This window comes from Macrotis lagotis, chromosome 1 (genome assembly GCF_037893015.1).
Source record: "Macrotis lagotis isolate mMagLag1 chromosome 1, bilby.v1.9.chrom.fasta, whole genome shotgun sequence".
NCBI classification, from domain to species: domain Eukaryota; kingdom Metazoa; phylum Chordata; class Mammalia; order Peramelemorphia; family Peramelidae; genus Macrotis; species Macrotis lagotis.
The window spans coordinates 926984806-927043689 of NC_133658.1; the positions used below are offsets into that span (position 1 = coordinate 926984806).

General features: G+C 40.4%; 3 protein-coding genes across 3 annotated transcripts; 1 reads left to right on the plus strand and 2 right to left on the minus strand.

Moving 5' to 3' along the window:
- The first annotated feature begins 617 nt into the window (after positions 1-617).
- LOC141510043 (uncharacterized) lies at positions 618-12274 on the plus strand. The gene is given in 7 exon segments (XM_074220013.1): positions 618-686; positions 1604-1759; positions 6243-6369; positions 8322-10426; positions 10428-10989; positions 12044-12055; positions 12058-12274. Coding segments are annotated over 7 exon segments (3168 nt in total). The 3' UTR covers positions 12195-12274.
- A 9178-nt stretch (positions 12275-21452) lies between these two features.
- LOC141511170 (uncharacterized) lies at positions 21453-50534 on the minus strand. Its single transcript, XM_074220429.1, has 6 exons — positions 50428-50534; positions 41730-41859; positions 41018-41184; positions 40283-40409; positions 38736-38828; positions 21453-30069 (listed from the first exon to the last, which is right to left on the minus strand). Exons 3-6 carry the CDS (start codon positions 41048-41050, stop codon positions 28520-28522), a joined length of 1803 nt encoding a protein of 600 aa, XP_074076530.1. The 5' UTR covers positions 41051-41184; positions 41730-41859; positions 50428-50534; the 3' UTR covers positions 21453-28519.
- A 4297-nt stretch (positions 50535-54831) lies between these two features.
- Positions 54832-55182, minus strand: LOC141510049 (small ribosomal subunit protein eS12-like). Its single transcript, XM_074220026.1, has one exon. It carries the CDS (start codon positions 55180-55182, stop codon positions 54832-54834), a length of 351 nt encoding a protein of 116 aa, XP_074076127.1.
- Between the last annotated feature and the right edge of the window lie 3702 nt (positions 55183-58884).

Below are 58884 nucleotides of genomic sequence, written 5' to 3' on the forward strand. Positions count from 1 at the left end.
CAGCAGGGCTGGGGCGCTGGTCAGGGGTCAGCTGATGGTCACCCTGCCCCAGGAAGGGGGTGAGTGGGACAAAGTCGGAGCCTCCTTCAGTAGAACATTCCAGACTGGCAGTGCCTACGCTGTGTGTCCCCTCCCCGCCCCTCCCGGACCCGCCGTGGAGGGTAAACGTGAGCCTGGGTGGGCACAAGTCCAGCCGGTCCTCCCTTCCCTGTCCGGCAGGGGGGAGACCCTGGCTCCGAATGGCAGGCTGCTTCTGTCATGCCCACGGCGGTGCCCACCTCCCCGCGAGGGCGGCTGCCTGTGGGCACCGATGGCGCGCCCTGTCCAAGGGGCCGCAACTCCACGCAGCTCCGCCCTCCGTGCCCTGACAAATCTCCGATTTCTGTCTGAGCAGGTGAACTCATCCCGCACGGGGGGCTCCTGGCACCCCCAGTCTTCGGGCATGTGGGGGGCTGGGTGGGTTCTGCCTCCCGCGGGCCGCCCCGCCCCCGCCGGAAGCGGAAGGGAGCCTGCGGTGGGGCGTGACGTCACCCCCACCCGAGAGGGGCCTTCCCGGGGGCCTCCCTTGGGAGGCTCGCGACGTGACGTCACGCCCGGCCGGGCCGCGGGCCCAGGGCATGCCGGGAAGGCGCTCCGTGAGCGGGGGAGGGGCCGAGGCGGCCAGTGCGCATCACGTGCGTCTTTCCGTAGGTCCATAGACACACGTGCGCGCCCATGTGCCTGGGGGGCGCGGGAGCCCACGGGAGACGCCCCCAGCTTGGGGAGGCCTGGCCAGGGAGGGCAGCGCGGGGGCGCTTGGAAGCCTAGAAGGGGGCACGCCGGTGGCAGTGGCATTCCGTTGGCAGTGGGCACAGGGACAAAGGGCCTGAAGGCCTAACCCCGAGGCCATCGGAGGAAAAGCAGAACGGGGCTCTTGGGAGCACCCCAAACCAGAGCCATTGCTTTGTTTGAAGGGGCACTTCCCACCCCCCAGCCGCTGCCCTTGCTCATGCTTTTTGGTTCTGCCTCTTTACAAGGGACTGACCAGGTCAGTCTTTGTTTCTCTGCTTTCCCTTGGATTCAAGATCTCTCTGCCTTTTGGAAGCCAGCTGTATACATGCATGTCCTGGGGAGGCCTAAGGGAGGACCCCTGCCTGCCTGGCTGCCTTTTCCACTGGGCTTCATCTTTCCTGTCTGACTTCTTGCTGAGGGTCCTCCGGTTTTGACAGGAGGAGGCCTTTCTCCAAGGACCGCTCCTTACCCCTTCTACTTGAATAAGCTCCCCATAGTCCTAGAGAACCATCCCCACAATGGCCTAACCGACATATCTCACTTAGAGCATCAGATGGAGGGAAGGCTCTGAGTCTGGTGTCATTGAGGCTCTGACTGGTCTCATCTGGGGTCCCAAGACCCTTCTGACTTTGGGGTGTGTGTAGGAAGATGGGGAAAGGCAGTGAGGTCAAGGAGAAGGAATTGGACAGGGTGGCCAGTAGTCTTTGTTCTGAGAACTTCCTCTCCTAGCCTGACCCTACCTGTGGCCCTCTGTGTGTTAAGTCTCTTCCCTAAGGTCAGGGCAGGACCTTTGTAACTCCTTTGAAAACTAACCCTCTGTAAATCCTTGTAGGCCAACTTCCTGCCTAGGAAGAGAAGGGAAAGACGTCTCCCCCTCTGCCATCCTTGTTCCTTCCCAGCCCAGCCTGCAGAGGACCAAGACCAGGCCCCAGCAAAGAGCCTGGAGGCAGAAGCCATGGCCCCTGGGATCCAGAGACCCCCACCCCAAGTGAGTTCAGTCCTTGCCCAGGCTTGATCAGCATCAGTCAATGTGACCATTTCCATCAACCCAGAGGCTTGTCTTTGAGGCTGGCCATCTCTTAACTATGGATCATTGTTTTGTTTGTTTATAAAAATTGATATGAAATAGAATGCAGTAGGGACCATCCAGTCCTGCTCTTCTCTGGAAGTGTGCCTCCCACCCCAATTGCCACCCTCTCTCCGTGGGTTTTTTAGGTCCTCCCTCCTTACAAGTGATCAACAAGGTCGACCACCTACCCTCACACGCAGATTTTCCCCACTCCTCTGGTTCCAGTGGTCAAGCTCTCCCTATAGCAACTGAAGGTCTAGGTGAAGTCCCTCTACCCTGGAGTCTTGTCTGGACAGCCTGGGAGCAGAGCCCTGAAAGCTTCCCCAGCTCTTGTCCTTGTCTGTGTTGTCCTCAGAGCAGAGATTGTGCTCCTGGGGGTGCGCATGTCTTTCGGTCTCAGCCTTTATTAGCACCCTCTGCCTGGCTCCCTCACACCTTATGTTTCTGTGTTCTAGGGGATACCAACAGACCCCCTTCCTCCCTTGTGTGGGCCTCAGGAAAGCTGCTAATCCCTTGTGGTCTGGTCAAGAGGACATGAGAGACAATGCATGGAAGGATTTGAGAGCGGGATACTGATAGTCTCCTAGAGGAAACAAGATGGGAATGGGGCAAATGCGGGAGGGGGCTGGTAACAGAATGGCCACATACAGATCTAGGCCCAAGCCCAAGTCAACTTTTGAGAAGAATTAAAAATGGAAAATGCGGAAAAGGTCTAGAAAAATGACTCAGTGTTACTGATGGAGCTATTTTGTGCCAGGCATTATGTTGGTTGTGAAGGAAAAAGCAATAAATAATGGAATAATCCCTACTTTCATGAGCTTCCATTCTAATAGAGGAGACGAATACCCACAAAAATTGAGTATTTTCAGGGGAGTGAAGAGGGAGGTCAAGGTAAGAGGTTAAGAAATGAGTGCAAGAGATGAGTAGAGAGTTCAGACAAATCTTTTTTCAAGGAGTTTGGCTAAAAAAAGGAGATGTGGTAGAATGATAGCTAAGTGGGCAGGGAGATTAGTGAAGGTTTCCTTAAGAATGGGGGAGACAGGGGAGGCTAGGTGGCGCAGTGGGGGCAGCTAGGTGGTGCAGTGGATAAAGCACCACCTCTGGAGTCAGGAGTACTTGGGTTCAAATCCAGTGTCAGACACTTAATAATTACCTAGCTGTGTGGCCTTGGGCAAGCCACTTAACCCCATCTGCCTTGTAAAAACCTTAAAAAAAAAAGTGGGGGAGACAAAATATGTTTGAAGTCAATAGGAAAGGACCAGTTGAGAAAGGTCAACAATTTGACTTAAGATATGGTTCGGGGGAAGGTAGGCATGACTGACAATGCTGACTGTTGGACAAGACAGCAGTGGGATAGCCTGACTTTTAAAGGAAAATGAAAAGCAGTGTACTTAGATGAAAGTGTTTGGCAAGTCAGGGGTCAGCAAGGATTTATTATGTGTCTGATGTGTGCCCAGCACTGTGCCAGGGTCTAGGGATTCAAATACAAATAAAGAAAGCTGGTTCCTGCCCTGCAGGAGCTTATACTTTCAAGAGAGATAACACCTAAAAGGAAAGGGGGCAGAAGATCCCAGATGAAGTTGGTCATGCAACCAAGTGAGAAATGGTGAGATCCTTGAACTGGGCCCTCTTCTTCAGTGGAGATTTGTAATCAGAGACAGAGGATGGTGATGAGATTTAGTACCAAGGTTGGTGAGATAATCACAAGATGGGGAGGCTATCCTAGGAATGAACTTTCTGGGCCAGGGTGGAGAAGACTTATGAAGATGTCCCAAGGTAGTGGAGCTAGGTGAGAAATCTCTGTACTTAAATGAAGATTCAGAGTTCATGATCTCACCTCAAAGGTGATAAAGAATGAATGTGGAAGAATGGAGAAGACAAGAGTGGTTTGTTGGGAACAAGTTAAATACAATTATAGAGTAATTATTCAATAAAAGAATGGTCTTCCTACAGTGATTGCTCACTCTGAATAAATACAATGAAATAAAAATTGTGACCTCAGTGAAAAGGAATTTTTTGTAAATTCTAGGGAATCTCCGGAGGTGTGAAGAGGCTCATTAGTCAGTGTTCAGAAGTTCAATATAGAAATAAAGGAAGCTAAAAATGAAATATATATTACAAAGAGAACATAAAGGAGATGTTTTAAATAAGAAATCAAAATGGTGAAAAAACAAAGGATGTTTATCCAAAGAAAATAGCTCCAAAATAATAGAACCTGTTAGAAGTAAGAGAAAAGAATAGAAAACCTGTGGCTTGTTCCCTTAATTCTTGATTCCCAAAGTCGTGAAGTTCTAGGGGTATATTTAGATAATTTATTCTTGATAAATGTCCCGTCAGTGGCTTATGAATTAGTTCACTCTCTAACTATTTAATGAGATACATTTTTAATAAATGAACAAACTCTCCTTTATTATAGTTATTACTATATATAATATTAAAATGAATGAATATTCACTTAATAAGTGAAATAAATCATAAAGCAAAGATACATGTTTTGGCTGTGATACATCATAACCAGAACCATCCTAAACCGTCAATATAGTTATAAATAACTCCTCTTCACTTTGGCTGGAGACATAATCTCATACCACACAATTCAGTACAGTTATGAAAGCTGGAGCAGCTAGGTGGCACAGTAGATAGAGCACTGGCCCTGGAATCAGGAGGACTTGAGTTCAAATCAGACCTCAGACACTGAATAATTACCTAGCTGAATGATCTTGGGTAAATCACTTAACCCCATTGCCTTACAAAAACTTAAAAAAAAAACTATGAATGCTATCTCTCCAGAATCATTGTCATGTTTTCATATGGCTAAAGCTTTATTTTAGCTTTTTAAGAAATTAAACATAATTTTTTCTTTATCTTTTCTTTGATGATCACTGGTAATGTCCTTTCCCAGAACATACAGTACTTGTCAGCTTCTCACAAACATTTTTTGTAAAAGATTTTACTTATTTTGAATTTTATAATTTTTTCCCCCTAATCTCACTTCCCTACCCCTCACCCCCCACAGAAGGCATTCTGTTAGTCTTCACATTGTTTCCATGGATGAATGTGATGAGAGAGAGATTATGTCCTTAAGGAAGAAAAGTAAAGTATAAGAGATAGAAAAATTACATAAGATAATGTGTTTTTCTAAATTAAAGGCAATAGGGGCGGCTAGATGGTGCAGTGGATAGAGCACTGGCCTTGGAGTGAGGAGGACCTGAGTTCAAATCTGACCTCAGACACTTAATAATTACCTAGTTGTGTGGCCTTGGGCAAGCCACTTAACCCCATTGCCTTGCAAAAGCCTAAAAATAAATAAATAAATAAATGAATAAATAGATCACAGATAGTCCAAAATTATTCCTGATTGTTGCACTGATGGAATGAGCCAGTCCATCAAGGTTGATCATCACCCCCGTGTTGCTGTTAGGGTGTACAATGTTTTTTCTGGTTCTTTTCATCTCACTCAGCATCAGTTCATGGAAATCCCTCCAGGCTTCCCTGAATTCCCACCCCTCCTGGTTTCTAATAGAACAATAGTGTTTGTTAAGGCATTTCCCAATTGAAGGACATTTACTTGATTTCCAATTCTTTGGGCTGCTATGAATGTTTTTGTACAAATGATTTTTTTACCCTTTTTCATGATGTCTTCATGGTATAGACCCAGCAGTCTCACAAACTGTTATACAATTTTCTTAATCTATCACTTATGACACTTATGGAGAAAAGGAATTTCCCACCACCTTCTCTCTTTCTCCTTCATAGATTCTCATACCTCTCTGGTAGAGAATAAGTCTTTTCCCTAATTTCATAGGGAGGACATTTCCTATTAAGATAGTTCTCCTGGGGCAGCTAGGTGGCACAGTGGATAGAGCACCAGCCCTGGAGTTAGGAGGACCTGAGTTCAAATTTGACCTCAGATACGTAATAATTACCTAGCTGTGTGGCCTTGGGAAAGTCACTTAACCCCATTCCCTTACCCCCCAAAAAAAGATCATTCCTCAGCTTTTATTAATCTAACTTGATTCTCACTTCAAATGTAAAATGCTGTTTTCAATATGCCATTGGACTTGTATTGACTACAATTACAAGTGTTGAGGATTTTTGGTTTTGTTTTGTTTGCAAGGCAGTGGAGTTAAGTGACTTACCCAAGGTCACACAGCTAAGTAAGTATTAAGTGTCTGAGGCTGGATTTGAACTCAGGTACTCCTGACTCCAAGGCCAGTGCTCTGTCCATTGTGCCACCTAGTGCCCCACTCTAGGGTTGGTTTTGACACTCATCAAGGTGATAGAAGTTTTGGACAAATCCCTTTTGTGCTTCAGTTTTAACTTCTCTAACTTGATGAGGATTGGACTAGATGAATTCTAGAGTCTCTCTCACCTCTATATCATGTGACTTTTTCTGGTTTAGGAGTTGATGACATTCAAGGATGTAGCTGTGGACTTCACTGAGGAGGAGTGGGGTCTCTTAGACCATTCTCAGAAAAAGCTCTACAAGGAGGTCATGCTGGAGAATGTCCAGAACCTACTCTTCCTAGGTAAAAGTCGTTTCCTCTGGTTAACTCTGAATTTTGCATCAAAGGAATGTTCATTCTATCCCTAATATGTAGGATTTGAACCTTTAATTTATTTATTTTTAATTTTTAAAAATTGGAGCCTTTATTAATTACTCAAAAGGCAAAACTGCTAGTCTCCCCACAGGGTCCTTCTGCTGCTTGGTTTTCCTATAAAAGATCTTTGAGTTTTGCGATGGAATACTCATACTTTCTTTTGGTGCTCCTGAAATTGCCTCTTTTCTTTTAAGTAGCTTCAAGTCAAAATTCAAACCAACATTACTGAATCTCAGACATGTAGTTAATCTACAAGGTTAGCTGATTGATCCTCTCTATTGGACATATTTTTGTCTACCAAATCTCAAAAAATAGTTTGCGCAGCTTGCAGATGGGCAGCCTAAGGGGGAACCCTCTACCTGCAAAGGCTGCCCTTTCCTCTTTGGGATGGATCTAGTCTTTAAAACTGTTTGTTTAACAAACATTCATTGGTAGTGACTTACTCCTAATCCTGCAGGACATAGCAAATTTATCCTTATTCTTCCTTCTGTGTTCCCTCAAATTCCAGCCAGATGGTAGGAAAGGAAGGGAAAGGAATAAGTATTTATTTAGATTTCTTTTCAGTGTCCCAAAGTGGGCAAAATACTTGATAACTGTTTTCATTTGATACTCACAACTGCCCTGTGAGATTGGTACTGTTCTTACCCCATTTCATAGTTGATGGACCTGAGACAAGCAGAGGCTGAGGAAAAGGTGAGGAAACCAAAAGAATATGCTGCATTTAGTTAGCAGGGGTCAGAATTTGATGGAATCACTGCATGAACACCAAAGTCACTTTATGCCCAATTGTGATGAGTTGGCATCACTGCACAGAAACCCATTATGTCTCAAACATACACATGCTTATTGTCCTAGGGGAAAGGTCACAAAACTGAGCCATTCTTTATTATATAAGGTGCTAATAAGGAAATTTGGACATCATTTTGTTTCATGAACCACTAAATGGAATGTGGTGCTAACGGAACAATAGTGAATCATACTGTTCACTTCCTGACAGAAGGATAATAGATTCATGATACAGTAGGAGACATTATATATGATAATATATGATATATGATAATTATATGAATATATAGAATTTTGTAGGAAATGGCATAATTTCTTTGATTTGAATGGAAAAGAAGAAAAGTTGAATATAAAACTGAAAGTGATTATATGAGAGTTAAAAAGAGCAAATCTATTTCTCAACTTAGCATATGAAATTTGCCAAGAATGACCAAATGATAGTGTATCTAAACTGGTCAATACAGAATAGCAGGAAGATGACCTGAGACAGACAAAAATACAACTAAAAAGAATAACAAGATCTGAAGAAAATATAGAAAGTTTAATGGAGAAAATACTGTGACTAGAGCATGCTCAGTTGCATAGTATAAGTTTTAGTCTCAGCTGCAGGGAGAGTGATCAGGTAACTTAGTCATTATGAGCTCGTAGCCTGAATTATGAAGGGTAATGAGAATGCTGAGTTTGACCTTTGTCACAGTTTGTTGTGAGGATCCAATATTATTATTTGTGAAGCTCTTTCTAAAATTAACCATCCAAGGGGCAGCTGGGTAGCGAAGTGGATAGAACATTGGCCCTAGAGTCAGGAGGACCTGAGTTCAAATTTGGTCTCAGACACATAATACTTACCTAGCTGTGTGACCTTGGGCAAGTCACTTAATCCTACTGCTTTGCAAACAAAATTTAAAAAATAAAATTAACCATCTGGGAATGGGATCAAATGGCATTTCCAAAGATTAATTCTACCTTTTTAAGTTTGAAAACTCTTCTTTTTGTCTAGGGAAATAGAATGTAGATCAGTTCATTTTCTGTCACCATAAGAAAGAACATTTGTTTATGTGTATCTTTCATTGGATGTGATTGTTTGTTTTCTTCAGATGCAGAGACCAGGTTTGAAGTGAATGAGACAGCTACAAAGCTGAGAATTTGGGGGGAAGAATCTGGTCAGCAAAGATACCTAAGTGATGGTCCATGTTACTTCAATTTGAGAGAAATCTGTGACTCTAATATCAAGATAGATAAAAATTCAAAGAATCACTGTGAAGGTGATGAAATTAGAAAGAGAACGAGACAATTTTCAGTCCTAAATCACTGTATGCAAATGACCTCAGGGAATGACTATTTTCAGGATAGCGAATATAGCAAATGCATTCCTGAACAAGTAGAACTTTTTCAACCTCATGAAAAACCTCATGAAAGGCCAATATATCAAAGTAATCAACAAGAAATGACCATTAGATTGAGTTTGGATGTCATTAGACATCAAAAAAATGCTGGAAAAATGCTTTATGTAAGTAATAAAGACAGAAAGACCTTCAAGCAGAACTTTAAACTTATTACTCATCAAAAAATTTGCAGTATAAAGGAGCCTGCTGAAGATAATGAATGTGAAGCAACCTTATCCCATCACTCATCTCTTCCTTACCATTCTAGATTTCATACTGAAATAAAAAGACATACATGTAATCAGTGTGGAAAGACATTTGGTTTGATCTCAGAACTTATTAAACACCAGGTGATTCATTCTGGAAAGAAGCTGTATAAATGTAATGAATGTGGGCAAGGTTTCTGCTACAAATCACTCCTTATTGGCCATCAGAGAATCCACACTGAAGAGAAACTTTTTGAATGTAATCACTGTGGAAAAACTTTGACAGAAAGGTCCATTTTAGCTAGACATCAGAGAATCCACATCAGAGAGAAAACTTATGAATGTAATCCATGTGGAAAAATTTCAAATACAGCTTCAGATACTACTGTACATCAGAGAGTCTTCCCTGAGAATAAAGCCTATAATTATGACCAATATGAAAAGACTTTCACAAAGAGTTCCAATCTTGCTGTACATCAGAGAATCCACACTGGAGAGAAGCCTTTTGAATGTAATCAGTGTGGAAAGACTTTCCAAAAGAAGTGCCATTTTGCTGCCCATCAGAGAATCCACACCGGAGAGAAACCTAATGAATGTAATCAGTGTGGAAAGGCTTTCAGAAAAAGCTCCAGTCTTGGTAAGCATCAGAGGATCCATACTGGGGAGAAACCTTTCAAATGTAATCAATGTGGAAAGGCTTTTACGCAGAAGACCAATTTTGCTACACATCAAAGAATTCACTCTGGAGAAAAACCTTATGAATGTAATCAATGTGGAAAGGCTTTCACAGTGAGGGGCAATCTTGTTACACATCAAAAGATCCACACCGGAGAGAAACCATTTTATTGTCATCAGTGTGGAAAGGCCTTCACACAAAGCTCTAGTCTTTCATTACATCAGAGAATTCATACTGGAGAGAAACCTTTTGAATGTAATCAATGTGAAAAGACTTTCAGAGACAGCTCCAGTCTTGGTAAGCATCAGAGGGTCCACACTGGAGAGAAACCTTTTGCATGTAATCAATGTGGAAAGGCTTTTACACAGAGGGCCAATTTTGCTACACATCAGAGAATTCACTCTGGAGAAAAACCTTATGAATGTAATCAATGTGGAAAATCTTTCACATTGAGGGGCAATCTTGCTGCACATCAAAAAATTCACACTGGAGAGAAACCTTTTGAATGTAATCAATGTGGAAAGACTTTCAAATACAGTCTTAGTCTTGCTAGACATCAAAGAATTCACACTGGAGAGAAACCTTTTGAATGCAATCAATGTGGAAAGACTTTCAGATACAGCTCCAGTCTTGGTAGGCATCAAAGAATTCACGCTGGAGAGAAATTTTATGAATGTGAGCAGTGTGGAAAAGTTTTCACAAAGAGCTCCAGTCTTGCCAGACACCAAAGAATCCACACTGTAAAGAAACATTTTGAATGTAATCATTGTGGAAAGGCTTTCATTCAGAGAGCCAGTTTAGCCAAACCTGAGAGAAATCACACTGAAGAGGGACCTTATGAATGTAATCAATGTGGAAACTTCAGATACAGTTCAAGTCTTACAGATCATGAGATTATTCACAATGTGGAGAAATTTTATGAATATAATCAATGTAAAAAAAACCTTCACACAAAACTCCCATCTTGCTGAACATAAAAATAGCCACACTGAGGAGAAACCTTACGAATGTAATCAATGTGGAAAGACTTTCCAAAAGAACTCCCAGCTTGCTGCCCATCAGAATATCCACACTGGAGAGAAGCCTTATGAATGCGAACAATGTGGGAAGGCTTTCACAAAAAGTTTCTATCTTGCTGCACATCAACGAATCCACACTGGAGAGAAACCTTTTCAATGTAATCAGTGTGGAAAGGCTTTTACCCAAAGGGTCAGTTTTGCCACACATCAGAGCATCCACACTGGAGAGAAACCTTATGTATGTAATCAGTGTGGAAAGGCTTTTTCAGTAAAGGGCAACCTTGCTGCACATCAGAGAATCCACTCAGCAGAGAAACCTTTTGAATGTAATCAATGTGGAAAGACATTCAAATATAACTCCAGTCTTGCTAGACATCAAAAAATCCACACTGGAGAGAAACCTTTTGAATGTAATAGTGTGGAGACACATAGGACCAACTTTGCTAAAGTGGAGAGAGTCCATGATGACAAGCAACCTTGTGAATCATGACATTTAGGAAGTTTGAGGAACTTTAGAATGCCAATGATCCTCATGGTGGTAGGCTTACAGTTTTATGTGCCCTTGGAAGAGTGGGTATTCCAGAAGGTGACAATCAACTCTGACTTGTCAACAAGTAATAAGAGAGAATGAATATTAGAGTCTGAAAAAAATGCAACTTTGTCATTTTTATTTAGGTTTTTGCAAGGCAAATGGGGTTAAGTGGCTTGCCCAAGGCCACACAGCTAGTCTGAGACCAGATTTGAACCAGGTACTCCTGACTCCAGGGCCGGTGCTTTATCCACTGCGCCACTTAGCTGCCCCTTGATTGTCATTTTCTTCTAAATTGCTCAGTCTTGGACAATCTAATTAAAGAAGTTATCCCCACCCAAACATTTTTAGAGCACCTTGAACTTCCCCATCGTGGAATAAAGGTTGTAAAGTTGGTCAAATACAGCCTCAGACACTTAATAATTACCTAGCTGTGTGACCCATGCCAGAAAATGGTAGTCATCTAAAGTATTTTATCCTACCTAAAAATAAAGATCTTGAGAAACTAACCAGGTGTGTGATATGTAAAAGAAAATGGATATAGTAACCTTGTCTAAAATCCAAAGACCTCAGCCACAGGGCAGTAATTACCACAAAATGCTGAAAACACTGGAAATCGGTCTGGCAGAAAATAGATATTAGATTTCTCAATAAAAATCGACCTGGTTAATTATCATATTGTGCCTAAAGTCACTTAACCCTATTGCCTTAAATAAATAAAAAAAATTTAAAAATGAAGTCTGTAAGGTTGAGGAAGGGTTACATTTTACAAAAGAAGTTCAACCTTCAGAGCCTGATCCTTGAAAAGAGGACTTTGGAAAAGGGGCAACTTTGGATCTCCTCAAATCAATGCTTTTTGGAAATGCAATCAGCATTGAAAGGATTTCACAGTGAAGGACAATCTTGTAGCACTCAGAGAATCCCCATGGCAGAGAAACCTTTTGAATGTAATCAATGGGGAAAGGGTTTCAGATGCATCCCCTGATTTGATAGATATTAACGAACCCACACTGGAGAGAACCTTCTGAATGTAATCAATATGGAAAGGCTTTCCCAAAGAGCTTCAGGCTTCTTGCACATCAGAGAATACATAGTAGAGGGAAACCTAATAAGTGTCTTATATATGACAGAGCTTTTAGTTATTACTCCTCTTAGCCTATTTAACTTGGGAAAATTCACAGTGGAGAAGAATCTTAGGAAAATAATCATTGTCCTTAAGCCATCACCTCATTTCTCATCAGAAAATTCATATAGAAATACTATCATTGTTATGAGTGAGGAAAGGTATTTAAATGGAGTTGGGTTTGTTCAGTATTAGGAAATTCATTTTGATGAGCAGCTAGATGGGCCATGGGGTAGAGTACTGGCCCTGAAGTCAGGAGGACCTGAGTTCAAATTTGACCTCAGACACTAACTGCTGTGTGATCTTGGGTAAGTCACTTTATCCTAATTCTCTTGTATCCAGGGTTATTTCCAGCCATCTTGATTCATTGGCCACTGGACCCAGATGCCTCTGGAGGAGAAAGGGAGGCAAGTTACTTAGCACAACCCCCACACACACACTGAAAATCCAATTCACGTGTTTGTTATGACATAATCTCTCTGATATTATGGTCTTCTTCGAAAATGAAGGACATTCAATTGGGGAATGGCTTAACAAACTGTGGTATGTCATGGAATACTATTGTTCTATTAGAAACCAGGAGGGATGGGAATTCAAGGAAGCATGGAAGGATTTGTATGAACTGATGCTGAGCAAGATGAGCAGAAACAGAAACCTTATAGCCTCACATCCTAACAGCAACATGGGGGTGATAATCAACCTTGATGGACTTGCTCATTCCATCAGTGCAACAATCAGGGATAATTTGGGGCTGTCTGCAATGGAGAATACCATCTGTATCCAGAGAAAGAACTGTGCACTTTGAACAGAGACCAAAGACTATTACTTTCAGTCTTGGGGGGGAAAAAACCATTATCTTATTATGTAATTTTGCTATCTCTTATACTATATTTTTCTTCCTTTAAAGAATGAAAATTAAAATAAAAAAGGACAAAAAGATGTGGAAAACTTTCAAAAGAGATCATCTCTTTATATCAGATTATTCCATGGAAAAGCCTTAGGAATATGCACAAGGGAGATGTGTTTTCTCCTGGAGAAGGCTTATCAGTTAGTCAATAATATTCATCCTGGAATGAAAGTATATAAAAGCAATAATCGTAGGAAGAGTATAACTGCATGATTATTAGTCAGTGAGTCCAATTAGATATTAGATTTCTCAATAAAATCGACCTGGTTAATTACCATATTGTGCCTAAAGCCATAAGGCATGTAATGAAATTTTCTCTGAAATCCTAATGTTTGTCATTACTCCTCAGAATTCATGGCATTTATGTGCTCTGATTTCTTCAGCCATGCCCCACTGAATTGGCACTCAGTTTCTTGCCCTTGTATAAATATTTTGGTTATTGTTGGACATTGTTTCTGTAATGCTTTCTTTAAACAGCTAGGTGACTCAAGTAGGTGAAATGCTGCCTTTGGGAGTCACAAGACCTGAATTTGAATGCAGTCTGGCATTTCCTAGCTGGATGTGCCAGGGCAAGTCATGAAACCTATTCCTGCCTGAGGTTTTCCATCTGTAAAATTGGGTCCAATTAGAGTATCTACATCCCAGGATTGAAAAAAAAAGAATTAATTGAGACTTTGTAAAATACTCTGCAAGAATTAAATCACTAAGGAAATACTAACTTTCTTTTTGGGGACCATAAGGCTTACATAAAAGTCAGTAAACTAAAACATGAACAATTTAGTCATTTTTCTTTAAATTCAAATTGATTTTCAGAAGAGAGTAGAGGAAGGCACCTATTGCAACAAATGGGGCACTAGGTTTAGAATCAAGGGAAACTGGATTTCAAATCCTGTCTTGGCTGCTCCCTAACTGAATAAATCTGGGCAAGGGACAACCTCTCTGTACCTCACTTTACAGGCCCCTAAAATGAGGAGGTTGGACTCAGTGACTTCTATGGTCCCATTCCAACTGTAAAGATATACTCTTGTCAAAAGTGCATTCAGATGTCCCTCCCATAACCTCTTTCAATGTTCCCAGGAAGTAGGTAAAGCAGGACCAAATCTGAACCCATGCCAGAAAATGGTGTCATCTAAAGTATTTTATCCTACCTAAAAATAAAGATCTTGAGAAACTAACCAGGTGTGTGATATGTAAAAGAAAATGGATATAGTAACCTTGTCTAAACTCCAAAGACCTCAGCCATGGAGCAGCATTTACGACAAAATGCTGAAAACACTGGAAATTGGTCTGGCAGAAAATATAGACCATCTTCTCACACTGTCAACCAAGATTAGGTCCTCCTAATGAATGTATGACTAAGATAGAAAAGGTCATTTCAAAAAATTAGAGGAACCCTGAAGAAGATACTATTGTGGAGACTGGAAGGGTTCAACTCCATGGAACAGAGAGGAGCATAGGGAAAAAAATGGTCAGTTTTCATCATATTAAAAAACCAAAAGTTTAAAGGGAGGCAATGAACTGGGAAACATTTGTAGGCAGTTTCTCTCACAAAGGTCCTTTGTGTAAGGTATGTATACCGGTTATAAACAAGAATATAAAGAAGGGATACACTAGACAAGGTCAAAAAGTATATGGAGGTAATTTTGAAAGGAAGAATTACAAGTTATCACTATGCGTGAAAAAATACATCTCAAATAGAGAATTTATTGTGTATTATAAAGTTTCATATTTTTTTCTTTTGGGAGAGAGCAGATTAATGGGAGAATAGAAAAACAAATTTAAGGAAGAATGCTCCAAATCAATAAGATTAATTTGCATTTAATTCAGTTTTCAACTTCAACTCATCCCTATGCATTTGACAAAAACAGCAAAAAACAATTGAAGAGCTGAAAGCTGTGGGGAAAATAGACACATTAATTATTTTACTCTTAGTAATTCTGTGAAGTTCACCAACACCGCCAACACCACCCTAATCACATTTTTGTGTATACTCTGACTCAGTGATACCACTAGAGGACATATTTCCTCAAAGGAAGAGAAACCAAGAATACAAAAATATGGAAAAATGGCTCTTTTTTGTTATCTCGGTGAGCTGGAAAGTAAGATATGATGCCCCATAATAGGGTAAAGGCTGAACAAATTTTGGTATATGAACATTATGGAGCAATAATATGCCATAAATTAGGCAATTTCAGTGAAATTATCCAGTACTAATGCAGTCTACAGGGAGTAACTGAAAACAATAGTCATATTTTGAAAGCCAACAACTTAGCAAGACATCACACCTCTTCTTGTAATAATCAGCCACCATACTAGGAAATTATCAGAACCTGTGCAACTTGCCCTGAAAGGTGATGGATACAAGATGTATAGTAAAAAGCATATTTTAAGAAATGGACATTAAGGTCATTTCTTTTCCTTAACTATGTGATTTCATGACAGATTTTTGTTAATTTTTTTCAGTTTTGTGTAGGTAAAATGGCAGTGGAAGATGGACTAGGAATAGCATTTTCTTCCCATTACCTTTTTTTCTTTTTGCAAGGCAATGGGGTTAAGGGACTTGTCCAAGGTCACATAGCTAGGTAATTAAGTGTCTGAGGCTGGATTTGAACTCAGGTCCTCCTGACTCCAAGGCTGGTGATTTACCCACTGTGCCACCTAGCCTCCCCTCCCATTACCTTTCTAACTTAAAATAATAATGAAAGAAATGCATGAATTGTACTAATACATGCAATAGAATATAAGAAATGAAAATATTTGAAAGTCCCATCTTGAATTTTTTTATTTTATTTTTTATTTTTTATTTTACTTTTTATTACCCTAAGAGAAAGTCAAGCTATGCATTTTCTATGTTCATTTTATTTCGTATATGAATTTTGAAATAAAAAATCAAATATGGATGGTTTTCTTTATCATTAGCTGATAAAGCATGATAAGAAATGTCAAAACTTATTTTCATATGAGTTTGTCTTATCAGTTTTTTGGAACACATTTTCATGTATCTTTTATTGTTGCCAGGACTTTAGAAAATGTCCTCCCCTGTCAGCATACATCTGTTGACAACAGCTCCAGTCACAAAAGGGTGTCAGTTCTCTAGATATCTTGTATATAAATGACTTTTCTTGGTAATTTGATCTTCCTTAATTTTAGCAAAATTTACATTTTATGTAGTTAAAATTATCTATTTTTCATCTATATTTTGGATCAAGGATTCTGGCTACAGTCATGAAAAATACCTTTTTTTTTTAAAAAAACAGGAAAAATTCCATGTTCCTCTTCCAACCAGCACAAACTGGGAGAGAAAAACAAAACCCTCAATACAAAAATGTATAATCAAGGACAATGTTCCTGCATTTTCCTATCCCACAAAATATATTTGTAAAAGTTCTCTAAGGTTTTGAGAAATATTCTTTTGATCAATTCCCATGTCAAAGTCTTTTAGCTCTAGTGTCTTTGGAATATTGTTAGGTCCTTTTCTTTTGACTTATCTTTCTATGAAACTTCTCCAAAATTTAAAGGGGACATTGAAGTATTGCCACTTTGTGTTACTATATAAATGTTTTCTTTATAAATTTAAATAAATTTAGAGCCTAGAATTTTATTAGGGATACTGGTTGGTTATCTGTGTTTCCATTTAGTATGTTGTTTCCTTGCTTAACTCTTTCCATCTTCTTATTTTTTTTGCAAGGCAATGGGGTTAAGTGGCTTGCCCAAGGCCACCCAACTAGGTAATTATTAAGTATCTGAGGCTGGATTTGAGATCAGGTACTCCTGACTCCAGGGCTGGGGCTGTATCTACTGTGCCACTTAACCGCCCCTCTTTCCATCTTTTTAATGATTGTTTTTGCTTAGTCTGATAGCCTGGCTGCATCTACTGTTTTTTAAGATTCACCTAAGAAGTAGTTCACTTTCTCCACTTCCTCCCCCAGACCATCATTTTAATTCTGAGTCTTTAAAAAAAAGTTTCATGTAAGCAACAGACTACACGGTTTTATTTTCTTATTTAATCTGTTGTTTTTCATTTTGTTTTAATTTAAAGATATGACATGAGATTATTGAGTTATGAATACATCTCCCTCTCATCCCCACTTGTTCAATCTTTCCCTAGATTTAGATTTTTATTTACCCCTTTTTATTGTTAACTTTTAACTAGGTATTTAATTCTTCCTCTTTTATTCTCTTCATTTAATTGTGGAGTAGAAAATTCCATTCTTCATAAATTTTTTTTGTTTGTTTTTCATTCATTCCATTTTCTAGACCTTTTCCTAGAAAGGATTTCACCCTATTTCTCTTTTTCCTCTTTTATTTTTATCTACCCTTTTATTTTTGGATTCATGACATTTAAACTAAGCTGGCCTTTCTTTATCTCTGTATTCCTTATAGCATTAATAATTTTGAAGTATTTATTTTAGGTTTTCCCTTTTAAAGAGATTCTGTTGTTCCCTTGGAGATATTTACCTCACCACTCCCTTTTTTCCATAATTTTCCATTCTCAGAAATCTGAATTCTTGCAGGTGATAGAGAGGCTACCATCCTATTGCAGAGATCTTCCTATGGTCTAATTATTCATTTCATTATTGACTGTTCCCCTCTTGTGGTCAGCTTTGTCATCTGCTTAGACATCTCTTCCATAGGTCCATACTCTTCTACTTTCCTGGATGCCAATTATTCCCAGAAGCTGTTGTTTTCCATTCCTTTCAGACAGTATAAGTGACCTCTTTAAACAAGTCCCCAAAAGAATAACCATTTTAAGTTCTCAATCTCCCATTACAAAATACTGCTTACCCTAAAGTTGCATTTATTAGTGGTCCCTCCTCCATTATTGAATCATAATCTCACCCCTTTTCTTTCTCTCATTTTCAATCCCTTTTTTTTTCACCCATTTTCTTTAGGCTCTCATTCCTGGGAATCCATAGGAGTAAATTTCCTTTCATTAGTAGCCTTTAACTTGATTAAGATACATCACATATTCCCTTCTATGAGTTAATTTCCCTCCTAAAGCCTCCTCCTATTCTGTAATTTAGTCCCACAAAAAACAACATTTCATCTGGAGGATGAACTGAAGATTAGTCCAAGATCTTTGAAGTCTGTTTTTCTCACAATGACTTATTTTTGACTTTTGTTTTCATCTTTCTCTGCACATGTACATTAAACACTTCTCTTAATCATTACTATTTTGTTGTTTTTGTTGTCCTTGGTATCCTGTGTGGTATGCTTCTATATTCTCAGTGGTTTGAAAAGCATATAACTTGTCCCAGTCTGTTTTTCCCCCTTGGTATGTTTTGAATATCTCTTTCCTTATTGAATGTCCATCTCTTTTCCTTTATAGTTAGGCTCACATTTGTAAATTTGGAATTCATCTGGAGCTCCTTTCCTCTCTCTTAATATTTAGATAATGGTTTTTTTTGATGTGCCATTTAAACTCCTAATTCCCCTGAGCTCTCTCAAATTCTCCTCCAAGCCACTTTAATAGCTCAAAACAAATTTCGAGTGACAGAATGGACAAAAAGACAGGGTGAAACAATTTTCCAGCCAAAGACAACTTAGGTTAGTAAGAAAGGTCTGTTGAAAAACATCACTTGTACAAAAATATTCATAGTAGCCCCTGTTTGTGGTGGCAAAGAATTGGAAATCAAGTAAATGTCCTTCAATTGGGGAATGGCTTAGCAAACTGTGGTATCTGTATGTGATGGAACACTATTGTTCTATTAGAAACCAGGAGGGATGGGAATTCAGGGAAGCCTGGAGGGATTTGCATGAACTGATGCTGAGCCAGATGAGCAGAACCAGAAAAACACTGTACACCCTAACAGCAACATCGGGGCGATGATCAACCTTGATGGACTCACTTATTCCATCAGTGCAACAATCAATGGAGAATCCCATCTGTATCCAGAGAAACAACTGTGGAGTTTGAACAAAGTTCAAGGACTATTAACTTTAATTTAGGGGAAAAAACTGCCATCTTTTTGTCTGATCTTGCTATCTCTTATACTTTATGTTTCTTCCTTAAGGATATGATTTCTCTCTCATCACACTCAATTTGGATTAGTGTATACCACGGAAACAATGTAAAGACTAGCAAATTGCCTTCTGTAAATTATCATTTTTTTTTTCACTATCAGTGGCAGTTCTATGGGTATGAGTTGTAAGTTTTAATTTTCATCATTCTTCTTTAGGAGATTTGAAACATTTTTTCATATGGGACCTCTTTCAGGAGGTGATTGGTGGATTCCTTCAATTTCTATTTTACCTTCCTCTTCTAGAATATCAGGGAAGTTTTTCTTTGATAAGTTCTTTTTTTTTTATTATTTAAGGCAATGGAATTAAGAGTGACTTGCCCAAGGTCACACAGCTAGGCAATTATTAAATGTCTGAGGTAGATCTGAACCCAGGTCCTCCTGACTCCAGGGCCATTGATCTATTCACTGCACTACCTAGCTGGCTCCTTTCCTTGATAATTTCTTGAAAGATGACATCTAGGTTCTTTTTTGAATCCTGCCTTCTAGGTAGTTCAATAATTTTAAATTATCTTTCCGGGATCTATTTTCCAGGTCAATTGTTTTTCTAGTGAGTTATTTCACATTTTTCTACTAATTTTTCATTCTTTTGGTTTGTTTCATTGCTTCTTGATTTCTCACAAAGTCATCAGCTTCCCTTTGTTACATTTTATATTTTAAGAAATTATTTTCTTCAGGGAGCTTTTGTATCTCCTTTTCCATACGGTCATTTATGCTTTTCAAGGCATTCTTCTCCTCATTGGCTTTTTGAATCTCTTTACCCCTTTGACCCAGTCTGGTTTTTAAGATACTATTTTCTTTAGTATTTTTTGGTATGTCCTTCACCAAGCTCCTAACTTGGTTCTCATGATTTTTCTGCATCACTCTCATTTTTCTTCCCAATTTTCCTTTACCTCTCTTACTTGTCTTTCAAAATAATTTGCTTCTATGATCTAAGACTAATTTATATTTTTTTTTTCTTGTAGGCTTTGAATATACAAGCTTTGCCTTTGTTATATTCTTCTTGATGCAGGGGAAGATGAAGGGAATTTGAATGTAACAGAAAGAATTTGGGTGGACATGTAAATTGACTCTTGAGATATAAATTGACTTGAAATAGAGAATTATGATGGTAACAGAAACAATTGTAATCTTGGGTGGGGATCCTCCCCATTCTTAAAGTACCATTGTTCAATGTAAAATTTGTACTGATCTCCTTCAGTTTTATCCTCTACCTAATTCCTGGCTTAGTAAGAGAAAAGGAGTTCATCGTTTTCCTTCTGCTTGAGAGGCAAGACATAAAACCCTGAGCTGGACTCCAGTTCAGGGTCATAGTCTTCTCTGACAATGGTACAGCTACCACTGCTTGGCTGTTCTTTTCTTTCTCTGTCTCTCTGTCCCTCAATCTCTCTGTCTCTCTCTGTCTCTCTGTCTCTCCCTTCCTATGTCTTGTAACGTTTTTAATAAATTTTTGTTTTATTTCTACCCATACTTTCCAGAGTCTAAATAATGATTCCTCTTAGGCAGAACTGAACCCAGGTAGCCAGTGGCTACATTCTGAGTGTGTATTTTGATTTTCCTCATGACCACAATAACTCTATGATCATATTTTTTCCCCTTCTGCTGTTTGATCATTTCCCCAGCCTATGCCTTGATTTTACCTTAAGGTGGAGCTCTGCTTCTGGATGGAGGGGGCATTTTTCCAAGCTTTGGAGGGATTTTTGCAGCTGTTTTCAGAGATATTTGCAAATTTCCAATTCTTTCAAGGTCTTATGATCTAAGGAAAGGTTTGTACTACTGTCCTGGCCTGTGCTCTGGTCTGTGAATGACCACAAAAACTCTTTTCTACCCTGGAACTGTGAGGAGGATCCCTGCTTTGCTCAGTTAGTAAGCTCTATTGTGCTTCTGCTCCTTTTCCTGGGACTAGGGTCCCAGACTGTGATCCAGATCTAAGTATGGGCAAAGCAAAGGAGTCCTGTAGTAAAGAGACCCTATAATCTCTTTCTGATCTCCTTACCATTTGTGAACTGAGAGCTCCAGAAGTAGCTGTATCCACTGATTCAGTGGCTGCTGAGGCCTGCTCCTGAGGCCTACACTGGCCTGCATTCCCTTCTTACCCTGGTGGGGCAGACCTGGTGATATAAATAACAAAGACATCAATAAAACATTTAGATAAAAAAAAGAAAATTGATGAAAAAATGGAAGGGAAACCATGAGAAATTTACATACATCCAGAATTATCTATATAAGACTTATGTTAAAATGGTAAAGAAAATCACCACACATCTGTTGACTTACTGGCTGAAATAGGGTCCAAGATTCAAAGATCTGAGCTCAGTGATTTATTTGCAAGGTTAGCAGTTGCTAACAAATCAGGTCATCTGATTCTAAGCCATCAAAGACAAAGGATAATTTACAGAACTTATATGTATGAATATAAAAAAGAGAATTATAAGTTAACTCTAAAATCACTGAAAGGGGGGTTGAGTCAAGGTGGCAGAGTAAAGGCAGGGGGTTGCCCAAGCTCTCCCCCAAACTACTCCAAATACCTTTAAGGAACTCCAACCAAAATTCTAGAGTGGCAGTACAGATCGAGTGAAACAATTTTCCAGGCCAAGAAAACCTGGAAGTTGGGAAGGGTCTGCTGCACCAGGGTGAGAGAGGAGCCCAGAGCAGCATGGCAGCATGGCAGCATGGCTGTCCTGAGACAAACCAGTCACACAGCTAAATAATTGTTGTCTGAGGCCGGACTTCAGGGCAGGTGCTTTATCCACTGCACCTCTTAGCTACCCCAGCATTTGACATTAATTTAGAGAACTGAATTCCACAGCTACAGAGGGAAGGGAAAATCCAAGGGTGTGTATCATGTTGTCCTTCATTTTTGAAGAAAACCATGACATCAGGGAGGTGATGCCATGACAAGCACATGAACTGGACTTGAGTGAGGGGGGGCTGTGCTAAGTCCCCAGCCTCACTTTTCCTCCAGAGTCATCTGGATTCAGTGACCAGCTATGAATCAGGATAACTACAGATGGTCCTGGATGTGAGGCAGTCAGGGTGAAGTGATTTGCCCAAGGTCACATAGCTAGTCTGAGACCGAATTCAAACTTCTGTCCTGAATCCAAGGCCAGTGCTCTTATCCACTGCACAACCTAGCAGTATTGGTCACCTTTTCAGAGAGGGGAATGCACAGGTGAGGGAGCTCTGACAAAAAAGGATAGGAAATGGTAATAGACCTTTGGATTGGGGAAACAAAGAATGCATTTCAAGAGGTTCTTCTACAGTTAGCACACCTATCAACACCTTGGTATATGGAAGGTGTAGGCAGGTTCGGTTGCAACTCTGAGCTGGGCTAGATTGGTTCTAAAATCCCAGTACAATTCTGAACATGGTATCAGTGGCAGGAATGGCAGGGAAAAAAAACCTTATTTTGAAAGCTACTGGTAGAGTTAAGATGACTATGTGGCCAAGGCAGGGAGCAAGTATACAAGATATTGAAAGAATTTACATCCATGTGTTACTGGAGCAATCTCCAGTAGATGAGTGATGAAAGGATAGGAGGTTTTCCAAAGTTCTGCCAACAATAAATGTCACAGGAAAACAAGATCCAAGGACTTTCAAAAGAAAATTTATGAAAATAATTTTGGCATTTCTTGTCATGCCTTCACAATTTGGTAAATAATAAAAAGAAAACCGCAAATATTTGATTTTTTTATTTTTTGAAATTCACAAGTTTCAAATAAAATTAACATTTCAAATACACCTTAAAAACAGGAAAAAAAGAGGATTATACATAAAACAAGTTCTAAAATGCATAGCTTGGGTTTTTTTAATTTTTCAGTAATAAAAATTTCAACATGGAACATTCAAATCCATTCTCATTATTTCTGGCTTTCTGTTCTTTTGCATATTACAATTATTATATTGTTATATATTATTACAATCCATCAATTTGGAGTGTGGAGGGTGAGGAAAGGGAAATCCTATTCCTCGCCCACTTCCTACTGTCATCCACTCTTATCCAAAATTGAAAAAAATCAACAAAGCAAAATATTTGTAGTAAAAGCACATAATTAAGATAAAGAAATTGCCACACTGTTCATTTCCCCAGATGTACTTTTTATTCTGCATCTTGTATCCATCATCTCTCAGCTAGGAGGTGAGTTGCGGAGATCCTGCTAAGTTGCTGAATAAGTTGATCATTACAATAAGAAGTGTTGGCCTTCCTAATGTTACTGTTTTCAATTACTTCCTGTAGTCTGCATTAGTCCATCTTGTTTTTCACTGAAATTTGTCTGTTTTATGATTTACTGATGCTCTATCAAATTCATATGCCAAAATCTGTTCAACTGTTGTTCTACTGAAGGACATCACATCTGATGTACCAAAAGGTGCTGGTGTCAATCAATATTTTTGTACATTTGGGTTCTTTTCCTTTCTTTAAGGGAATAGGCCCTCTAGTGGTATCACTGAGTCAAAGACTATACCCAATTTCGTGATTCGGTGGAGACTTTAGTTTTACAAAAGGTAAATTAATTAATGTATCTATTTTCCCATAGCTCTTCCTATTCTTTTTTTACTTTTTCTTTTTCAATTGCTTGGGGTTGAGATGGAACCTGAGAGTTTATTTAATTTGCAATTGATTTGGAGCATTTTTGTTTAAATGCTATTTTTCTCCCCCCCCCCCATCTGTCCTCTCCCTGATGAAAAGGAAAAAGCAGAACTCTTCCATGTGAGGAAAACAAAATACCTTGTGATATTTGTGATGCTCATTTTCCTATCACCTTTAATGATCTTAAAATCTTTGTAATGATTAGTGATTTGGACTAGTGAATATAGATTTAGACTATTTTTTCTCATATAGTGATAGATAATTGGCATTTCATTCCTTTAAAATTGTTTGTTCGTAGCTTTTTGCCATGTCTATAGCAGCCATTCTTTATAAACATCACATTTTTTTGATGAATCCAACCAGATTTAGTCAAATCTCCACATCCACCCCTCACCCCAAGGTGGACAGTCTTCCCAAAAAACTGCTTTCACCAAAGATATTTTTTATGGAAGATTATCTCCAAAGGTTTGATTCCTGTTCTCAATTCCTATTTCTTCTGAGGTGGTAAGGTTTAATTTGAGATTAAGTTTGTCCCAGGGCCAAACTTTTAAAGTTTTCTCTCAGGGATTGTAAAGGAATATGGGTTACAGTAGCACTAAAATACTTCCAGGCTCTCCCCAGAATAGACTTTTTTTTTTAAAGAAGACTAGGGGAGTGGCTAAGTGGCACAGTGGATAGAGCACTGGCCCTGGAGTCAGGAATACCTGAGTTCAAATCCAGCCTCAGACACTTGATAATTCCCCAGCCGTGTGGCCTTGGTAACCCTATTGCCTTGCAAAAACCTTAAAAAAAAAAAAAAGACCAGGGGGGACTCTTGCTAGTTAAAAGAATGACAAAACAGCTCTACATTAAAGTTTTGTCACATCTGACATAAATCTGCAAGAGAATCAGTTCGTAATTTGTTTTGGCTAATTTGGCTCCTATTGCAAATTGAAAAAAAAAGATACTGAGTATGTTTGTCTGAGTATACTGTTTTGCCAAAGTTTTTGTTTTTTTTTTGTAAAATGTTGGGAAATCTGTCTCGTGTGCTGTTTAGCATTATTTGAAAATTCTCATTTTTTTATTTTCCTGCTTTCGTTTTCCTGCTTTTTTTTCTCTGCTTAGTTTTATCTGTTCTGAAGTTTTTTTTGGTGGGGGCAAGGAAATGGGGTTAAGTGATTTGCCCAAAGTCATACAGCTAAATAAGTATTAAGAGTCTGAGACCAAATTTGAACTCAGGTCCTCCTGACTCTAGGGTTGATGCTCTATACCCTGCCCCACTTAGCTGTCCCAAGATGCTCTTACAAGGAAAGATTTCTAAAGTAAAAAATTCAGCCAGCAAGAAATAAAAATTATAAAAAACTTCATCCAAAGAATTTAGTACACTGGGAAAGATTAAGGAAGTTTCACATCTGAAGCAGTTGACCCAGTAACCATGGCTCACTTTAAGCTTTCAATGGATTAAGCTAAAAAAAAAAACTCAACCCTAATAAAAATATCTTAATTTTGGAGGTTTGAACATTAATCATTTTAAGATTGCAAAGGAAAACTCCTGGGACTTTGGGTAATTCCAGGAACTCATCCCTTTCTGAAATATCTTAGTTTTCAGGTACCACCTCTGCAGAAGTTTAGAAAAAATGATTTTCTGTGAAAGTTTCAGGGGTAAAACAACTTATATAATTCACCCCCCCCCCTAAAAATTGATAGCCTTTTTGTTTTAGTGAAGTAAGGGAAGTAGCTAGTTTAAAAGAATCCCAGCATGAAGGGGAAAAAAAGTATGTGGCAACTTTTTATAGTTGCCTCTTGTTAACCCTTCCTTGACCATGAAAAGAGAAAAAAATTGTTTAGATATTCCTTCTGACCTTTATCCCAGGTCAGTAACCTCTTGAGTCCCTTATCTCAGCTCAGATTCCCCTCTGACCTCAGCAAAGACACCCCCGGTGACTCCCCTAGTCCAGAGACTCTTCCCCCCTGATCCTTCTCATCTCAGATCAGGTTCCCAAAAGGAGCTTTAAAAATGCCAGCAAAATGTAGGGAAACTTGAGTTACCTTCTGGTTTCAAAAATGTATCAGGTTTGTGATCTCAAGCAAGTTATCTTAAGTGTTTGTCTCAATTTCCTGATCGATAAAGAAGTAAACAATAGCGCTACCTACCTTCCCGAATTGTTGTGAGGATCAAATATGATTGTGACCCGCTTAAGACAGTGACTGGCAGATGATAAGCACTATATCAATGATTACTATTCTAATTTTTTAAATTGGATGTGATTGTTGCTATATTTTGTTTAAAATACATGATAATATTGAGAATAATAAAGAAGTACTAGGGAAACTGAGATTAAGGAACTGAAGAAGTTAATAGTATTTAAGCCAAGCTCTGCTTAGTGAAATTTTGCTAATTAAGGTAAAAACTCTAGGGACTATAAATTCCTATTGTTTTTGGGTTTTCATTATAGGGATGGTTGTCTGGATTATCATGAAGTCAATAGCAGAATATGGCATGGGCTGCAGTCTGAGAACTTCATGGTGTCCCTGGAAAAAGTTGAGGGGATGACCTTGGCATGGCCTACAGTAGGATCCTCTTGTGTTTCCTCATGGCAAGCTTGTGACTACATGATTGCCAATCAGATAACTCATGCCTAGAATCAAACAGCTAAGGAAGTTTCCTCTGTTATAATAATTATTAGATCAGTGTATGTGTCCTTAGGGGGAATGAGCCCTTTAACTTTCATGGCAGGTGAGTAACAATTTATAAGTAAAATACAAAATCTATTAATATATTGATACAGGGACATCTCTGAGTTACTATAATAGGATGCAAGTTAAGGAAAATGTTCTAATTTTAATCTGAATTTGTGGTCAAATTATAATATAGGAATGATATCCTCCAAAAGGGGAGAATTAAGCAAAGCAATAAGATTAAAAAATAGTAATGTAAATTTTTTTGATTAAATGGAAGTGAATTTTGAGGAAGTAAGAGGATTACATTGTTCTCTCCAAGAATTATACATATAGATATGATTGGCTTCAAAGTGTATCTAGAAAATTTGGGCTTTGAATATGTTTTATAATATGTTCTCACAATTGGATTAAGGATCTTACATATAAAATTGTATTAATAATTGTTAAGAAAGTGAAGCTATTTTCTCATTTTTGAAGTACATTTCTGATCATTTTAAGAAAGAGTTCATTTTTACAGTTAGATTCTCATAAATGTTTTTTAGAATCTTACATCAGGTACAGGATTTAGGTAAAGGTAGAAATAGTAAATATTTTTACGACCTGAAATTCTCTTTAGTTTAAAAATCGGAGAACAAAATTTAATAGACTGTGTTAGGTTATATTGTGTCTTAATACTGGCAGATTTTAGCAGAATCATCCAGGGATGTCTACAGGTGATTTGGAAGAAGAGAAGCAAAGACCACTTCAGGGTTGCCCTGAGAATGTCCAATATAAGAAATTCAGGGATCAAATGAGATATCTGGGATTCAGAATGTGCTGATTAAATGGACATTGGGAGTAGGTTACTAAGATATAAGAAGGCTTGGTGTTAGTTAATATTGATTATTATTATATTGCTTTGGTCTTTTGGTTATCTTGGTGATATCTCTCTTCTCAAAAATGTCAACTGTGAGCCTTCTAAAGTAATTTGATTTTTAACCTAATGTAGGTACTTCTGATTATCGATATATGGTGGTGGGTTATAAATTAGTGATTCATAGAGGGAAGTGGGCTGTCCACTCTAAATTGAAAGGGGGGATTAAGAAAACAGATTAGGACAGCAAGTGATAGTGAGAACTGAAACACAGTGACTCTTGTGACTCAATTCTGGTGCTAGCTTAGTTCCCTTTCTATTCAATTAGTCCAACTTCCTTATTGTATTGTTTGAACCTAGTCCAAATGGCTAGGAAAATGGATTACCCCGACCAATTGCTTAGAGACCCTTAGCTAAAGACCTAGGTTGTGCTGACCAGAAACCTGATCGAAGATTAGTGCAAGGAGTTTTCTCACAATTATACATTTCAAGTAACCCATGTGTCTTATCTGGAAACCTGCCCTATACTGATCAAATATTTATTGTTTCCACATTCCTTTGATTGTTCAGACAATTGGAAGTGGGGAAAGTAGAATGTTTCCTTTTCTGATTTCAGAGAATTGAACCTGCTCATTTTTCCCCCTCCCAACTTGGAAAGTCCTTAATTTTTCATTCAATTTATAAGTCAGACCATCTAATATTGTATTTTTTCTTTTAATTAATTCATTGTATTTGATTTTTTAAATGTATAAAAGTCTATTTCCCACTGTATTTGGGATCCAGGCCTATGATAAAAAAGGTCTGTTCCTGATTTGTTAGGCAAATGGCATGCATTGTATAATAAGTTAAAATGCTTAAAAGCTTGAACCTTTGCTTTCTCACTCAGTAATTTTATCTGTCACCCACCACATCCATACTGTTTACATCCATAAGGCTTCTCTCCGGTGTGTTTTCTCTGATGTGTAGCAAGACTAGATCTGATTCTCAAAGTCTTTCCACATTGATTCCATTTAAAAATGTTTCTTTCCAGTGTGGATTCTCTGGTGTGCGACAAGATTGTCCTTCTACGTAACAGTCTCTCCTCACTGATTACATTCATAATGTTTGTCTCCAGTGTAAATTCTCTGATGGACACTCCCCGTGAAAGCCTCTCCACAGTGATTACATTCATAAGGTTTCTTGCCACTGTGGATATTCTTCCGTTAAATAAGCTAAGAATGGTAAGTTAAAGCTGTGCCACATTCATGACACTCATGAAGTTTCTCTCCAGTGTAGATTCTCTGCTGTGCAGCAAGCCTGGGCTTTTTTGTCAAAGCCTTCCCCCATCAATTACATTCATGAGGCTTTACTCCAGTGTGGGTCCTCTGATGTTTGGTGAGACTAGAACGGATTCTGAAAGTCTTTCCACACTGCAGACATTGAAAAGGTTTTTCTCCAGTGTGAATTTTCTGATGTGCAGCAAGATTGCCCCGTCGTGTAAAAGCTTTTCCACATTGGTTACACTGATAAGGCTTCTCTCCAGTGTGGATTGTCTGATGTACAGCAAGACTGGAGCTTTGTGTAAAAGTCTTTCCACATTGGTTACATTCAAAAAGTTTCTCCTCACTATGGATTCTCTGATGTGTAGCAAGACGAGATTTCCGGGTAAAAGCCTTTCCACACTGATTACATTCGAAAGGTTTCTTTCCAGTGTGCATTCTCTGATGGACATTAAGACTGGAGCTCTTTGTGAAAGCTTTTCCACACTGATGACATTCATAAGGTTTAGCTCCAGTATGGATTCTCTGATGGGCACTAAGGTGAGAGCTCTCCGTGAAAGCCTTTCCGCACTGATTACATTCATAAGGTCTCTCTCCAGTGTGGATTCTCTGATGGGCTCCAAGATGAGAGCTTTCTCTGAAAGCCTTACCACACTGATTACATTCAAAAGGTTTCTCTCCAGTGTGGATTCTCCGATGTACTGTAAGACTGGAGCTTTGTGTAAAAGCCTTTCCACATTGATTACATTCAAAAAGTTTTTCCCCAGTGTGGATTCTCTGATGTAAAGCAAGACGGGATTTCCTTGTGAAAGCCTTTCCGCATTGATTACATTCATAAGGTTTCTCACCAGTATGAATTTTCTCATGCTCAGTAAGACTGGAGCTATATCTGAAAGCTTTCCCACATTGATTACATTCATAAGGTTTCTCTCCAGTGTGCATTCTCTGATGTACACCAAGATTTGAGCTCTTTGTGAAAGCCTTTCCACATTGCTTACATTCATAAGGTTTCTCTCCAGTGTGGATTCTCTGGTGTAAAGCAAGATTGGCTCTCTGAGTGAAAGCCTTTCCACATTGATTACATTCATAGGTTTTCTCCCCAGTGTGTAATTTCCGACGTAAAGCTTTGTCTGAAACCTTTTCACATTGATTACATTCAAAAGGTTTCTTTCCAGTGTGGATTCTCTGATGGGCAGCAAGATGGGAGTTCTTTTGGAAAGTCTTTCCACAAATATCACATTCATAAGATTTCTCTCCATTATGGAATCTCTGGTGTTTAGCAAGACTGGAGCTGTATCTGAAAGTCTTTCTACATTGATTGCATTTATAGATTTTCTCCCTAGAGTGGATTCTCTGATGTAAAGCTCTATCTGAAGCCTTTCCACACAGCTTACATTCATGAGGTTTCTCTCCAGTGTGAATACTCTGATGGCAAACAAGGAGTGATCTGTGGCAGTAAGCTTTCCCACATTCATTACATTTATAAAACTTCTCTTCAATTGCTCTCCAGTTGAAGTCACAAGCACCATCACTCGTTAATCTTTGCTGGTCATATTCTTCCACAAAAATACTCAGCTTTGTAGTCAGTTCCTTTACCTCAAACCTGGTCTCTGCACCTGAAGAAAATAACCATATAAATATAGAAAGACACACACACACACACACACACACACACACACACACACACACACACACAAACTATGCTCTTTCCTCTGATGGCAGAAAGCAAATTGATTTATATTTTATTTCTTCAGTCAAAAGAAAGATTTCAAAATTAAACAGGCAGAGTCAATCTTTGGAAACATCATTTGATCACATCCACAAGATGATTAATTTAGAATGAGCTTTAATACAACATGAGATTCTCTCAACAAACCTGTTTCACATGCAGGCCCAGCATTCTCTTTATACTCCATAACTTATGACATGAGCCATAATCGCTGAGTGACTAACCAACACCTTGCAGATGAGACTAAATCTCAAATCTGGTGACTGAGTGTGCTTAGACAGGGTTAGACAACCTTTCTTTAATTCCAGCTACACCTTCTATCATTTCTTCAAATGCCTAATGTTTATTATACTTATAATTTTGTTAACCTCAGGTCATCTTTTTGTTATTCTGTACTGACCAGTTTCGGTGTAATATCACTAGGTCATTCTTGGTAATTTTCATTGTCATGTAACTTTCCTTCTTTTCTACTCAGAGCAAAATATATTATGCCATTTGTTATACATATAATAAATATATTCATATTACTTCATTATCTATCATAATGATGTCTGAACTTCGGTCTGGAAGAAGACTATGACATCAGGGAGTTTATGTCATGACAAGCACATGAATTGGATTTCAGTGCGGGGGGATGCTGTGTTAAGTCACCAGTCTCACTTTCTCCTCAAGAGTCATCTGGTCCAGTTGCCAGATATAAATCCAGCTATATCTGGATGTGAGACAATAAGGGTTAAGTGACTTGTCCAAGGTCACATAGCCATTAAATGTCAAATATCTGAGGCCAGATTTGAACTCAGGTCCTCCTGACTTCAAGACCAATGCTCTATCCACTCTGCCAACTAGCTATCCTTTTATCTGTCATATCCTGAAGCATAATGTAATGTTCCTGATCATGCCTTTGAATCTGTTTTCTCTGTTACTATGTCTGAAACCATTTATGACTCCCAACCCTGATTTCTTTATTCCATTAAATCACAATAGATTCTGTTGTGGTTCATAACTTTTTTGGGATAGGCATTATCCATTTATTTAAAAAAATATTCTTATACTGTATCTTGAGTCCATCATCCTGCCAGGCAGTGAATAGCAAGATTTCTTCTTGGTCCTCTAGCACCATGTCCTATGTGTTGGTCTGTGAAACCTTTAGAGGTTCACAATGATGTCTAAAGGATTTTAGCTAAAAGTTGTTTAATGGCACATAATGCATTAAAGAATTGTCCAGTGTGGGGATCAATACATTCTTCTCCTAGGACAACAAGCAGGTGCATATTTGAAGCAGATTTGTGCATTATGATCAGGCATAAAATGATTTTGGGGTTCATGCGGTCACTACACCAAACTCAGACCACTGCTAACTCAAGGCAGTATTAGATTTTGATTTTTCAACCTGTTCTCAAATTGTTTCCACACTGCCATAAAAGTCTGACACGTAAATACAAATCTATAGTCACAAGTATGTACAAACCCTCATTTGCTTTCTGAATACTACACCAGAATGGCTGCCTTGGTCCAAAGCTATCTTGTCATCTTATGACATTAGTGCTGTAATCACCAACATTGAGAAATTCCGAGTAGCTAAATGGTGCAGTGGATAGAACACCAGCCCTGGAATCAGGTGAACCTGAGTTCAAATCTGACCTCAGACACTTAATAATTGCCTTTCTTGCCTTAGGCAAATCACTTAATGCCACTGCCTTAAATAAGTAAAAAAAAAAAAAATTAAAAAAAAAAGAAATTCCAAATGTTTATGTTCTGTTAGTGCAGGTGGCAGGCTTTTTGAAAAATGTAATCACTAGACATATGCATTACACACCATCTTAACATTCTGCAAAATAGACCTTATTTTGTCTCTCATTGCAGTGCTAAAGCTACTTTCTGATTTGAACTTATTTTCTGTGTATGTTACTATTCTTCCATCTAGAGAATTTTCAAAGGAAACTGGTTGTCAACCCAAGTCAGTCATTCCACAGAGATTCTGTGAAAATGTAGTCAGTAAAACAAATGGTGGAATTAAGGTATGAAGAATTCTTTCCTTACAAAGTTTATTTTATATATATATATATATATATATATAGATATAGATATAGATATAGATATGTATATATGTATATGTGTGTGTATTTGTTATATATACATATTATATGTTATATTAAAATGGTTTAAAACAAAAAACTAAAAGCAATATATGTAATTGAATTTAAAGTACAATTATCATTTAATACTACTAGTCATTAGCCAATAGAAAAAAAATCTTTTTTATATAGTAACAAGCCATTCGTTTTGTTGACTGAATTGGAAAATGAATTTCCATCTCCCAAGATGAGAGAATGCAAAATTCTCCAAACATTTTCCACTTCATCCATGTATGAAGGAACAGCTTTACTATATTTAGGTTATAAATCAAAATTCAGCCAATTCTTGTATACTGTTAATGAACCTTTCAATATAGCTTCCCCTCACCACATGACTCTATGGCTGCTACACAAGACCCCTAGTATTGCCCCCACGTAGATGAATTTCCTTAATGTGACTTTAGTTAAGGAAGGACTTTCTGTATATTTGGTAACAGTGGGGACAGAGATGGGTCTAGTTATCTAGAAGAGCCAGGTTCAAATCCTGCCTCAGACACTCATTAGCACCATAATCCTGGCAAGAGTTTTAACCTCTGACTGCTTCTGTTTTCTCAAATGTAAAATGGAGATAAAAACAGCATCTGCCTTCTAGAATTGTGAGGATAAAAAGAAGTAATCTCGGTAAAGCACTTAGCAAAGTAACTGGCACATAGAAAATACTATAGAAATGCTGGCTATAATTGCCCTTTTATTGTTATTATTAATATTTTAAAATTTCATTTATTTAAGGCAATGGAGTTAAGTGACTTGCCCAAGGCCACACAACTAGGCAATTATTAAGTGTCTGAGGCTGCATTTGAACTCAGGTACTCCTGACTCCAGAGCTGGTACTCCATCCACTGCGCCACCTAGCTGCCCTTTGTTATCATTAGTATTAAATCAACTTGATGCAGAATCAAAGTGAAGACTGGATTTGTTAGATATTGAACCAAATACTGCAAACTTTTGTTCAGAAAAAATTCCAATTTTGGAATTAATTTCATATTATATATTAAGTCCAACATTTTCCAAGTTGTAAATTACTTCATTAAAAATGCTATTTCTATTTTTTAAAATCTATTAAAAACTGAAATTGAAATCTTGCAGGTAATAGAAGGTATGGGGTTATAGAGCATTTAAAAAAAATCCTTCTTTAAAAAATAAGCTCTGGGGCAGCTAGGTGGCGCAGTGGATAAAGCACCTGCCTTGGAGTCAGGAGCACCTGAGTTCAAATCCGGTCTCAGACACTTAATAATTACCTAGCTGTGTAGTCTTGGTCAAGCCACTTAACCCCATTGCCTTGCCAAAAAAATAAGTTCCCCCCCAGTAAATATCCATAATTTAAGGTCAAATAAAATGTTATATTTTATAATTACAGAGGACTGAAAGCATTAACTTGAATCTTTGTGGAGAAAATTCATCCATGTTATTATAGTAGGCATTTGATGTATAAATTTAAAATATTATGAATAGAATAAATTACTGTGGTAGTCATGGGAGTTCACACCACACTTTGTGCGCCTGAATAAGTTCTAACAACAAAAGGGAACTACTGCTCTGGAGTCAAGGCTGATCTGTGCACTTTAGAATAAACTCTTCTAGCTCTCCTCACTTTCCCTTTATTAGTTCAGAGAATTCTCTCCAGGCTTCTCTGACACTGTGACGCCTTTCATCATTTCTTATGGTACCATAACCTGCTGCTAGAGTCTTAAATCATTGGCTCAGTCATTTCTTACTATAAGGACATCATCTTTGCTTCTAGATCTTTATAACAACAACAAAAACAGCCACTCTCATCTTGTGCTATATAAATAGGTATTTTTCTCTTTTAGTGATTCCTGTTATCACTGGATCATAGAGCAGAGAGGAAAATGAGTGTAAGGGCATAATTTCAAAAGTTATCACAGAATGCCATCCTCTCAGTTTAATGCTTTGTGAATCTTTGTGACAAGGTTCTTTCTTATACACAAAAAGTTGTCTAGTTCTATTTTCTTCTTTTTTTTTAAGGTTTTTGCAAGGCAAATGGGATTAAATGGCTTGCCCAAGGCCACACAGCTAGGTAATTATTAAGTGTCTGAGGCTGGATTTGAATTCAGGTACTCCCGACTCCAGGGCCGGGGCTCTATCCACTGTGCCACTTAGCCACCCCTAGTTCTATCTTCTAATGCATTCTGCCCTTCTCTTTTTGTGGGTGGAGTCATCCCATGCTCATTTTATTATGACAATTGATGAAGTTTTCTCCCTGATGACCTCTAATTATTTTTCTTCTTTGCCTCTGTCTCAATCCTTTAAAAAGAACAAGCAGGTGGTGAAAGGGAAAGGGGTCAGCATTAGTACCTGACCACTGAAACGGCAAGCTCCCCAGTCCTCACTGCACCTGGTCTTCCACCCATCCCAATCCCAGATGATTAGCTGCAATAGTATCTTAAAAGACTCTTAACCTTTTAGCTCTCCTATTTGAGCCATTATCTATGGTGTGGTTATTTCCCACCATGGACAGAGCACTGTGCCTAGAGTCAGGAAGACTTGAGTTCAAAACCTGATTCACACATTTTCTATTTGTGTGACACTGAGTAAGTCGCATGATCTCTTTTTGCCTCACTATTCTTATATATAAAAGAAAGATAATAATAGTATCTATTTCCCAGGGTTATTGGAAGGAACAAATATTATTTGTAAATTATTTGGCTCTTATGTGATAAACATTTTGATACTCCCTACCCAAATTTACCAGTATTCAGTTTATTTTGATTTATTGGGTAATCTTGATATAATCAATGAATTAAGAACAATAGGATTAAATTTAGATTAATTCTATATGTTAATACCATTAGGATAAAAGATATAAACGATTAACCAATCGGGATAATTATGCTACTTATATTTATCAGTTAGGTTCATATTGTTAGTTAAAAATGTAGTGGAATTGCTCTGCTCCTTTCCCATTCTCCACCCCAATTCTGTACCATTCTGCAATAAGGCTCATTTGCTAACTCTAATCCTTACCACCATGAGTCAATTCTGTCCACTCCCTGGTGACCTTTGCTTAAAAACCACAACTTCCTAGGACCCTTGGATACTGCTGGCCAAACACTAGGGACTTGTGGAAGGCTCTGAGATGTTGCTAAAAAGTTCTTATGACTTCTAGAAAGCTCCAGTAGAGATAAGTTAGAGTTGATGACCTGTGGAAGGTCTGATGACCTGTGAAAGGCCTCATGACCTGACCTATGAAAGTGCTGTTGACAAAGTAGTTATGGTTGATGGATGTGCTCCTTAACCAACCATGGTTTTCCCTGCTTCTCATGTTAACCAATCATGAAACTGGACTATCTCGTATTTTTAGTTTACTCTGAATTTGTATAAATACCCTCAAGTAGTAGAGTCCTTGATCATGAGGAAAGCCTTAGACCCAATTAATTGCGGACTCTGGGACTCCCTAACAAATTAATTAATCATGCTTGGAGTTCTAAGTGATTTTTGTGACACATTGAAATTTTCTGGCCCATAATTACCAGATCGTTTATAAATGTTAGTTCTTATTATCATTATTATTGTGACCTTGATTATTTCCTCACCAACATTACTTCTTCTTAAACTGCTATTATTCTCATTCCCATTCACTTATTTTCCTTTTGAACTTAATTAAGAATGAGGTTCACAATCTGTTGATTCCTCTCAAACCATCTTGACTCAGGTAAACAAGACAGTGAGCTTCCAGACAACAGTAATTATTTTTTGCCTTCCATTGTATCCCTAGGATTCTACAATCTAGAAGTTAGTGGGCATATATATATTTTTTCTTTCTTTCTTCTTCCTTTCTTCCTTTCTTCCTTTCTTCCTTCCTTCCTTCCTTCCTTCCTTTCTTTCTTTCTATATCTATCTATATTAACTAAATGGGTCCAGGCCTGTCATGAGGCCCCAGTCTTTACCTCATTCCCTGGATACTGTCTCTTTCCTAAGCCTTCCAAAGCAGATTTTGGATTCAAGTCTATTTGTGTCTCTTTCTTATACATTATTGCCTACAAGGAGTTACCTCTGTCTGCTTCTAAACTTGATAGGACATGACTGGACAAAAAACTGAAGATCACAAAAGTTTCTAATGTCCTAGAAGGTCTGGTTCTATGGAAAGACTGGGAATCTCTACTACAGCCTAACTACCTAACTTTAGGGTTGTCACCAATATATCTTGGCTTTTATTTTCTGAAAATGGAGACAAAGATTGGGTCATAGAGAGCAGGAAAGGAAGATGTCTTCTACAAACCTTAGCCTGAGATGACTACTCCTAGTAAGGCAGTGGTTTCCATTGCTACCCACAAAGTGTTGAATGGAGACAGAGAAAATCATGAAACTGGGCTGCCTGGATCCACAATAAATTTAGGATATGTGATTTCAGTTGGGCCCTTTCTATGCCAAGGCAATCCTTGAATGTCTCCATGCCTGACTCCTTATCCCAATCACCAGAAGCTTTTCCAAATCTTATTTCTCTACATTTCCTTCCCTGCCAAATTCTCAGCTTAGCCTCACATTTTAAAAACAACTGTACACTTGCCAAGAGCTCTCTTATCTACTCTTTATCCCCCCAAAATCAGATGTCTTCCTCCCCCCATTGCCCTGGTCCCCCTTGAATAGGTAGTCACTATAGTTGCCAAAGCAAACCCCATTATGTGCATAAAAAAGCCCAGGCTATCTCATCTCCCAGCCAACATAGTCCCTCTGTACCAATCCAATCTTTTCACAAATATTCAATTTCTCCTTTGCTACTGTCATAAATAAAATGATATGCCCCCAATTCTGAAAAAAGCCTCACATGATGCATTCATCCCCATTAGATATTGGTCTATAGCTTTCCTTCCTTTCTGCTAAGTACTTAGAGAAGGTCATTTACAATCGGTGATTCCAACTCCTTTTGTCTTCCTCTCTTTCAAAAGGTATACATTCTAGCTTCAACTTCATTGTCCAACTGAATTTGCTTTCTGAAAAGTTACCAATATTCTCCTCATTGCTTTTCTCAATCCTCATCCTTCTTGGCCTCTCTGCAGCCTATGACACAGTCAATCTTCTCCTTTCCCTCTCTAGGTTTTGGTGACAATACTTTCTCCTGGTTCTTCTCCTCCAAGGTCCAAAACAAAATTCATTACCTTTCCCCCAACCCTCCTGTCTTCTTATTTTCTTATTGTTACCCAGGGTACCACCCTCCAATCATCCAGGCTCATAATCTAGGTGTCACCCACATTTCATAATCTTTCACACATTCACATCCACCCATATTGAACACTGTGGAAAGTCCTATTGATTCTTCTTTTTTAACATCTCTCCCATATATCCCCTGGCATCCTGTCACTTTCTTGGAAGGCCCCAGTCATTTCACACATGGAGTCTTTCAAGAGCCTTTATTTTTTGTTTTTGTTTTTTTTAGATTTTTGCAAGGCAAATGGGGTTACGTGGCTTGCCCAAGGCCATACAGCTAGGTAATTATTAAGTGTCTGAGACTGGATTTGAACCCAGGTACTCCTGACTCCAAGGCCAGTGCTTTATCCACTACGCCACCTAGCCGCCCCTCAAGAGCCTTTAGATTGACTATCCTGCCTCAAGTCTCTTTCTAGTCCACTCAGTCTTCCACCCAGTTGTCAAATTCATCTTTCCTGAAATGCACTCCTGATTGTGTCCCTGCCTACTCCATAAATTCCCTTGGCTCCCTATCAAATCTAGGATCAGATATGGAATTCTATGCTTGGCTATTAAAGTCTTTCATCATCTACCCCTCTCGTTATCACATATCCAATAATCAGGGGTACAGGCCTTTTCTTTGATTGTTGACTAGGACACTTTACCTCCAGAATTCATATTTTCTCTGGCTGTCCCTCATGTTCACCCTGGCTTCCCTTAAGTCTTACCTCAAAACCCTCATTCTACAGTCTCCTCCAGTTCTCCTTAGCCTTAGTGCCTCCCTCTATTGATTAGCTCCAACTGATCCTGGATACAGTGGGTTTGTACAAAGATACTTGTTGTCTTCCCCACTAGACTGTGTAGTCCTTGAGAACAGGGCTAACTCTGCCTTTCTTTGTATCCCTTGTGCTCAGCACAGGGTCTGGAATGCAGTAGGTGCTTAATAAATCTTTACCAACTTAAGGAAAGTCTGCTGAACAACCTCAGCCCCTCTTAGATGCTTTCAAAACATGACCCAAAGTTTTGAACAATGGCTTCTTAAAGGATCATAGTTTTACCACTGGGAGGGGAATGAAAGGTCAAGGAATCTGACCCATTCAATATTACAGAAGAGGATACTGGGGTTCAGTGGTTCAGTTAATATGCCCAGGATCTCATTGCAGAAATGTGTCTAAAAACTAATCCCAAGTCATGTTTGTCTGTCCCCAGGTTTAGCACACATTGAAGCCATTTGTGATAACAGCCCTCAAACACCTGCTTTCATTTCTCTCACCTGGACAGGTCCTTGGGCCTTTCCGCACTAGCTTCCCTGGTGCTTCCCTTTGCCTCAAAGGAGAGATCAAATCTTCTCTAGGAACTAGAAGATCTGGAAAGACAGAATAAGGAAGGGAAGAAGAGAGAAACGCAACATTTAGTTCTTTTCTAGACAAAGGGGACATTCAAGGAAAGACCAAAGAATGGTTCCCATGGGAGTGCTGAGATCTTTAGGGGGGGACAGAGATCACATGGTCCATTTGGAATCAGAAAATTCCACTTTTATTCACATCTTTCATGGAAGGATGCGCACAATTCATGGCTTTCTGTATCCAGGCATTAGAGGGAGCTCTTACTGCAATGGTAAGAGTTTGAATCTGGCATCAGAGAGAAGAATCCAAACCAGTCTCAGACACATGGTGGTTGAGTACCCCTGGGACATTTGCTTGCTCAGGTCCATCAACTATGAAATGGAACAATAACAGAACCAAGGATGTGGTGCACAGGAGTGTGGTGAGCATCAAATGAAAATAATTATAAAGCACTCTGTCCATTTTGGAACATTTAGAAGAGGTCTATGTAAATGCTTTCTGCTTTCTCCCCTTTCTCCATTCTCCATTCCCCTCCCCTCCCCTCCCCTTCCCTTCCCTTTCCTTTTCCCATCATCTGCACTGGAATTTGAGGGAACAAGGGAGAAGAATAAGGATAATTTTGCTATGTCTGGCAGGATTAAGAGCAAGGAGCCTGTTAACCAGAAGAAGGTTCCTCCCAAAGAGGAAAGGGTAGCCTTGGCAGGTAGAGGGTTCCCTTCACTTCCCACTTCAAGGGAAAGCTGCATAACCTTCCTCATCAGAGTTTAGACTAGATAATCCCAGAGATTAGCTCTAAAACTAAGAACCTCAAACACTGGTTTGAGTTTAGTTCTGAAGCTATCTGCAATAGGAAAGAGACAATTTTGGAAACAACAGTGGAAAGTCCCAGCTGCCATGTAAGATGCCAGGGTCCCATGCCAAGACCCTGCATCTCTTTTTACTATTAGGAGACACCATATTTTTGGAGCTAAAGCCCAGCAAGCAAACTGTGACCTGAGTTTGTCATAACAACAATCCTTTGTGCTCACCCTGTGGATGAACTCTGCTGCAGCTAAATCACAGAACTGATGGTCCCTCAACTTGGGCAAGCCCCAGGAGATCAAACATGAAGTCTGGTTATGAATGGGCTTGGTGTCCCCAGGCACCCTTGCCTCTTCACTGTGGGCACACCACACTGCTTGATTCTTTGTCTAGCCACAACTAAATACCTCTATATATCAAGGTTTAGCCTCGTAGAGGAGACCCTGGTGTACATGTCTGGTTTCCCTCTTCTAGCAGATAAAGGTGTTTTGCCTAGAATCTGTGACTCTGATCATTAATTTTCAAAGTTTGACAAAGACCTTTCCCAGGAAAACCAGGCAGCAGGAAGACCCTGTAGAGAGATCATCACTTTTCTTTCCAATTATTGACAAATGCTCAAACTCTACACACTAGAGAGGAAATGAAGACATTTAGTTACTAGAGAGGTCCTTACCCAGGGAGAGAAGGTTCTGGACATTCTCCAGGATGACCTCCTTGTACAGATCTTTCTGAGAAGGATCCAAGAGGCACCACTCCTCCTCGGTGAAGTCCACAACCACATCCTTGAATGTCACCAATTCCTAAACCATCAAAAATGTTACTTGATTTTGACTTGAAACCTCAGAATTCATCTAGTTTAACCCTTATCAAGTTAGAGGAGGAAACTGAAGCACAGAAGGGATTTGCCTAAAACCCCTATCACTTGTAAAGAACCATAGTCATTTAGGAATAGTCAAAGAAATGAGAAAAGCATTTTATATTTGAAGTTTGAATCATGTTGAAATAATCAAAACTGGAGAAATATTTTAAAATGAAATGCTTCTCCCTATGGAATTGGAGAGAAAGTATATGCTACATCAGTGAGTTCCGAGAATCTTAAATGAGAAGGAGAGAGGTTAATATGAAATTCTCCATCATCATTAGAATCATAAGTGAAATGTTAAGAAAATTCTGTGACTGGGTTTGTGAGAAGCTGGAAAGTTCTATGTATTCTGGGGAGGGGGGTGGAGAGAAATTGTTGAAGAAAGAACAGAGAAAAAAATTATCTAGTTGATTTCCTAAAAGGTTGAAATAGTCTTATCTACATGAAAGTGTGAAGAGGATTTAAAAAAATTATATTCACACTCTGGACTGTACTGAGTGGTTTACTGGCTGATGCTGGTTAAGTCTGGGGATGGACTGCACTCACCTGGGGTGGGGGTCTCTGGGTCCCAGAGGCCATTCCCTCTGGCTCCAGGCTCCCTGTGTGGGCCAGGTCTTGGTCCTCTGCAGGCTGGAACGGGAAGGAAGAAGGACTACTGAGGGATAGAAATCTTTCCCTTCTCTTCCTAGGCAGGAGCTGCTCCACAAGGATTTCTAGAAGGTGAGGTATCACAGGAGTTACAAAGCCCCTGGCCCTACCCTCAGGGAACAGATTCCAACCAAAAGAGGAGGGCAGCAGGTAGAGAGAATCAGGCTAGGAAAAGAAGGTTTGAAAATGAAGAATACTTTCCACCCTCTTATTCCTTCCTGTTGGTTACCCCTCCTTTACCCTAACATTCTAAAGAGACCCAAAAGGCAGAAGGGACTTGGGATCTCAGATAGGATGAGGCCATCATGATCCCTGAATCAGAACCTCCATTTGATTCTCTGGCTGAGATATGTGTATCATGCAACTGTGACCCAATAGTAAAGTTGAGGGTGACCTTCCAGGATTTGGGGATGTCATGAAAAGCCTTGACAAGTAGCAGGATTAGGGAGCAGTCCTGGCAACCAAGCCTGGATGGGAAGCTGGCTCCTGGCAAGACTGGAGGTCACTCAACAAGAGGTCAGAAGGGAAAGATGAGGCCCAGTGAGCCAGCAGGAATCTGGGGCAAGGGAGTGTGGGGGTGAGGCGGGGAGGGGTCCTGTCTCAGACTTACCAGGAACTTGGATGTTCAATCCAAAAGGCAGAGCTATTGGGTCTGAGGAAAGGCAAAGAGATCTCTGCTCCAAAGGGGAAAAAAGTAGAGGGATCTCAGCTCCAAGGGCTCCCAGGTGCCTCCTTCAAGTCTGGACCAAAATCCCATCAGAAAACAAACAATTGCTATTTACATTCACTCTGAGTTGTTGCCAGATATTTTTTTTTTTTTTGTTTTAACTAGGCAAAAGAGGCCATTCTTTGCCTCATTTATCACTGAAAGAGCATTGCCTCAATCATACTGATCTGGGAAAGACCTAGCTTTAAAAGGCCAAGGTCTCCCACTGCATCTGGGACAATCTCCCGTCTTCCCGATTTATTTCTGGTCACTGGACCAGGATGGTGCTGGAGGAGAAATTGAGGTTGGTGACTTAGCACCGCCACCCCTCACTCAAATCCAATTCACGTACATGACATGTCATGGCATCACCTTCCTGATGTGATGGTCTTCTTTAAGAACAAAATCCCAACATCTGGACCTCTCGGTCCACTTTCTCTGTTTGATTTTCTGCAATTTACCTTATTATGTATTCTGTATGTAGGACACAAGGCCCAACCTATATAAGGACTATTTCAACTGATCCTAGCAATAACTCTGTCATATAAACCTACCACAATTTTGCAGTGGAGAAAACTGAGACCAACTCTCTAGAAAGTAGCCTGAGGTCACATTTGAACTCGGGCTTTCCTGATTGCAGGCCCAGAACTCTAGTCACTGCATTTCCTGGCTTCTGATTATGTATGCATATATATATATATATATATATATATATATATATATATATATATTTTTTTTTTTTTTTTTTTTTTTTTACTTGCAAATTGTCTCTCTTGGAATCCCAAGGGCCAATGAGTTGCTTGATCCACACCAGATAATTAAAGAAAGTTTATTGACTTCTTGACTGATTGGAAAGTGAGCTCCCTAAGGGCTCTGTGTAAATTTTTAAATGTTGTTACCACATTGTCTAATAGATTAATTCAGCATTTCAAACAATTTAGCTTGAAGAGTTAGTTTATTAAGGGAACAATTGGATCAGCTTCTAGGAATTTTATTTTTCAAATTGACAGTATTTCTTATACAATGGTTTCCCAAAAATCAGAATAAAAGAAAAACTAGATACAGAATAAGAAGTATTACAAATTTAAAACAAATCTTAGTACTTTGGCAATATTTTGCCAATCAAATAGCATCAATTCAATTGAAAGCATTTCTGAATTATCTTACACAGAAAAATCACTTTTTCCTTTTGTCAATTTTATATTCCAGACAGATTGCTTTCAGATATCAATCCAGAGTCATTTTGATCTTAATAATGCTTTTGTTTCTTTATAAGTATATTTTGCATAAAGATATGTTCCACCTATAGAGGGTCAAATATCCCAATTATCCTAAGAGGAATACATGTGATTTTAAACGAAACCATGTTATAATTTAGATTGGGACAAACTGGATTTACAGTTCAAATAGTATCCTACAGAATCTCAATTTCCTCAAGGGTCATTTGCTGGCAGAAGCTCATATTATAGGGCCCACTACTTTGGTTCAGTCTGCTGCCAAAGTTGTATTGTGGCAGTCTTTCTATGCAGATGGAAAAAATCTGAGTCCCAGAGCAGAATGAAAGAGGGAGAGTGGGAGGTGATGGGCAGGTGAGAGAGAAGGAGCTCTAAGGGATGACCAGTCTGGTGGGTGATGGCTCCTGTGGAATTTGAGCTCTGGGGTGGAAGTGGGTGGATTAGGAGAAGGGCAAGGCAGAAGAGGGGTCATTCCCACAGCCAGGGCATTGCAGCTGATGGAGACCACCAATGGGGGTAGAGAAGAAGACTTCTGGTCCTGAGTGTGAATGATGGAAAAGCATGATCCTGGGGCCTCAGATCACAGGTAGAAAAGGTCTCTTGGACAGTCCCAGAAATGGCTCCACACACTAAGGTTCCTGTAACTTCTTCCATTTCCCACATGTCCTACCTTTCTCTTTGTTTTTTCAGCTTTTTGTAAGGTAGTGGGGTTAAGGGTAATGCCCAAGGTCATGCAGCTAAGCTGGTGCTCTACCCACTGTGTTACCTAGCTGCCTTTGGCCTACCTTGCCAAGCAAGCTTTGCCTTGAAATTCTAGCCGTCCTTTTAGATGCAAAAACTATCTCCTAGAAATCCTATGCCTGCAGGTTTCAGGTAGGTCTGAGTCAGGAAATCAGAGAGGTTAGACAGTCTTCCTCCCTGTACTCTTAGCTTTCTAAGAACAAGAAGTGGCTTTTGATGCCCCCCTTCAGCATGCTTCCTGTTTTTTGTTGCTGTTGTCCTTTGTTCTCTCTCTCTCTCTTTGTTTTTTAAAAGATTTTTGCAAGGCAATGGGGTTAAGTGGCTTACCTAAGGCCACACTGCCAGGTAATTATTAAGTGTCTGAGGTCAAATTTGAACTCAGGTTCTCCTGACTCCAAGGGCCGGTGCTCTAAGCACTGCACCACCTAGTGGCCCTTGTTCTTTGTTTTCAAAGAAGAGCAAGCTATGGGGCAGCTAGATGGTACAGTGGATAGAACACTGGCCTTGGAATCAGGAGGACCTGAATTCAAATCCGACCTCAGGTACTTAATATTTACTTAGTTGTGTGACCTTGGGCAAGTCATTTAACCCCACTGCCTTGCAAAAATAAAAAAAAGACAAAAGAGGACCATGCTATCAGGAAGGTGATGCCATGGCATGCAAGTGAATTGGACTTGCAATTCTATGTTGTTATCTATATATCTCGATATCTATACAATTAACTATAACTGTGTGTGTGTGTGTGTGTGTGTGTGTGTGTGTGTGTGTGTGTGTTTATATCTTGAGGGAGAGCTGTGCAAAGTCACCAGCCTCACTTTCTCTTCTGGAGCTATCTGGGTCCAGTGGTAAGATACAGATCAGGACAATCGGAGATGGCCCAAAATGCAGTGGGAGATTAGACTTTTTAAGCTAAAATCTCCCACAGGTCTCTGTTTGACAGAATGGGGTTTAGATCTCTTCTTTTTTAAAATGAAAATTTATAAAGTACCTCCTCGTTTCTAGCCTGGTTCTAGGGAAGACACAAATACCCAGGGAATACAAAATAAAATTAGATAACTCCTGTGCTCCTGGAGCTTCTCTTCTAGAAGAGAAAGTTAGATTTACATTTGAAACTGAGGTAAACTTAGGTATATAACTCTAATCAAAATCATTTTACTAATAATGAATAGTGTAGTTGTTAACAATGCAAGTCAGACCAGCAACCTCAGTAGAGCCAGAAACCCCAATTAGGGGAATACCCTCTTTATGGACAAATAAGATAGAAAGGGTCTTGGTAATCCTGGAACATTACAATTGGTTTGCATTTAGGTGAAACTAATCATAACCCTTTCTGACAGTTAAGGAATATTCATTGTTTTAATACTGTCTCTTATATTATGGGACCCATCTATAGTCTGAAGCTATTTATAACAGACCCCTAGCACCTAGGAGGGAGATAAGACCCTATTTAATTGTTCCAGGATGGGCAAGGATAGACCATATATCTTTTGGAAATAGAGCAGATTAGGTTGTAGGTCTTCAAAAATAGCAAACTAAAGTTTTGGTATAGTCCCAGGAGCTAACAGTATGATGGATAATAATTTTCTTCTTTAATTGTGATTTTAAACTAATTCAGAAGGAAGGCTAAATTCCCATGCTCAACTAAAGGATGTAAAATGGTTATTAAGATGCAGATTCAATTATAAAAAAGCAATACAGCATAAAATCTGGTATCAATATGGTAGGAACTTAAGGGAATCTTGAGATTTAGGGCTATATGTCTTTCTTAAGGGCCAAGACTTAAACCTATGGCACTCTGGCTTTCCTTGGTTGGCCAATAATAGGTCCCTGGCCATGCCCCACTTAATCATTGTTCGGGCCCTATTTGGCTCAAAGTGATTGTAAATAGCAATTGGTTCTGTTTTGACCAGAAATCCTGAGGGTCTTCCTTGCAAATTAATTTTTTTTTTTTGAGGAGGTAAAAGAGGCCATTCTTTACCTCATTTTTTACTTAGTCTTAATCTGAATGGGGGTTGCCTCAGTTGAACTGAAACCTATTAAAAGCCTTAACTTAAAAAAAGTCAAAGTCTGTGTCCAGGGCCATCTCCAGGCTTCCTGACCTATATCTTTGCCACTGGTCCTTGATGGCTCTGGAGGAGAAAGTGAACTTGATGACTTTGCCCCGCTCTCCTTCACTTAAATCCAATTCACTAGCATGTTATGGCATCATTTCCCTTATATAATGGTCCTCTTTGAGGACAAAGGACATTCAATAGCAAACACAGCTACTATATCAATCCAAAGAAAACAGTATCTATTTGATTAACCAGGTAGGTAACCAACATTTGCTAAGCCCTTTGTGCTTAGTAGATGCAATATCGGGACAGTAAGTCCTCGAGTTTTCTTAATAGTGATTGGGGGAGGGGCAGCTAGGTGGCATAGTGGATAAAGCACGGGCCCTGAAGTCAGGAGTACCTGGGTTCAAATCCGGTCTCAGACACTTAATAATTACCTAGCTGTGTGGCCTTGGGCAAGCCATGTAACTCCATTTGCCTTACAAAAAAAAAAGCAATTGGGGGAGGAAAGCACATTCAGTACACTGAGATAAGAACAGCTAAATTAGCATCAAATGTAATAGTTATATTTTCTCAAAAATTCACTTTTGAGAACCATCATCTACTACTTTAGGAAAACTCCAGGGGTACCTAGTAGGGAATGTGAATGCAAAAGAGGTGATTGTGCTTCCCAGAATTAAAATAGGCAAGAGATCCTGAGGCAGTGGCATGAAGATGATCAGAGAGCAGCAGTTGGGGATAAGGGGGTGGGCTGGTTGAGGAGCCCTTTCTTCAGTCTGTGAGAGCTGATGATGCTGTTTGCCTTTCACTCTCAAAGAAGACTGAATCAGGGAGGCGATGCCATGATGAGCACATGAATTGGATTGGAGGGAGGAAGTGCGTGCAGAGCCACCTGCCTCTTTTTCTCCTCCAGAGTCATCAGGACCCAGTGGCCAGAAATGAATCAGGATGACTGGAGATGACCTTGAATCCGAGGTTACGTGACCTGCCCAAGGTCACACAGCTAAGTGAATGTCAAGTGTCTGAGGTCGGATTTGAACTCAGGTCCTCCTGACTCCAAGGCCAGTGCTCTATCCACTGTGCTAGCTAGATGCCCCCTCTGAGTATGAGCTAGAAAGCTGAGTAAAGCAAGATAAGTCTCACCTTTCTTAGTAAACCAATTATGATGTTCCAGGACCATCAAGATCCCTTCTATCTTGTTACTAAAGATGGCTTTTTCCTCATTGTTTTTGGCATTATGGAGGTGCCAGTCTGACTTGCAATTGTATGCTGTTATGTATATATCTATAGCTATACAACGAACTAACTCTATTACATAACTAATATCTATATACACACAAAGTGATTTTTCTTAGCATTACTATCTAAGTTTACTTGAGTTTCAAATGTGAATCTAAAATTCTCCTTTGAAAGTTAAGGTCCAGGAGTTTAGGGAATCTTTAATTTTATTTTATATTCGCTGGGTATTTGAAGCTTCCTCAGCACTGGGTTGGTAACAAGGTACTTCATAGATGGCCATGTAAAAAACAGAAGAGAGGCAAACTCCATTTCCTGCTCCCTACTCCCTGATTCTTCCTTCTCCTATCCCTACCCCAAAGTTTCAACCCGACGCCCTCCCCCAGCTCTTCCACTATGCCTCCTAGTCTACCAGTTTTATAGGCAACAAGCTTCCCTTCATCCTAATGCCATTCCTTTTCAACTCCACTGAAATTTTACGCTGTCTCTGGTGCTGAATACACCCTCACTCCTCCTCCTTGGCTCACTGGTTAAGGCAGGGGAGTTGGACTGGTCCTTGTTTCCCATGGATGCTTCCAGATTCTCCCCCTTCCTCCATTACTCAATAATAACATGAATACTAACATGAATTTTTAGTACAAGGGCAACAAATGGCAAATCTTTGGCCTGAATAGAACAGAAGAACAATTGGGCACAATGACTCCAGGAGAAGTGAAAGGGCAAACTTATTTCTCAGTTTAGCATATGAAATTACAGAGGCTGACTAAGCGACATAGTGCATGTAAACCAAGTCAGTGCAGAGCAGTAGGAAGTTGGCCTGAGATCAGCAAAAGAAAAAAGATAAAATCACCAAAAATTAGGTGGCCCAGTGGATAGAGCACTGGACTTGGGAGCAGGAGGACTTGAGTTTGAATCCAGCCTCAGACATTTAATAATTGCCTAACTGTGTGACCCTGGGCAAGTCACTTAACCCCATTACCTTCAATAAATAAAAATTTTAAAAATACCTTAAAAAAATAAAAAATTCTGAAGAAGAGTGCAAAGTATGAGGAAGTCTAGTGCTCTGGACAGAGCGTGCTTACTCCAGGATTACATTCTAGTCTCAGCTGTTTCTCTCCCTCATCCTCACAAAATCTTCCTTTGAGCCATGCATCATCCCACCTCTCCTGCCTTTCATGACCAAATACTGTGAGAAAACTAGAAGTGATTCTACTTGCTCTTCCCTCCTCTCTCCTCAACTCCTTACAATCTGACTTCTGACCTCACCATTCTCTCCATTTATTATTATCTGCTTAGTACAATGGCCTCTTCTCAATCATCTTCCTTCTCGAACTTTCTGCAGGCTTTGATACTGGTGATGATTCTGTTTTCCTAGATAGTTTCTTCTCTTTAGTTTCTCTGGGACCATATTATCTGACAAGCACTTCTCAGTTCCCTTTGCTGGATCTAAATCCAGGATAATGCCACTATGAGGATCTTACAGAGTTCTGATGATATTTGGCCTTCATTGTCAAAGAAGACCATGCCATCAGGGAGGTGATGCCATGACATGCATGTGAATTAGATTTGAGTGGGGGGGGGCGGGGAGACTGTGCTAAGTGCCCAGCCTCACTTTCTCCTCCAGGTCCATCTGGGTCCAGTGGCCAGATAGGAATCAGGATGACTGGAAATCAGGTTGAAGTGACTCATTCAAATCCAGTTCGTGTCATGGGAGCATTTCCCAGATGTCATGGTTGAGAATCAAAGGCAGACATCATGATTTCAGAGGAGGGCCCAAGACGGAGCCTAGTGAAACTGAATGAACAGGCAGAGCAGACTGATTGAAGTGGACAGAGACGCAGGGGGAGATCCAAAAGCAGAGCCACAAACTAGTAGATGAGAATATGACAGAAGGTGAGGGACAGCATCAAAGACTACAGTCAAAAAAGATGAGGACCGGGCAGCTAGGGGAGTACCAGCCCTGGAGTTGGGAGGACCTGAGTTCAAATCCAGCCTCAGACACTTCATAATTGCCTAGTGGTGTGACCTTGGGTGAGTCACTTAACCCCATTGCCTTCAATAAATAAAAATTCATTTAAAAAAGGAAGTTATGGAGAATATTGCCATTAGCTCAAGGGGGAATGCAAATTTTGATGCAGCTATTGTGGGATGGTGGAAGAATAATTACTTGCCTTGTTTCACAATCAGTCCAGTGGAGATTGGGGAACCTAAATTTATAGGGTGACCCAATCATTAGACTTTTGTGACATTCTCCAGAGCAGCTACATGTGAACAGGAGAAAAGATGGTAGATGAGGGTAATCAAGGCTGCGAGCTAGAACAAGGGATTCCTATACACTTGAAATGATTGGCCAAGAGATGGAAGGACGGTCAGGTAGGCCACAGCAAGATCAAGGGTATGAAGAGCTCGCTGAGTTGCTTTGGTGACATGGAGGAGCAGGTCTTTGGAAGGGAGAGGGATGAGGCCCTGGACCACCAACATCCCTGTGGGCGCGAAGGTGCAGAGAGACTGTGGGCCGTGCACTGAAATAACGGAGGAAAGAAGGGAGAACATGGGGGGGGGGGGGGGGGCGGCAACAGGTGCCAGAAACGGGACTGAAAAGGAGAACTAAATGAAAGCCACAGGAGGAGAGGATTCTGGGAATGGGGGTGGAAGGGGAGTGGAGCTGGCGGATGGGAGGGGGCTTCTTCGGGGCCCAAGACTAGAGCTGGCGCCACCGGTTCACCCCCCCCCCCAGCTGCCTCTCCCACGGGTGTTCTGAACCTTCATTCTGGGGAAGGGTCGGTGCCAACGCCTGCCCCCCCCCCCCCCGCCCTCCCCGTCCAGCCCCCGGGGCCCAGCTCTCCCCCGTCTACGGCCTTTCCTTGTCTCCCCTTTTCCACGCCCCCCCATCAAGCCCCCCGCTCTCTGGAAGGCCCGTTGCGTGAGGGCGGGGCCTGAGTTCAAATCCTGCCCCATCGGGCCTGTTTGCCTCAGTTTCCTCATCTGTACGATGCTGGGGAGTCGATGGCCAGGAACCCCCCATGGGGTGGCAGAGCGCGGGCCGCGGCCGGAAGCGGGGAGACCTGCGCCCTGGCTGCGCGAACCCCGGGGTCAGTGCGGGCCCGCATACAGAGGGCGCCTAATGGCGGCCCCGGGGACCCCAGGACCCCCTGCTACATGCAGCGGGCGGCCCCGCCCCCACGGAAGCCCCGCCCCGTCGCCCCTCCCCGCCCCCCACAGCGGCGGCCCCGGCCCCACCCACGTCACGGACAATCGCGCACATCTGCGCCCGCGGCCCCCCGTGTCACCCGCCCGCTCCCCCGCTGCCCCCCCGGGGCGCCCCCGCGCACTGACCCGAGCAGGTTCCGTGGGTCCTTCCGGCCTGGGGGGGCGGCGGCGGCGGCGGCGGAGGAGGGGTTCCCCGCTCCTGGGGAGCCCGGGGTGCGCCTGCGCACTGCCGCCCCCGCACGCCGCTCCCCCGCCCGCACTCCCGGGGGGGGGGCGCAAGAACAAAGCGCCGCGAGAGCCCCGGGCCCGGGCAGTGGCGCCTGCGCACCCCTGCATGCCCAGCATGCCCTGCGGCGCCGCGGGGGGGCTGACGGGGGCGGGGACGTCGCGGCGCGGGCATGCTGGGAAGTGGAGTCCGTCCGCCGGCCCCGGCCCTTCCCCCCCGCATGCGGGCGCCCCCGTGTCCCCCCGCATGCGGGCGCCCCCGTGCCCCCCAGCATCCAGGCAGCCCCCCAGCATCCAGACGGCTCCCTCTGTGCCCTGCAGCATCCAGACGGCCCCCTGTGCCCCTCAGCATCCAGATGGCCCCCTGTGCCCCCCAGCATCCAGGCAGCCCACTGTGCCCCTTAAACCCCCCAACCGTTCATCTTGGTCTGGATGGAGCTTTCTCCAACTGCTGCTTCTGATTCCTAAATCTGTCTCCATGACCAGGATGGCAGAGGGCAGAGAACCCCATCTTCCCTGGAAAGAACCTCTGCACCTCTGTGGTCCAGGCAGCCTTGCCTCCAGTGGGCTAAGGCTTGACCACTTCAGAGCCCCGAATTGTGTCCATTTTGATTGTAGTCAGGTGTTCCTACTCTGTAAAGGGATCATCACCAGGTCTCAGTGACACATCAACACCTTGTTATCTCCTGGGACTCTATCAACCCTGCTGGGGAGGTGAGGGGGACTTCAGCTGTGGACCCCCCACAGAAGCAAATACAGAATGTGAGCAGGTTCAGGAATGAGAGTTCCAGTGATAACACTAACATTTGGGGAAATGAGGAAATGACAGCTGAGTCTCAACCTTCAGGTGAGACCTTGGGGTTGTAAGCAGATGGGATGAGGAAGGAAGGAAGGAATGCCTTTGGGCACATGCAACAGCCCGACACACAGTGGGGTGCCATGTCAGATGAGGAAGAATAGACTCATTTGACTAGAATGGAGAGTGTAGGAGGGGATGGGATGGGGAGCTAAGCTGGAAGTCTGGGCTATATTCCAACAGGAAAAAATTTCATTTAGAAAACCAAGAAAGAAGCTTGGACTTTAGGCAAGGGGAGGATGGGGGAGGGGGGAAGAAAATGTCTCTATGCAGGCGCACAGTAGTGAATGCAGTCTAAAGAGTGAGGAAGGAGAATGAGCATGGCTGTCCTGAGACCTTTCCTTAGTATGAAATAATAGAGCAATCTGAGCAGGACCCCAGAGGGAGAGTGATCTTGATCTTCCAGGCTATTGGAGATTGTGTATAAAGAAGCCTTGGGTGGTGCAGCTAAGTGGCACAGCCACTCCACCAGCCCTGGAGTCCAGAGCACCTGAGTTCAAATCCGACCTCAGACAATACCTAGCTGTGTGACCTTGGGCAAGTCACTTAACCTTGAAAAAATTGGGGGGGGTAAGTGTGGTGGAGAGAGAAATCTGTGGAATTAGGAGGAGAGTCTGGAGGGGGAGTAAAGGAGAGTGAAGAGCTGAGGATGACTTCTGGCTCAGAAAACTGCATGATTGGAAGTATGGAATTCATAAAGAAAACCAAACAGAACCTGATGCCACTGCTTTTCTCGAATTTCCTTTTTTTTTTTTTTTTTTTGTAAGGCAATGGGGTTAAGTGGCTTGCCCAAGACCACACAGCTAGGTAATTATTAAGTGTCTGAGGCCAGATTTGAACTCAGGTACTACTGACTCCAGGACTGGTGCTCTATCCACTGTGTCACCTAGGCACCCCCAGTCTTGTTACTTCTGATGCCTACAGTATCACAAATCACTTTGCTCCCATCTCTTAGATGGCTCCTTAGTGAACCGCTGTAGTGGTAAAACCTGGTGCTTCCCAACCTTCTAGTGATGAACCTCTCTGAACCTAGCTCAGAAGGTCCTCAGAATACAGGCAACCTCACAATGGCACACTTGGAGTCGGGGCCTCTGGCACCATGAATCCTGGCTTCCTTTACTTATTTTGCCTGCTCTAGAAAGCCAGGAGTTGTGTGAGGAATTAGGAAGACAGAAACAAAAACCAAAATGTTCATTCTGATGAACTTTGATGATGTTGTTTTGGATTTTAGCTCTAATAGTCCTGCCCCAGGAAGATCAGTGCAAATGAGGCTCTTGATGGGCACAGGATGAAAATCATGTCCAACTGACATGGCAGCCTTTCCTCTCTGGCTATGCCATGGATGGAATCTATCAGTGCTCTACCAGATGGAGTCATCAAACCATGAAGAACTAATGAGGTTTATTTGGGCAGTTAGAAGGAGCATATATGTAGACAAGGCATAGGAGGGAGTTGAATTTGAAGGAATAATATATTCAAAAGATAGAGATAATGGAGGAGAAAGGGAAAGGAGAGATAGAATGGGGAAAGTTATTTCATATAAAAGAGGCAGTAGAGTGGAAGAATGGGAAAGTGAGGGAGAGTGAGTGAAACTTACTCTCATTGGAATTGTCTCAGAGAGGGAATAACACAGACACACACTCAGTTGGGTATAGAAATCTCTCTTACCCTAGAGGAAAAGAGGAGAGAAAGGGAGGGGAGAAAGGGGATGGAAGAAGGGGAGGAGGAGGAGGAGGAGGTGATAGAAGATCAGGGAGAGGGTGGTTAGATGCAACCCTCTTTTGAGAAGAGAGAATAGAATAAATGGGAGTGGGGGGAACAGGATTGAGGGAAATACAACTAACGATAACAATGGTGGGCAAAAAAAGTTGAAACAATTTCTCTGATGGATTTATGATAAAGAATGTTATCCATCCCAAAGATAGATAGTGTCTAAATATAAATTGGAGCTTACTTTTTTTCACTTTATTTTTCTTGAGGTTTCTCTTTCTTTTCTTTGAAGAGATTTTACAATATAACTATTATAGTGATGCTTCACGGCTACATTTTTTTTTGCACTTAGTACTATGGATGGATTTATTTAAGATATGAGTGCAAACTTTAAAAATATAACAAAACTTTCCATTAGGAATCAACACACCACACCCAATAATGATTTTGCAATCATTCATTTTAACAGAAAATACAAATTGGCACATATCTGAAAATTAAACATTTCCCCTTAAACCAAGAAAACAACACAATCCTCTCTCTGTTACATATTCTATGGCGACAGTATCAGCAAAGTAATCCAACCCATCTCAGTGATCAAAGGAATGAACACTGACTTTGTGACCCATTTAATTATATTTAGTCTCTGGAAAAATATGCAATTATACTTTCACATATGACAAAAGTCATGACAATAAACAGTAGAAACTGAGACAAGATCAGATATTCCAAGTGTAGAAAGCAAATATCACAAAAGTTCAGTTTAGAATTATGTCTATGGAATTGGGTTTTTTAATTTTAAATTATAGCTTTTGTGAAATGGCTGCCATAAAAATCAATAGAGAGCAATTTAAACAAGCATAAAAGTATGTGGGATTAATCTCTAAGATCAAATCTCTAAAAAGCCACTATTCATATGGAAAAAGGTTTTTCTGTGAATGTAAACAAATATGTATTTAAATTTTTAAAAGTGGGAGTTAATCTCCTTGGTCCCTTAAAATGGTATTTGAATTTTCATAAAGAATTAGCAGCAATACCCTTTGGTCCAGCAATGCCACTACTGGGTCTATAGCCTGAAGAGATGATGAAAAAGAGTAAAAACATCACTTGTACAAAAATATTCATAGCAGCTCTGTTTGTGGCGGCAAAGAACTGGAAATCACATAAATGTCCTTCATTTGGGGAATGGCTTAGCAAACTGTGGTATATGTATGTCATGGAACATTATTATTCTATTAGAAACCAGGAGGAATGGGATTTCAGGGAAGCCTGGAGGGATTTGCATGAACTGATGCTGAGTGAGATGAGCAGAACCAGAAGAACATTGTACATCCTAACAGCAACATGGGGGTGATGATCAACCTTGATAGACTTGCTCATTCCATCAGTGCAACAATCAGGGACAATACCATCTATATCCAGATAAAGAGCCCTGGAGTTTGAACAAAGACCAAGGACTATTCCCTTTAATTTAGAAAAACAAAACCTGATATCTTATTGTCTGATCTTATCTTTTATACCTTATGCTTCTTCCTTAACTGATTTCAATTTGGATCAATATATACAATGGAAACAATGTAAAGACTGGCAAATTGTCTTCTGGGGGGGGGAAGTAAGATTAGGGAAAAAAGTTGTAAAACTCAAAATAAATAAAATCTTTAAAATAAAAAAAAATTAGCAGCACCTAAGTGTTAATTTACTCATTTTTTTCCCCAATTGAGACCAAGGCTTTTATTTACTTATTTCTTGCACTTAAAATATTCTTTGATGACATCTTTGGCCTGAGATTCCTTGCCATAGTCCTTAACAACAACACAACTGCATCCAACCACTTTTCTGGGCTTTCCCTCTCTGTCAATTTTACAGAGGCCTACCCATTCACCCAGCTTCTTGTTGTCATCAACCTTGATTAAATTGATTTGGTGTTCAGCACACAGGGTCTCAACCAACTTTACATACATAGGTTCATCACAGTTGGGAGCAAGAACACAAAGATGGGCTTGGCGTTTGTCCAAGGCTTCGGCAGCTTCACGAATTCCACGAGTGAGGCCGTCCATTACACCTCCAGCAGCAATGCCTTCCTCGGCCATGGCAGCGGGTCACCGGTGAAGCTAAATCTTGGAAACACCCAGGAGCCTCTGCCTCCCGCTCTACTCCTCGGTGACAGGGAAAGAGCTAATTTACTCAATTTAAATGGTCTACACACTAGATTAGTTGGCAACATTCCAGCGTTGGGCAGATGAGAATTAGGGAAACGAAAATCTCTCTCAAGAAAACATCACACACAATTAGTCCGAGTCATCTTTCCAAAGGTGACTTTAAAAGAAAGAAAAATCATTAAGTTAAAAATTCTAAGAAAAGAGTCCCTAAAGATCAGTCCCAAAACAGTGGGCCGCTGTTTTGTAAAGATTGTAAAGATTGCTGTCCACTTAGTAACAATGGTTGATTTTTACAGATCCAAGGAGAGCTTGGGATAGGGAGAATGTCCACATACATGTATCATTGCATGAACAATTTATGGCTACATATTTTTGATCTATACAAAATAACTTGCGTTCTCAATGAGGGGGAACAGGGTGGGAAGAAGGGAAAGAATTTGGAACCCAAGGCTTTGGAAATAAATGTTGAAAACTTGCTTTTTCATGTAGCTGGAGAAAAAAAAATTTAAATAAAAAGTAAAAGGAAGAAAGAAAAGAACTAATGAGGAACAGAACGTTAATTTGGGAAAATCTGTTCTTCTGCCACCCTTTCCTAGCACAGAAAGGGTCTGCTTTGTACATATTCCCACCCAACAGTCCATATTTTAATCTTTCTAGAACAGTCCAGGGTAAGGGTACCAGAAAGGGAGTCAGAGGCCTGGGTCTGAATCCAGACTCTGCCACTGGCCACCCTGGGTCTCCTTTGGCAAATTGCTTCATCTCTTGTGTCTCTTTTCTGTCAAAAGAGAGGGTTTAAACCAGCAAGTGTGCCTGGTATGTTTGGGATGAGCAGTTAATTGGTACAACGGTTATAGCACTGGCCCTTGAGTTGAGAGGACCTGTGTTCAAATCCGGCCTCAGACACTGACCAAGCTGTGTGACCCCGTTTGCCTCAACTTCCTCGTCTGTAAAATAAGCTGGTTAATGAAGTGGCAAGCCACTCCAATATCTCTGCTAAGAAAACCCCAACTGGGTTATGGAGTCTGACATGACTGAAAAAAAACCAGCTAAACAATAAGAGGTCATTCCTTATGTAGAGTTTTTCCTGATTCCTCACTGACTCCATACTACATCAGTTTATGATTTCTGTCATTCTGCAGTGGATAACATTCTTCTGGGCCTGGATGAGACTCATCTTCCCAAGTTCAAATCCATCCTCAGACACTTAACTAGCTGTGTAATGCCTGGACAAATCCCTTAACTCTGCCTCAGTTTCCTCATCCGTGAAATGACCTGGAGAAGGAAGGGGCAAACTGCTCTGCCAAGAAAACCCTAAATGGGGGTCATGAAGAGTTGAACAAGACTGAATAATAACAATGTAATGAATAAAACAACTTAGATGGCAAGAAAAAAAAAAACAAAGTTGAATGCTATGTATCTATAATGAACAGATCTTGCCCTGGAGAACAGTTGAGAAAATGTAACTCTTGGCAGACATGAGTGTGGAATATAGCTTACTTACATTGCCAGACAGCACTGGGGTGTTCTTTATTTTGACTTTTTTTTTCAAACCTCAATTGTAAGGTGTAATGATGGGCATGAGCATTTACTCTACCTCACTTAAAATAAGCAGCCTAACCTGATGCCTTTACCTTTCCTGTGCGGATTTTTATAAACACAGTTCAGATCTTTGTCAAGGAAAAGGGCCACTTCTATTGGATATCTTTTGATGGATAGGAACCACCCACACCCCCATCAATCAAGGCCATCTTCTCACCCTGCAAAATTTTCCAACTCAGCAAGCACAATGGCAACTGAGGCATAAGCTGAGTAATAGGAATATCACTATCATTATTGTAGAATATATGTATCTCTTAATCATTTATGTATCATTTAATATGATTTAAAATTTTTTATTAAGTTCCTCCTCTCTTTAAAAAAAATTATCCCTGACAGCTTTGTGTGTTATTTTCCAAACAATAGTTTTCCATTGTTTCCTAGGTGTTTTTTTGTTTGATTTTGCACAGTGATTTTTTAGGAATTTATAAGTCTTTATAGCAGAACTGACTGTATACACAGCCTAGATGGCTAATCAAGATTTATTGAAGGGAAACAAAATTTCAGTCAAAAGTAACAGAGAAAGAACAAACAAGCTTGCAGATTGGGCTGATCGGAAAAGGAATTATGTGGTTTTTCTGGGGAGGAAGAAGTCACTGGATATATTGGGCTAACTTAAAGCTGAAGCTCCTGGGCCTGCCCCTCTTATGGGGTTATGACAGGTTTAATTGTCTGATTTCTTAGTAGCTCTTCTTGTTTTGGAGCTCCAGATCTTCCACAGCATGAAGAAAATGAAATGAGATTCTTTCTATCCTCAGACCATCCTCAGAGCTTATCAGATACATCATGGTCAATCTCTGGGCATCATGAAGCTAAAACTCACTCAAATAACTAGGAGAAATGGGAAGATGGAAGTGTCTGGACTCCATGTTGGTAGGGGGTCATGTAATTGTTCTGGATAAGAGGAGATTCATGGCTGGTGTGTCCATGACTGTGGGTCACATGTGGCCCTCAAAGCCCATTTTTCATTACATTATTACATTTTATTATTATACTCAATGGTAAAATGGGTAACATTGTAGTAATAAATAAAAATTAAATTCTATGTACGACCCTTGACAAGTTTTGTTGGGACATGCTCCCAGAAGAACTAAAAACACCCATCCTCTTAGGGCTAGGAGAGCTCTCTTTAAGTGTTTGAAGGGATGTTGAGTTGAGAAAAGGTTACATTTATGAAACCAGGAGCAGTGAATGGAAATTGTAAAGGGGTTTGAAGTTGGGGAAATAGAAGAGGCTCCTTGGAAGCTCTTGGGTCCTTGGGATTTTCAATCAGGAGAGCCACTTGACTGATATAATGTAAAGAAGGTGAAGGACTTCGACTTCAGCTGGGGTCATCACCAATCATTTGGTCCTAGTCTTGGTGATGGACTCTGATGACTCTGGAGAAGAGAGTAAGACTGAGGACTCTGCATACATCTGCCTCACTTAAACCCAATTCACTTGCAAATCTAGATGTCACTTCCCTGAAGTCATTTGTTCTCTTTGAGAATGAAGGGACAACAATAGCAATGTAGAGAGGACTCCCCTTTTGTATCAGTTGAACTAGATGGTTGTCCATATCTCTTCAGATTCAAATTCAGAGAAGCTCTCCAAATTTTTGCATCAAGATTATTGGAGCTTCCATGAAATACATAATATTAGATATAAGCTTGTTCAAAGATCTACTAATCATAACTTGGATAAGGTGGTAGGGTGAAGAAGGGTAGCGAAGAATAGAGGATGACTCCTAGGTTGGGAGTCTGAGGGACTCAGATTATGATGTTCCCTGCTATAATAGTAGGAACAGGGAGGGTCTAGGCAGAAAGACAATGAGTTCTATTTTCCACATGACTGGTTATGATTCTGGAGACTGAGTTTGAGATGGCGAAATGTCAGTCTGAAATCTGATTTTGGAAGTCAGTAGAAAGATTCGGATAAGGTAAGTAGACCTGAGAATCATCAGCATAGAGATGGTCATTAAATCCACGGGAGCTGAGGAGATCCCCAAGGGAAATAGACAGAAAAGCAGAATGGGAGATGGAAGCCTGAGGGGAAACT

Bases quoted from the DNA above. Each gene is read 5' to 3' on its own strand.
- LOC141511170 (XM_074220429.1), bottom strand. From the start codon at position 41,050: ATGGCCTCTGGGACCCAGAGACCCCCACCCCAG. The intron at 38,829-40,282 runs GTAAGGACCTCT...CTGTCTTTCCAG, and splicing joins CCAGAACCTTCTCTCCCTGG to ATCTTCTAGTTCCTAGAGAA. The intron at 30,070-38,735 runs GTGAGAGAAATG...TATTTTCTTCAG, and splicing joins AGGCCCAAGGACCTGTCCAG to GTGCAGAGACCAGGTTTGAG.
- LOC141510049 (XM_074220026.1), bottom strand. From the start codon at position 55,182: ATGGCCGAGGAAGGCATTGCTGCTGGAGGTGTAATGGACGGCCTCACT.